At 42.3% G+C, this 72,089-nt stretch overlaps 1 long non-coding RNA gene across 1 annotated transcript; it reads right to left on the bottom strand.

Annotated features, from left to right (window-relative positions):
* Window positions 1-41,323: 41,323 nt before the first annotated feature.
* LOC123365370 lies at window positions 41,324-59,065 on the bottom strand. The gene is made up of 4 exons (XR_006577545.1): window positions 58,994-59,065; window positions 45,961-46,023; window positions 43,703-43,781; window positions 41,324-41,601 (listed from the first exon to the last, which is right to left on the bottom strand). It is a non-coding gene; the product is annotated as an uncharacterized LOC123365370 (long non-coding RNA).
* Between the last annotated feature and the right edge of the window lie 13,024 nt (window positions 59,066-72,089).

Here is a 72,089-nt window from a genome sequence, read left to right on the forward strand (position 1 = left end):
CCTCTGCTTATTTTACCAGGATGGTCTTGATGCATCAACTGTTTTAATGTGCTTGATGGTTCATGGGTGGGTGGCTTGTAATTTGTAACAAGTGAGAGAACAGCCAGCTAAAAACAACTGCCAATGCAGCAAAAGTTTGATGGCTGGTCAGGATTTTTAGAAATTCAAAATTTTGGTAAAAAGTTCTGTCAAATCATTGAATTTGGACAAAAATAATCATCTTGCTCTAAGACTTATTCAAGAAAACTTCTAAAATTTTCATTTTCTTTCCAATCCAATCTAGAGTTGGATGAAGATTTTTAAAAAAAAAGTCAACTTAAAATTATTACAGAAAAGAGGAGTATTTGTTTGTTTGTAGGATTGTGAAAACTTTTCCCATCTCCATTTTTAGACCAGCTTTAATGGTGTGCACTGCTCATTGTTGGCTACATCATCCATCAAAAATGTTACCCAGCCTCCTAAGCCATGTCACAGCTTGGTGGCCTGAACTACACATATGACATGTTGCATTCTGCTATAGAATCCAAAAAGCCCGACTCTTCCCTTTTTGATTTTCCTTTTTCTTCTACAGAAAGTCCCATTTAAAAAGGAGGCAATTAGATGCAACTACCTATGAATGCAATGTCAAGGCTGAGATTTTAAATCAAATTAAGATGACTGGTTAGAACAGAAACATTTTCACACACTCACTCGTCATGGGGCACTACTGTCAATCTCATCTCACTTTCTCCACTGCCTAATTGTTAGCAATTAGGTAATGACATGCAGTACACAGGTCTCTGAATTTGATATGCTTTTGCATTTTAAACTGTGTGGGCTACATTTGGAAGGGAGGTAATTGATGGTATGAATGAGTTCAAGCTGGTTTATATTGGAGTCACAGGGAGAGAGAGAGAGAGAGAGAGAGAGAGTGTATGGTGGGGGATAAGGGGTGGGAGGATGGATGTAGAGTAATTAGGGAAAGTAACCAAAAGTCATCATTCTTATCAAAGTCTTTGCTCTTCATATCTTCTCCAACACACTTGACAAAATCACTGCCTTCCTTGACCTCATGCTCATACCCTTGGTGCCAGCTTTTACTCCTTTCTTCTGCTCTGCTCACATAAATATTGTCAATAAATCCTGCTGCTTTTTCTATACAAAAATCTCCAAGACCTGTTCATTCTTTTCCATTGCTACTGCCCAAAGTCTTTTCCAGGACCTGATTATTTCTTGCCTTTATAACTACCACCAATCGGCTCTTTACCATCCCAGACTATCACCTTTCCCCACTTCAATCTATTCAAAATACTGCTGCAGAAACCATGCAACTGGCATGCCACTTTCGCCACGTCCAAACCTCCAAATCCTTCCACTGGCTTCCCTTTGAATTCTGTATCAAAGTTAAATTCTTTGTCCTAATCTTCAAGAGCCAGAACAACTTAACTTTTGCCTACTTCTCCAATTTAATTTCCTTTTGATCCCCTGCATGGTCCCCTCCTTTGCTTGGTCCAATCTGCAAGCAGACTTGAATTAAAAAAAATAAATCTGCACACCTATGCCACTGCTGAGACTTAGTCCTGGAGCACTCATGGCAATCAGGGTCACCTCCTTTGAATCTGACCTTTGTCCTTTATGAATGATGGAAAAGGGTGGTAAACATCTGGGGCCCCTTTTAACAGAGATTGTCAGCACCTTTGAAGAAACTCTGCCACCCACGCCAACCAATACTAAAGAAACCATTATTCAGCGCCAGTGACATGACACATTAAACAATCAGTGTTTACAAATCTCCCTTTTGGTGGCAAGGTAACAAATATGCTGGCAAAAAACAGTCCCCAACACCACCTGTCAGTGTTCTTGACCTCTCTCAGTCATGGTACACAAATAATAGAAAAAAACAACATGAGGATGTGAGACGACAAAGTGGTACTGCTACATTACCTTACTACTTCTCACACCCTTGAGGAGGTCGCTTCCTATTGTAAACCTATCCTTCCATCCCAACCTACTTTCACACCAGTTTATGGAAGCATAATTTTCACCATCATGCACATCTCCTGTGAATTTGAGTCATGTCTGGAATCATAGCAGTCAGCTGACTGCAATCAAATCAGTGGAAGGAATCTGCCAACACCCATTCTTGCCTCAGTCGATAGGACGATGAGCTGATGGTGTTTTATTTCAAATGAGGATTTTTTTTAAGTCCAGCTGCAGGAGTCTGGACTTAATTAATTAAACTCTGTATTGGTTCCTCTCTGGGCTGCAGGCTCAAAAGGCACAAGGAAGTGGGGCATTTGCTCACTAGTGGGCATGACTTCATTCTTTGACCTTCCATAAGAAGAACATAAAAATATCATTGACATGTCTGGTTTAGTGCTAAGAACGAACCTCAAAGCTGAAGTGGGTTTTTCAAACAGCTTCTGATATTAAACTCTGCCCTTGTTCAGATTCAGACTCTAACACATCCATCTTATTGAAGTCTAAATGTACTGTAGGAAAACAACTCTGCAGCTTGAAAATGCAGATGAGCTTGGATTTGAGATGGTAAAGACTCTCTGTATGTGAGGGGAATTGGTAATGGACACTTTCATTTTTACCCTAAGTCCCTGGTTCAGCCCAGGTTGAGATTAGTAGAGCGCTGTTAAAAAAGGTGACTAGCACTAGTCAGTAACATCAATGGAGTGCAATCCAGAGGGCTTGCTCCTGCACTCCTTACCCAGGCATAATTCTCACTTAATTCAGTTGGACCCAAATTTATTAGAGGCTAACACTCCCACCCCCAGAGGTAGTTCCTCAGGCTCAAGATTGAAGTCATGTTACAAGAAGTCTGCAATGCCTGTGCTTTACCTTAACTGTGGCTAAGCAGAGAACTTCAATCTCTAGGGCTGGCAGGTGAACTCTTTTCACTAGCATGTGTAATCTACACTCTTCCTGGGTGTGGTGCTCTGTCCCATGTAGTGGCACCAAGACCACTTAGAGATTAATGAGTCTGCTACAGCCTTAGCTAAGGGCTGCGTGGCTTTTAGCTCATACAGTAGAGGCTCATCCATTTAGCTTCAGAGTTCCCAGGTTCAATCCCGCCCACCAATGACCAGGGTCTGTCAGTGTTACACACGCATGCACTCCCCCCCCACCATACACAAAAGAGTAAGTCAGTTTCAAGTGTTAGTGTAACCCAGAAATAAATTACTAATACATTCATAGCTAAATATATGCCTAAAACCCAAATATGCTACTCAAGGTTGCATGTGCAATGACTGGATTTTTTCTTCTTCTTTACTAAGAAAATTCCAGTATTTGGACTCAATTTTATCATCTAAGCTTAGTTTAAATTGGCACTAAAAAAGTTTTGGTAGACTGTATAATAGTGTTTTCAAAGCGATTACTGCACCATTATGTTATTTAGATGCAGTGACAGACCTTGTTGAGGGACATGTTAGAAATACTTAGAAAGAAACTAAAAACACATCTCTGCATTAAAGCTTTATTCTGACAGAGGGTGTAAATTATGGTAGTAAACTTGGGAAGAAAATTATTAATCAACACTCCCCAAAATAGCATGTGTTCCCTCTTGGAAGTTTAAAGCCACACATTTAGAGGAATGTCTTTTGAATTACAGTACCATGATTTACAAGTTTGTACACCATTAGTCCTTTGCTGTGGGACACCACTCGTGACACTATGACCTATAAAATTCTCCAAACCAGGGGAACACTCAGTCCCATGCTTAGTTCACTAGACCATAGTAGAGATACAGACTCACTGTTGAGCTGATGCTTCCTGTGGCCCACAGCTTACAGCAGCTGCTCAGAAGAAGAGCCAGCGGACGGGGACAGGTTTTCCTACCTTGTGGTGTGGATTCTGTCCAGAGTCCTAGATACCATTTGACCATCCCCTTGCCAGTGTTTAAAGACAGAGCTGATTAAACTCAACTGAGAGTCATAGTTTCTGTTCAGTGATTACCAGAGCTAAATCTCTGATAAGCAGGGATACACCTTAAACCTGGTGTAAGGACAGTGCAGGCAACCTGTCAACAACCAGAAGAGAGCTTGCTGCCATCCTAATGCCACTGGTAGCACCCAGTATCCTCAAACTGGTTTAGGGTGCTCTCAGAAAGAGGGACCCATAACCATGGGTTTCACAGACCCTGAAGGACAGCCCTGGATGCCTAAAGGGCAAGCTGAGAATAACCCATGAATGTTAGGAAAAATCACTATGACAAACATTCACTCCTTGCTGTAGGTTTACATTCCCTCTGCAACAAAAAACTTGTCATTTTCTTTAGATGACAGCTGAGGTCAGCTGTGATGTTGATCGACTCCTCATAGTCAGGGGGCCTGAAATCACAGGCTTCACAGGAGGCTCTGGCAGGAGCACATCACAGCTTGCAGACCTCCAAGTCTGAAATTAGGAATGCAGTTACACTTACCAATTACAACCATTTTGTACATGTTAGCAATGGCCTTACCTGCAGCAGTTTCTTTAGCATAGGGACATACTTGAATCCTGGCATAACTGGGTCACTGAATAGCACCAAATGAGACCACAACATAGCAAAAATAAACTCTGCTTGTCCTTTTAGTTAAAACAAAAACAAGACAAAACCCACAAGTGGATATTACTTTGTCTGGTATAATAAAGAACTTGCATGAGCTACAGTCTTTCTTCTGTGTTTCATTATAATTTGCAGTTTATGGCATTTATACCCAAAGACTCCCTGAGCAACTTGCATTTGCTTAATACATACAGGATATATAACAACATTCTAAGTGTACAGCATTTTTCATCTTCAAATTGCTTTAGGGTAATCAAGGAAATCCTCATATAACCTCTGAAGCAGGTAAATAAATATCATCCCCCATATCAGAGTCTCTAAGTGGCAGCCATTGCATTTGTAGTGGACCTTCTATCCATGGTGTAAGTAGCTATGGAATGGAATATCTTTTGTTTTCTCAGTACTGCACCTTTAGATTTGTAAGATCTCTTTCTGTGTGCCATGACAGAGTTGTCCTCAGAGTTGTGGCAGCATGTTATAGAGGAAAGACTCCCATACCACTTTGCTTTCTCTGCTTCTCTGAGGGCTTTACTTTAGTTCTTTCTTGTTGTTTTCCTTAACTAGGGAGTTCTCAGGAATTCATTAACTTTCTTCTAAGACAAAAAGCTCAGTAACCCCTAGTCACTTATGTAGGTCTTGAAACAGGATACCTGCCCCAAAGGCTTCTCTCAGACTCAGGTCATTAGCAGAAAGTCTCTATTCTCCTGCACTTTTCTTTGCATTTCTTTACTGTTAGTAATATTAATGGGCTATGACAGGCTCCTTTCTGGTAGGTCGAAAGACCCTTGGGTTTGGTCAAACCTATGTGTGCTTCTCTTCTGTCCCAAAGTGGACTGTTGATATTTTCCAAGGACCCATGGAAGATGTCACTAGACCCAAGAGGTAGTGGGGTGGAGAAAGTGAACTTCTCCAACTCACTCCCTCAAGCTAGTAATGAGAAATAGTGAGTCTGGGACTTGGTGGAAGGAAGGGTATTGGGATGTTCCCTTGGGGTTTACAGATTAGGAACTCAAGTATCTGAGCAAACATTTAAGGACTGTCCCAGGCCTTGTCTTCACTGCAAAGTTAACTCAAGTTATAACTTGAGTGTTGCCCCAGCTCAAGTCCCATCGGGCAGTAGCGTTTTTAATCCAAGCTGATGAGCCCACTGGCTGGAGATATAGGCTAAAGGTAGAGTAAGCACAACTTGTAAGCTCCTAACACTGCCACCTTACAATGTAGATGAAAGCTAGCTCCGCTCCAATGCTGCTAGCCCTTCGGTGTACCCAGGAAAGACAGACAAGTTTTCCGACAATTCACCGGGAAAAGAATTCATCAAGTGGCTCAGCTATTGTAGCACAAAGAACTACGGGGTGTACCTCCGGAAGTCTGAGTGCCCACAGGTGAGTGCAGCAACCGAGTGAGTGTGGTCTCAACAACTCAACTGTTATTTCACAAGGTGGCTGTTCTCACTTGAGCTAAGTTAAATTGACAGCAACCTGACTGTATGTAACTTGAGGTAACTGCAGTGAAGCCACACCCCCACTGCCGATCCCTGGCAAACCAAACTGAAAAACTATAGTCAGTTTTGAGAAATTCAGTGATTTCAAGAACACCTAATGATGAGCAATCAATATTTCTAGTGAGTGCTCCACAACCCCCCATCTAAAATCCAGATTCTAACAAATTATGGGCCTGATTTGCTGGTGCTGTGCATCCCCACCTTCCCTTGAAGTCAGGGCCTGACTTGTTCTGAATCACTTCTGTGGCTAATGCAGTACTGTAGAGGACAAGTGTTTTTTGCCTGCTGCTTCTCCTGGTGAAACTTTTTAACTAGATAAGTTGTTAAATTATTGAAGAACTTGTTAGGGAACAATTCCTTTTTGTAAACTGGTTCAGCAGTAAGCCATTATAATAAATCCATAGCAAACGTGTTCCTTATGAGATGAAGAATGTGTGTATAAGTAGCAGCTGGAGAGGAGACAAGGCAGCTACTGGAACAAAGGCAGTCCTATAATGTGAGGAAGTAGGTTTGGCAAGTGGGTTCTGCTGGCAGATGCATTTCAGTGAGGTGTCTGAGTCATCTTATCACATATCTGTTCCACTCATATTCTTTAAAGGCACTTAGGGCAGTAGATGGCTTGTAATAGCCCTGGGGCTTTGGCTAAATTATACCCTATGGCTTGTACCCTCGTCTGCAGGATAATAGTTCCACAGTTTGAGAGATTATTATGAGGTTTAATATATGAATAATTCGAATGTTCTTTTAAAATAATGTTGTTGGTTTAGTAGGTTCAATGAGTGGTTTTCATTGAGCCTTAAATGTAATTCTACAGTGTGAACAATATGTATGGCACTGCTAATGGAAGCTCTGTACTGATGGCCAAGAGAGGTAACTTTTAGGTTTGAAGATGCTGATTTTAAATGCAATTTATACACTTATTTAAGTTTTAGTTTATGTCCTGGGTGCATTTCAACCATTAGATTTTTCAGATCTAATCATCCCTTCTTTGTTTAGTGTGATCACCTACTAATTAGACCAGTCTTGGTTAAACATAGTAATAGCTTAACCTTAATAAGTTTCTACCACAAGACTTTGCATTTACTGTGGTACTTGTGGCAAACAGCAATACACATAGAACCTCTTGCTATCACTTGTAAAATTATCACATTTGGTTGCTTGCACATCTCTCCATTTCTTCTTTCAGAATTCTACTGAAAAATGAAGTAACTGTTTTTCACCTCATGTGCAATCCACTCCACCTGCATAAAGTCAGAGTAATTAGACCCTGTGCAGGTGGACTACAGAGCAACTGGAGAGAGGAAATTCATACACCTGACCCAGGACTGGAACCTATAGCTGCCCTTCCTCCTACACCTCTCTGCAACCTACTCCTATTTATGAGATGGGATAGTCTCTATGATGGATTCAGTCAGAGAGACTCGCCTTGAGACTATCACTCAGTGAGTGGGGATACCACTGAGAACAACCCTCCTGCCAGAACAGGCGTCCCTCTACTCCTGTCTTGCTGAGTTAGACACGCCAGTTAGCTCCAGCACAGACCTAGAGGTTGGGCCATGCCTCTTTGCAGTTCACTGAAACTGAGATTCACTCAGCCAAGGGGCTTCTCAGTTAACAGGGGCCTTCCCAGTGTTCAGCCTTTCTGGGAGCCTGAAACCCAAATAAATCCGTTTTACTCCGTATAAAGCTTATACAGGGTAAATTCATAAATTGTCCATCCTCTATAATACTGATAGAGAGATATGCACAGCTGTTTGCTCCCCCAGGTATTAATCACTTACTTTGGGTTTATTGATAAACAAAAGTGATTTTATGAAGTATAAAAAGTAGGATTTAAATGGTTTCAAGTAATAACAGACAGAACAAAGTAAGTCCCCAAGCAAAATAAAGCAAAAACATGCAACTCTAAGCTTAATACATTAAGAAACTGATTACAAGTAATATCTCACCCTCAGAGATGTTCCAATAAGCTTATTTCACAGATTAGACTCTTTCCTAGTCTGGGCCCAATCCTTTCCCCTGGTACAGTCTTCTCAGTTCCAGCACACATCTCAGGTGGTAAGCAGGGGTTCTCGCATGACTGGCAGCCCCTTTTGTTATATCCTTGGTGGGGGAACCGGTTTAGGAAGAAATCACTTGAGGCCAGAGAGCTGACAGCTAACAAAACCACCATTTTATTTACAGAGACAGAGAGCTCACTCAGCCGGCTGAAGCTGGCTGAGCTAACCCATAATAATCTAACTCAGTTGCCATAGCAACAAAAACCATGACAACCAAATACACAACACCTTTCCTGCTCCACCCCTTTATATAGCTTTGGCACAAGGCGGGAATCTTTCATCTCTCTGGGTCCCCACCCCTCCTTCTAAATGGAAAAGTACCAGATTTAAGATGGATTTCATTATCAGGTGACATGGTCACATGTCACTGTAAGAGCCCAATTTCCATTCCCCATGGGCTGGCCCACACATACATAGGAAAGCTTTCAAGTAACTAAGGCCATTTACAACTGATTGCTTCTGGAGCACCTTTAATGGCCTTCACTTAATATGTTTACATCAGTGATATAAATGTGTATCTTATTCTCTTAACTCCAGATATAGAAATAATATATGCAAACAAATAGGATGAACACACTTAGTAGATTTCAAGCTTTTTAATAACACCATACAAGGGTTATTTAGCGTAAAGCATATTCCAGTTGTCATAGTCATAAGCATATTTCCATAAAGCATATGGAGTGCAATGTCACAGTCTCCACATCAGTTGTGCAGTGTTGGAACCACAGAATCCGTGTAATTATCTACTCTGTGGCTCCTCAGCCTTCTAATCCAGTCCATGTGGGGTTTGCATGAACATACTATTGCACAGACACCCCATCAGGGTACTCTTCACTGACAAGCCTAGCTGCCAAGTTTTGTGCATCTCAGTGGATGGCATTTTGCACAAGTTACTATAACAAACTCCACCATATGGGTCAACAAATCCTGCATAGGCTGTGGTAGAAGCAGGATGTGGAGCTGAACAAACCTTGGAAGCTGTGGCAGGGGTGGCTTTCTGGGAGATAGCTGGGCAAGAGGACACTGAAAGGAAGCAAGGGAATAGCTGGCTGGGTGGTAGAGTTTTTTAGGAGTGGCAGGGTGCCTGGAGATATTGGTTCCCTAGGACTGCTGAGGTATCCTGATGTTGTTTGGTGGTTGCTGAGGTGATTGTCTTCGGAGGGGCACATTAGGGTGACTGGTACTGAAAGGGAGAGAGCGACTCTTCTGGGACCGCTGCTGGGAGTTCAGTGGTTGGCTGGTGCTGGGTTGCTGCTGGTGGGCTTAGAGTAAGTCTAGTGCACCTTGCTGGGGAAGACCTGAGGGATTCTAGTACTAGTGCTGGGCCCCTGATCTTTTGCTGCTGCTAACATTGCTTCTTTTGGCTGCTGCCATGGCTTAACACTGCTTCCTTTTAGGTAGGAAGCACTGAGTGTGGGGGAGTATGGGGAAGTGTTAGCCAGGGTTTTCAGAACCCAAAGCCGTGGCAACTTTACTGTTTCTCTCAAGGCACTGTCAGGAATAATTAGTGGGGACACAGCTCCTCTGTCTGATCTATGATTGATACAAACCAGAGTGCTTTTACCTAAAACTACTTTATTAGGTCTCAAGCACACACTCACCCACACACACTGTAGCAGTAGGTTTAGAGCATTCCAACCATTTATATTTATCAAAGCCTGAAATGGGTTTCAAGTGATCACCAGCTAGTTTTCTGGGGCCCTTCTTTCCATCCAGCTGATAGGGAATTTTAGATGTCAGATCGTTGCCTAGAGAAAAGTTTCCTCAGACTACTCCAAAGAACACTTTCTAACCAAACTTGTATATGTTTTCTCTAGACAAAGCACATAACTCATAATAGCCCTTAATAGGCTAGCACCTTCCCTAGCAACAGCCAATAAAATTCATTATTCTCCTTATCAGCAAAGCATTTCTAGTCATACCAACAATAAAACTTACATGTCAGAGGCACCTAAAACCAAGCTTGGCTGTCCAACCATTCCTTCTGTTTTCATGGCCCATTAACTCCCCATCCCAACCTCCAATGCTGATTAGCACAGCTGCAAACATGCAGCTGCATGGCCTTACCTCTCATGGCCTAAGATTATTCCTAGCTAAGTGATGTTTGGTTTTCAGCTGGCAGTGGCTGAAAACCAACATGACGGCTGACTGCAGTACTGTCAAATTCCAGGGTACATGCAGGAATATCAAATTCAGGAGCTATAGGAGCATTGAGAGAAAGGCGCCACCGCAGCATGTGGTGGCTGACAGGGGACAACAGCTCCTGAGTACAGCTCAGCAGAGATGCAAACAGGTGTGAGTGACAGGTCTGACAAATGCATGAGTGTCATGCAGGCTGTGCAAAACTTGGCAGCCCAACACAAGTCCATAATCAACTCAGTTAACTGATGCTGGATTCACACAGTATCCTGTTTTTTAAATCTAATGTAGAATTAAAAAAAAAATCTTTTACTACCATTCTAGTAACAATGACCAAAAGCCATATATAACTAAGTTTATTAAAATATTCAGTGCTAGTTGGATTTCTATACTGAGAAACGCTTTAGTAGATTGTGCTTGTTCCTTCCCAACCTGCAGCAGGCATTATCAAAAGTATTGTTTCCTTTAAACAAAAAAGATTGAATTTTCAAAATTGCCTAAATGACTTGTCTTAGGGTGTGTCTACGCTGGGGCTGGAAGGTGTGATTTTCAGCTTGAGTAGACATGCCAATACTTGCTCTGATTGAGCTACAGTGCTAAAAGTAGAAGCGTAGCCACAGCAGCACAAGTGCTGGTAAGGACTAGCTGCCTGCATACGTGCCTAGGTCTCAGACAGCCCTTAGGAGCCTAAGTCCCTTTTGAAAAGTGACTTAGGGCAGGGAGTTAGGCAACTACTGGGATTCTCAAATCTCTCTTTGGGTACCTAAATACCTTTGAAAGTCTTAGCCACTTAAAACAATTAGGTACATTTGAAAATATCCAAAAATATTTTCCAAGTTTTGCAGTAACAAAAATCCTTAATACATTAGCTTTGAGGCATCAAAATAAGTCTGATTATTTTATCCTCTATTATGCCTTTGTAACACGTGACCACTGTATTGCTTCTTCATTGCACTTGATTGACAATCTGTAAAGCTGTTATCAGAAGTACAGTTTTACACACTGCTGAGGGCCTGATCTACTGTTCACTGAAGTCAGTGGATCAGGCCCTAGTTGCACATATTTTATGCACTCCTGCTTGTTGTCACGTTGCCTGGTATGGGACACAGCTAAGAGCACTAATCTCAGGTCAGACTGCCAAAATACAGGGCATGTACCCCAGACTGGTAGTATATTCTATCATAAGACTTCATCAAGCCAGTAACAAAAGTGAGCTTGTGTGTCACTACACTAGTTCACAGAGAGCCACACAACAGTCCCCTAGGCACTCCAGCCCCTAGTTACCACCCAGACAACCGGACTTGGTGATTAAAAGTTATTAGAACCCAAATTCACCACACATTAGGTTTTCCAATCTCAAAGGATCAGACACTCAACCCCAGGTCAACATGTACTTTCAGGATCTCACCAAATACCATGCTGCAGCCAATCATTAATAAACTAACTATTTTATTAATAAACAAAGAAAAGGAGGGAGTTAAGTGGTTAAAGGAATCATATACATTACAGTTGATTTCAGAGTCTGAAGGTCAGGATAATAGCAGTGATGGTAATTCTGCTAGCTTGCAATAAGTCTCTCTGGATCACCCAAAAAATTGGGGGTCATCGGTCCTTTGTTCAATGCTTCCTTGTTAGAAAAATCACAGTCCAGGGAAATGGAGCAGGATTGAAGACAAAAGAATGATGTCACAGTCTGCAATTCATACCTCTTAGTCTAGGTGCATGGAAAGCTACCGGCACAAACATGAAGTCTTGGGCCATGAGTGCTTTGCTGAGGCATGAGGCATTTATTGCCTACATGCTCCCTGAAGAGTCTTCGGGAGGGGACCACTGGAAGAGCTGATAAGCCTAAATGGGCCATCAACACATGGCTGGCCAGTCTATATGTAAATATGCCTTGTGGGTGTTACCCAGAAACACAAACAGGTTTGAGATACAAACATAGCAAATATTCATAGCTTCATATACAATGATGATACATGGATTTAAACAGGATAAGAATAGACTAACTTTTCTATTGATACTTTACAAGGCACACTTTGTACAAGATTTACCACAACTGTGCAATGATAATATATTAGTGTAAACATGGTCACCTTTCTTTTATACAGCATCGCACCTGTCCACACCAAATTGTCACGTGCAAAATCCGTCAGCTACATACATATGATAAAGCACAAAAAGTGCACTTGAAATTGTGAGACCGCACAAGTGGAGGCTGGGCTGAAACCACATGTACGATATCTGGATTGTCAATTTGAGAATTATTGTGACGACTAAAATTCCAAGATAAAACTATTATGTCAGCAGATTAATAAGTGGCCACTAGCCGTGTGTGAATCCTATTATAAGAACAACATGCACCAAGTACTTGACTTGGATCTATATTTTCACCTACAGTTGTAATGGATTGCATAATATCTGACAATGTAGATGTCATTCAGAGGGTAAACTTGCTAGTCTTGCATTTATACTCCTCTAAGAATCAGTTTGGTAGACAAAGTGTTCTTATTAGCTGAACATACTATCCAGGAGGTCACATCGGTGACTTCTTCAGCATCCAGAAGTCAACTAGATATGCTGTAAACTCAATTTCACTTATGCAGTGCTTGCTACTTCACTGAAATTCCCTGCTGTAGCTTTTCAAATTGTACTGATACAGAGTTGTCTCAATCAAGTTCAGTCCCATTGCTATTACAGTAGCCATACAAAAGTGTATCATATCTTCTTTTGTAGCCTGCTGAATGGAGATGTGCTAAGACACTGAAAACTGCAATTCCAGTTTCCTGAACACAGGGGAATTAACTGTCTGGCAAAAAGCAGAAAAGGTAATGACCTTCTATACCTCTGATGAGAAGGATCTATTATATGCATTACAGTAGGTAGCACCTCCCCCAGGCTCCCAATCAAGAAGTAGACTTCATTGTGCTAAGCACTGTATAATCATTTAGTAAGAGTTACTGCCTAGGGGGCTTCTCTAAAGTCTATTGAAGTCAATGGAAATTCTCCCATTGATTTAAAAGGAATATGGAAGAGGTCCTTAAAGAACTTAATATTTAAATGGACTTTTTCCAGGGTGTGGCCGCTGTCGCATGCTGACAGCTACTTGGAGCCACAGGTGATAGCTGGGTGTCAAGTGGGGACCAAAGTGCATGAGCTACTCCTAGGAGTACGACTGCTCCCCCATCAGAGGTACTACCCCTCCCTGACAACCCCATACACCCCTAGTACAGAGCCAGAAATGCAAGCCAGTATGGACAAGTTTTCATCTGCATGCAACAACTTCGGTCTCACCATTAACATCAAGACGACTGAGGTCATGCACCAGCCAGCTCCCCACGCTCCGTACTCAGAACCGTCCATCACTGTAAATGGACAGAGACTTCAGGCAGTGGACCACTTCACGTACCTGGGCAGTACCCTTTCCCAAGCAGTGTCAATCGATGATGAAGTAAACTGCAGAATTGCTAAAGCCAGCTCTGCATTTGGCCGATTGCGCTCCAACGTCTGGGAACGTTGAGGGATCAGCCTACCAACGAAGCTGAAGGTCTACCGAGCAGTGGTGCTTCCAGCTCTGCTGTACGCCTGCAAGACGTGGACTGTCTATCGGAGTCATGCACAAAGGCTCAATCACTTCCACATTTCCTGTCTGCGAAAGCTTCTAAAAATCAGATGGCAGGACAAAGTGCCCGATACTGAAGTCCTTACCAGAGCCAGTCTGCCGTCAATTCACACACTGCTGATGAGAGCCCAGACCAGATGGGCCGGACATGTCGTGAGAATGTCAGACGAGCGCATTCCTAAACAGCTCTTCTACAGAGAACTCACCCAGGGAAAGCGCTCCCATTGAGGACAAAAGAAGCAGTTCAAGGACACGCTGAAGACCTTTCTGAAGTCCCTCGAGATCAACACCGCCACATGGGAAACCCTCGCACTGAACTGTCCAGCATGGCGCAGCCTCATTCACACAGGCAGTAATACCTCTGAGGCGAAGCGTACTGCTGAGGCTGAAAGAAAGCATGAGCTGCGCAAGTCCAGAGCTGCCCGCACATCATCGACAGTGCCATCACATGTCTGCCCGACGTGTGACAGGACGTTCCATGCCCGAATCGGACTGATCAGTCATCTTCGGACGCACAGAGCCCGGTCATCGAACGAATGTGTTGTTGAGGTCTTCATCGACAACGATGGACGAACATCATTTCAATGGACAGGAGAGACAAATTATTGGGGAAAGGAAGTAATATCCCTATATTACAGATGTGGAAACTAAGGCACAGAGCGATTAAGTGAACCCAAGGTCAAACAGGGTTTATCTTTACATGGGTGTTAACTTGTATGTTTCCACTATCTCAAGTCCTTTACACACACAATCCCCTTAGCTAGAGTATGGTGGTGATTTTGACTCAAGTTGACATAGACTAATGCTTGAGTGAGAACTCAGCAGCAGCTAACACTCTGCAGAGTAGGCACAGGTTAGCGCCATGTGAATGATGCTAATCCTCCCACAATTCCCTTCACATGCCCAGAAAGGACAGTCAAGTTCTCCCACAATGTACTGGGACAAAATTCATAGAGTGGCTCAGCTGACTGGAGCATTAAGAACCAGGGGATATGCCCTGGGAAGTCTTTGTGCCACATACAAGCAACTGCAGTTGCTTCAAATATTCTTTCACACTGTGGTTGCTCTCACTTGAGTTAGGCTGACACCAGAGAAATAAGTTAACTCTACAGTGAAGACATACCATTAGAGAGTATGTAGTAGAGCAGGGAATTAATCACAGATCTCCTGAATTTCAGGTATCCAAGTGGCCCCCAGACTTCTCTCCCAGGCTAGTAGGGCATTGGCAGGGATTTCCCTACACCCCTCTAAACTTCCCCATCTCCCCCACCCCCAGTGGTCAACTAGTTACATTCAGTGTACCAACATGGTATCTGAAGGTTCAAGTGGTGTATCTACATCCAAACAGCCTGAAGCACAAATACAGCTACCTACTGAAGAAACAGTGTCCCCCCACAGCCTAAAGGCAGTTCCTGATATTTGTCAGTCAAACTTTTCCCATTTACTGAAGTTAGATGCACCTATAGCCATCTTTTCTCTCTCATAAAAAAAAAGCTTACAAAGAAAGATAGCTACCCTCTGCTACAATTGGTAAAACTGGAGGAACTTGGTTTGCCAAACTGATCAGCAATCCAGTGCTGACAAACTATGTGAAAAGGCTGCAAAACACAAAGGCCCTGGACTACATTGACATGCAGAAAGCCTTATAAGCCAGTCACTGTCAAAGCCAATTTTAGAAATACTTAACGAGGTTGTTAAGAATGCTGAAGACAATACAGACTATGTGAACAAACATGGCTGTCACATCATACTTTCTATGTAAGCAAGAGATACCACACACTACAAACTGGAGGTCAGTGTTAAGTGCATTGTCACTGGTTAACCTTGAAGTTGGACACTGATTCTGAACCGGCAAATGCTCACTATCTTTCTGCAAGCAACTCAACCGACTAGTTAGAAGCATGCAGTGCAACTGTGAAGGACTCAGCAGTTGAAAAAGTGAAGAACTCTCTCATCACAATCAAAAAAATTGCATAAATGGCTGATGATGCCAATTTGCATTGGTGCATTCAAGTATTAAGTCATTATGTATGCTATCTTGATGTCAGTGATAGGCTAGTAGATGCATTTCTAGATATTCAGGTTATAGAAGACACATCAGTGGTATCTGTGACAACCCACATCTTAGAAGAGTTAAATGCTTGCAAACTGGACCCCAAACTAGGGTGGCTTGATGTCCTGATTTATAGGGACAGTCCTGATATTTGGGGATTTTTTAAAAATATGGGCTCCTATTTACCCCTCCCTCCCCCCCCCCGCCCGTCCTGATCTTTCACATTTGCTGTCTGGTCACTCTACCCCAAACAGATGGCTGCTTGTGCATTTGAAGGACCTGCAAACTTCTCTAGAAGACATGGTGGAGTACAAGCTTTATTCAGAGAACAGTGTAACACTAATCTCTCCTATACACACTGCAGAGGCCACTTCAACTAGTATGAGCTGCAGAATTTTCAAAAGACATTAAAAGCTATAAATATAATGTTGTTATACTTTTTTCAAAAAGAGTCCAGAAAGACTGAACATCTTGGGAAAAAATAGAAGATACCCTGCGACTGAAGTTCAAATTAGATCAAGCTGGGAAAACCCGCTGGCTCTCTCATGAGCAATCCTTGGCTGTTGCCTTAAAATTATCACAACCATTATTACTGGCTTTGGAAAATATTTACCAAGATGGGACAGATCTAAGCCATGAGGCTGGTGGACTACATTTGCTACTACGTTTAGAGAAGACAAATCACCATTTTCTCTCATGTAAGCCTATTGTTGAAACCACTTTGGTCATTAAACAATGCCATCCAGCCATCTGCTACAACATTAGTAGATCTTTGTCCATCAATAGGAGTTACACTTGGATCAGAGAGATATCCATTGACAACATACTTGGAGAATGTCACTGTGCCTCAGTGAGAATACCAGATTCAGGACAAGTTGCTGAGAAATAGGGCAGACTCACCTCTAAACTGGTGGTTATTCTTCCATAAGATATACCAAATCAGTAACAAAAGTAAACTTCTGTCTCGCCACAATGGCTAACAAAAAGTCAGAAATGCAGTCTCCTTAGGTATCCCAACCCCTGTTTCAACACCCAGATACTGGACTTAATGATGAGTGGTAATTTAAAACCAAATTTAATCAAATAAAGGGTTCTTCTGATCCCAAAGGACCAGCCACATACCCAGGTCAATGTATAACTCACATCACCGGAGCTGACTTTCTGATTTCCCCAGGGGTGCTCGACCCCCACTCCGCCCCCATCCCTGCCCCCACTCCACCCCTTCCTCCAAGGCCTCACTCCAACCCCACTTCTTCCCACCCTCTTGCCCCCGCTTCTCCCTCTCACCTTTGTGCCTCCTGCCTGCCTCTGAACAGCTGATCAGCAGTGGGTGGGAGGTGATGGGGGAGAGGGAGGGCCCAGAGCACCTACAAAATCAGTGCCTATGACTTACATATTACCCAATAATCATGCTGTTTCCAAACCTTTAGTATGTAATAGCTAAAGGTTTATTTATAAGAGAAAAGAAAGGAGCGAGTTAAAATGATCAAAGGAATCAAATACATACAATAATTGCAAAGTTCTTGTATCAGGTTTGAAACAGTGATGGAATAAAACTGCTGACTTGTATTCTCTCTGGTAACATAGAAAAGATTGGAATGTCCTCAGTCCATTGGTTGTGATGCTCCTGTTAGTGTAAGCCCATACTCCAGAGATCAGAGCAGGAAAGAGGCAAAATGGAGATGTTTCTAGGGCCTTTTATAGCTTCTCTGTTGTGAAAGGAAACTCATTGTTCCAAGCAAAGCCCCCAGCACAGTTTGTGGATAAGTACAGGCACAAGATGGAGTCCAGTGTCACATGAGCTGGTCACATGCCCTGGTATGCTTTGATGAGTCATAGCCAGGGTGATTACCCATATGCTGGCTAACGTCCACAGGAAAGTCCATTAGGTGGGGATAAGCTTCTTCCCTGACACATTGGTTTCCTTAATGGGCCATCAACCTGAACGGTTCACTCACAATGTGCTGGCTAGACTGGATGTAAATTACCTTGTGGGTGTTACCTCAGAAGCAAATTGAAGTACAGTTATATAGTCAATATTCATAACTTCAGATGTAACAATGATACATGCATACTAATAGCACAGTCATTCAGCAAATCATAACTTTTCCATTGACACCTTACATGATATATAATTGAAACAAATCTTGGGTAAGTATAACAGTCGTAGCAACAATGTTATACATGGTCATATTTTGTTCATATAACATCACAGAGAAGCAAAGACACCAGTCCAGAAGTTGACTAATGGAGGCACTTCTATTCATTTAAGGATTCAATACGACAACCAGTGTTTGTTAAGCCAGCGGAAAACGTACACAGACTTGATTCTTATAAATCTACAACAGTGACCTCTAGATTCTACTCAACCTCTATGTAGCTTTTACAGTTGCGTGTCTTATAAAATCCTGACAGTTGAGTGGAGTGAAGCACTACCAGCAATGGGGTTGCCATGTGATCAAGACAGAATAGAGAATTTGAATAGAGTGGAATGTCATCTGACAAATGAATGAAGATTTGACTTCAACTTCTTTTTTTATCACTAGTGGCTCGACCTGATCTTTGCGGGGAATAAGAAAATAGGAATTCATTTCTTGCCACTCCCAGTCACAACAGCTATAGTTGAGCATTCTTTTTTGGTACTGAATAGAATTTTGTGTTCTGAAAGAAGTCACCATCTGCCTGATCATGTGAATGAACTAATGAGCATATGAACTGAAGGACTGGAAGTACCGGACATGTGAGAAGCCACCAAAGATGAATGCACTGCATCCTAGAAGTTCATTAACAGAGTTGTACAAAATTACAACAAGAAACCAGAGGTACTGCTCCAGTAGAAGGCTTTAATTTGAGTGATGATTGTAAAACATGAATTAAATCTAATAAAATAGTCATGAAACATTTTTCAGTTTTTACTATGGTGCGATACAGCCCACCTTCATCCTCACGGTCTCATCCCTTGGCCCTTGCCCCCCTGTAAATGCGAACACCCTCTCCAATTTCAATTCCTGGGGAAAATCCTGGTCCTAACTGCCTACCAGAATGGACCCTGCAGGCAGAATATTCTCAGACCCTGCCTAACTCCAGACAAAATGAGATGGGGAGAGAGAAAGAGAAGCAGCACAAAATGGGGATGGAGGTGATGGTGGCGGCCTCCCTTATAACCTTTAGTCCAGTGATTAGCTATTCATCCTGGGGGTTCAACTTGCCCTCTCTGCCTGATGCAGAAAAGGGATTTGAATTTGGGTTTCCCTCCTCTTAGTAAAGTGCCTCTAACATTATAGTCTAGTGTCTGTCTCATGCTCTCTCCAATCCAATGCATATTTAATTATCTATCTACAGTGGAAGAGCTTTAACAGGAGAGACTGAGGCAGCCTCACACCAGGATATCCCAGAGCCCAAAGGAAACTAAAATTCAGATCCCTTCTCCGCATCAGGCAGAGGGGTGGGGGGGAAATATTAAACCGAGGCCTCCCACAGCCTGGGTTAGCACTGAAGTCCCTGGGCTAAAGGATGTAAAGGGGGGGGGAATGCTCCAATTTCCCCACTGTTTCTTGTAAAAAATAGCTTAGATACTCAACTGCATTAAAGGCTCCACAGCTGAGAATCTCAAGCAGAGATCGGTACTTGCCTGTGGCTTGGATTTAGGCGCCTAATTCCCTGAGGGGTGGGGTTTAGACCATGCCACTCTTCTCAGCCTTTCCTACTGGCTTAGGTCAGTGGTGTGTAAACTGTGGGGCACAAGAGGTTCTCTGTGGGGGCATGAAGAAACTGGGATCCTGTGGGTCCCGCAGGACCCTCTGCCATAATAGAGGGAGCAGGATAACAATAGAGTGGGCTTTGCAGGGTAGAATGGTGTGGGATTAAAAAAAAATAGTCCTTCCACACTGCAAACAACGTGAGTGCCCCAGGCAGCAGCTGCCGCCCTCCGGCTGCCCAGCTCTGAAGGCAGCACCGCAGCCAGCAGCAGCACAGAAGGGATTACTTCAGATTACAAGTAATAGGGAGGGAGACATGACAAATTCTGTGAATGGTAAGTGGGCACGACTGGAAAAGTTTGCACACCACCAGCTTAGGTGACTCCCTACTCAGTATGTTTGCTTTTGTGGATCCCATTTGCAGCACCTAACTCTCCCCATCAGGGCTGGTGCAACCATTTAGGTGACCTAGGTGGTCGCCTAGGGCGCTAGGATTTGGGGGGCGCCATTTTCTTCGGCAGTGACTGTGGCGGCCGGATCTTCGGCTGCCCCGGTCGCCACCGGCATTTAGGCAAAGGGAGCTGCGGCAGGGGAGCTCGGGGAGGGCTGCCTGCAGCAAGTAAGGGGTGGGGGTGGCACGCAGGGGAACTCCACGCCCCAGCTCACCCCTGCCCTGCCTTCTCCCCGAGCACGCCGTGGCTGCTTCACTTCTCTCACCTCCCAGGCTTGCGGCGCCTAAGCGTGGGGTGGGGGGTACCTCAGGGTGGAGAGCTGCCGCGGGGGGGGTGGGGGGGGCCTCAGGGCAGAGGGAGGAGCTGCCGCGGAGGACGGTGCGGGGGGAGGCCGCAAGGTGGAAGTTTCGCCTACGGCTCGAAACATCCTTGCACCAGCCCTGCTCCCCATGCATTGCAGAGGGAGCCTGGATGCCTAATTTAGGGCTGTGGATTCAAGTGGGTGGCAAAGCACTGAAGTCCCTTTGCGGATCTGGGCCCTATTTCTTCTTTCATTCCAGACCTCTTGAATTCTCTGCTATTGTAATATGGTTCCAATCGTTATTAGCAGCTATTTTTTTTAACTGTATTTATAAGCCTTGTGTATGTCACCTGAAGAAATGGCAATACAGAATAGGAGTAAAATTCATCTCTATGCAGAGGGCCAGGACAAGGCTCAGGGCACCATTTAAGTGGGACAGAGTTTTCACAGGGATGAATTTCACCTTAGAAATTTTTAGACCTAATAGTCCATATTTAATGAAAAAATTTGTACATTTCTTATAGCCTTCTTTCCAACCCTAGTGTATAATCTTTATCATAATGTCTTTTATTTAAAAGGCATAATGCTGATGAAACAAATATTTGTGGGTGGAAAATGGTCTGTGTATGTTGTTTAGAAAGAATTACCGAGATTTCTACTTCCCATGGGTGAAACACTATCAAACTCACAGCGATATATGACCATCTTCATCTCACATTGGATAACTGAAAATATATTCTAGCACACACCAAGTGACAAGGGTAAGTTCATCTCCACTCCCTGTCACAGTGATCTCCATCACAGTCTTTATTTGTAGCCAGCGAGTCATGGTTGACCTTGGCCAGTTGAAGCCCCAATTTTGGCATTTTCAAAGCTGACCTTTCCATGTTGTGGCAAATCAACCACAATCACTTCACACCTTATACCATCTGCTGTCTATTTGTATTTATTGTGCTTTAATAAGCAATGCAACCTGCGTTTCTAAGTTCTGCTTTAAAAACCACCACAGGCTTTTCCCTGCTGAGCGTAATAAAATCCACAATGGGGATTTAAAGGAAATGAGTAAAAAAAAAATTAGAAGAGAACACAAATAATGGTTGAAAATATAAACACATTTGTTAACTGCTGTTCCATAATGCTGATGAATTACTCAGCCGTGTTGTGTTGCTAGGTGCCCATCAACCTTCAGAAAATCCACACACTTCAGGCACCGCATGTGTTTTAATTTAGAAAGAAATATTTTAGCACCAGCATTTCAGACACTTTTGTCTTTCTTTATTAGAAAAACAAAACGGTTCCACAAACGTATTAAAATGAAACAATTATAGTTCAAGGAGGAGAATTACAGGTGCGATTCAAAGCAAATTCCAAAAATACAGCATACTCACATTTTCATAGAATATTAGGGTTGGAAGGGACCTCAAGAAATCATCTAGTCCAACCCTCTGCTCAAAGCAGGACCAATCCCCAAATGGCCCCTTCAAGGACTGAACTCACAATGCTGGGTTTAGCAGGCCAATGCTCAAACCACTGAGCTATCCCTCCCCCTCATTTCACCTTTACTGTTTGTTGTTGTTGTAAAGATAAGTGCTCCTCACTGAAGTGACCAACCTGCAAGAGTAGGGCACAATGGAAAATTAGCTTTGTTTAGTTTATGGTTTTTCATAGATTTTTAACAGAGGCAGTGGAAGCTTGCAGGGAATGGTGGTACAGGGACAGTCTGGGGCAGAGGGGGGAAGTTGGGCATAGGTAGCTGTTTCTAGCCCAGGCCCAATCACCTGGGTTCCTACCTGCTCCCTAGCTTTATCCTGGATGCCGCAACAGCTGCTCCAGACTTTCTGGGTCCAGCTCTCCCCTCAGCCTCCAGAAGCTGCAGGAGCCTAACTGGAGTAGCCTGATTGAAATTGTTTGTGACACGTGCAAGTGTGTAAACACAGACCCACCCCACAGTATTCCCATTGCAAGGATACTAGTAAACATTTCCCGCTCCCCTGGGTTCTGCCACCCTTGGATTTTAAGGCCAGATGGGACCATTCTGATCATCTAGTCTGACCTCCTGAATGACACAACCTATAGAATTTTACTCAGTAATCAAACCCATAATCTTTGGATGAGCTACACAGCATCTCTTAGCTTGTATTTATGCCATTAGCTCACCCTGTCAGGCATGCATGGAAGGACTAATCTCACACTGAACCACTGTTAGCCAGCTAGGGCTACATTTTCAAAGTTGGACATAACGAGTTGATCTACAACAACATATGTGCAGACCTGCACATTTCCATGTGCAAAACTGTTATTTGCATGTACAAATCACTGAACTCGGACTACCTATTTGCATACAAACATGACAGAGGGGTGTGTGGGGTGGGTTGTGCAACTATATGCCCATAGAAAATATGGTGTCAACAGGTGCTTGCAAACACCCTTATTGTGAGCACATTTGATGGTTTGCCCCCCACAAAAATGGCAAATTGCTCCCGTTTCAGGGTGGAATGGTAAAATTTCATGATGTCATGGAGGTCACATTAAGGGAGCATGACCTAGTAGATTAATTACTATGCTAGAATTTGGGAGACTCAGATTGTATTCCTGGCGCTGCCACTGGTCTGTTGTGTGATTTTGGTCAAGTCACTTTGTCCTTGATGTGCCTCAGTTTCCCCATCTGTAAAATGGGGATAATGATACCGACCTCCTTTGAAAAGTACTTGAGCTCTACTAATAAAGACTGTGATATAAGTAGTAGTTTTATTGTTTATTTTTATTATATGCTTGTCCTGACTGTAATTGGCAGTCTAAGGCCCTATGCTAAGGATGCAGATGTGTTAAAGGCAAAGACACTTTCATTCTAAATTTTTTATTTTAGTCATATTGGCTCAATCCAATGAGCACTTTTGGGTCCCAAAATATTATGCACTTCTCCCCCCACCCACAAACAAAAATAAAAGATATTTGTCAGGAAACACTAAGAGACTGCCTCTTGTTGGACCTCAAATTTTCATGTGCATCCTTTTGCTCCCTGAAGCTTCTAGCCCAAGTCCCCTGCCCCACTAAGGAGCTGCATCAAAAACCCATCGTACAGGAGATGGTAAAGTAACTGGAAAGTGTATTCACTAACTTGTGACTCATGATTTACTTTGTATTTGTGAGCCTTTGAGTCTAGTTTTCTGCACACATTCAGATGACTGGCTGTGTGTGTACAGTTAAGCTGCTACAGCTTCACAGTTAACTGCCTCAACTCCTGACTTGCACCTAACACTAGCTATGCTTCTAGCTGACAAGAAAATGTAGCGCACAGTAGCTGGATTGTCACAAAATTAATGAAAATACATATATTAGAGAGGCAAGTATGTCAATAAAGATGTACGGGAGCACCATGAGAATGAAAACAGTATAAGAATGCAGACATGATATAATATTATGCAGCGTTCCATGTGTATTTTAAAGGCAGTAGAAAACTGGCTGACGGTATAGTGCGTTATTTGAGAAAAGGCCTGGGCTCATGTAACTAAAGCGTTTTGTAATGAATAAACAAGGCAGCAGAGTTAAGTTTGACAAAGTGAAGGCAGCACATGCAATTTGTGACTTTTGAATACTTAACTGTATAAATGTTACATTCTCTTAATATAGCGTCCTATAGGTAACAAGAAGTGAATCCTCACAGAGGCATACGAGATGGGGAGAGAGGACACATGCTCTGATGGGTAAAGCAAAAGGCTGAAAGGAAGAAGATCTGGATTATGCTCTTTGCTCTGGCAATCAGAATTGGGCAAGTCAGTCTGCCACCTTTTACGCACATTGAGTTGTAGCTGCCTCAAGAAAGCTGATTGGTTGCAATGGACTGACGCAGAGTAACATTTAGTTCGTGACCAGCTGCAGTACAAGTGTACCTCACACTAGCCTGTTGCACATTGAGAGTAGGTTTATTCTGCAATTAGACACTCGTGACTGGTCTGTGCCAGCTGACTTGGACTCATGGTGCTCGGGCTCAGGGGCTGTTTAATTGTGGTGTAGATGTTCAGGCTTGGGCTGGGCTCTAGTACCATGTGAGGTGGAAGGGTCCCAGGACTCAGGCTGGATACCTGGGACCCTCCCACTTCATAGGTTCCTAGAGCCCCGGCCCAATCTACACCACAATTAAAAAAGCCCCTGAGCTGGCTGGCACAGGCCAGCTACTGTTTTTTAATTGCTGTGTATATGAACCTTAAGTGTCCATGTGGCCCCTGCTGGCATGCATTACAAGTTCCTTAGTGTGCTTTAATCTACTCCTGTTTCAAAGGATTTCAAAGAGTTTCTTGAGAAAACATATCAAAATTTGTCTCTCTGTGCCTCAGTTTCTCAATCAGTAAAATGGGGATAATAGTTTCTTCAGAAGTGTTACACAGGATAAATTTAATAATATTTATAAAGCACCTTGAAATCCCCAAATAGAAAATCCAATAGTAGCACAGTATTACCTCAAAAGTAATGTCAGTAAAAAATGAATGAATATTTATATCAGTGATGACCTGGGAGATGTCAGACTTTACTCACATCTGAAAGTTGAGATTCTGTCAGATGGGACATGAATTTTTTAAAAAGTCTTACAGAAATATTGGATTTATAAGACATTCACATTAAAAAGGAGCACCTTGTTTTGGACAGTTCTCAAAGTACCACAGGGGAGAAGTACATTTACTAAAGAATCACATACTATGGCAATTTTTAAAGTGTGTATTTTTCTTCTACTTGACAGACTATCCTACCTCTGAAGAATGTCTATATACCCAGGTACTGTAGCATGACGACAGGCAATGGATCAGATTTCTTTGTCTTGCTTGACCAGTGAACATTTTAATCAGTTTTAGAATTAATCTTTTCTTTATAAACCTTGAGGATGACACAAGAGCACTGAAACATGAATGAAGCCAAACAAGTAGAGCAGCTGCAAAATACCTAATATGAAATGTATTTAGAAATAAGAAATATAAGGGGACTGGGGGCAGGGTGAACTATATTAAAGGGCCACACCATCAGATTTCACAAACTAAGAGACCCATGAATCCAACTTAACAGGTGAAAAATCATCATAAAAAAAAAAAGTCATCAAATACTCTCTTGAAGGCTTAGATTTTTGCACACAAGCATGAATAGGGGGTCATGGCCCTTGGAGAACAATGTACCTCACACAGTCGTTCCTGCTATTAGAACAGTCACCATGGGCATTTTAAGAGTGAAGGGTACTCAACAAGAATTAATATTTCCTTTTTATAGGTCAGTCTGTTAGTGACATCCCAAAATCCACAAATGGATATAAATTGGCAGTCGGGAAGTTTAGGCTTGAAATTAGACGAAGGTTTCTAACCATCAGGGGAGTGAAATTCTGGAACAGCCTACCGAGGGAAACAGTGGGGGCGAAGGACCTCTCTGGCTTTAAGATTAAGCTTGATAAATTTATGGAGGGAATGGTTTGATAGGATTACGCGATTTAGTCAATAGGTCAATAACGTGCCGCCACTGGTAATTAGTACCAAGGGTCATTGTTGGGATATTGAAAGTCTTTTTCCCGAGTGCCAGGCTGGAGAGTCTTGCCCGCATGCTCGGGGTTCAGCTGATCGCCATATTTGGGGTTGGGAAGGATTTTTCCTCCAGGGTAGATTGGCAGTGGCCCTGGAGGTTTTTCGCCTTTCTCCGCAGCATGGGGCGGGGGTCGCTTGCTGGAGGATTATCTGCTACTTGAAGTCTTTAAATCAGGATTTGGGGACTTCAACAGCTGAGTCAAGGGAGAGAATTATTTCAGGAGTGGGTGGGTCAGCTTTTGTGGCCTGCATTTTGCGGGAGGTCAGACTAGATGATCATAATGGTTCCTTCTGATCTTAAATTCTATGATTCTATGACATTAAACAATGTAAAATTCACAAACGTTGACTCCATCAAAAACAAAAATAGGCCATACATTTTTCATTCCAGCAGAAATGCTCTTGTGTGAGCTGAGGAAGGAGAAGTGGTCTGCTTCATCTAGTCTCGGGGATGGGAGTATTGCCAGGCAGTTATTCAAACCCGCTATGTTTTGCTTTAGGATCAAATCTGTAAGAGCATCTCTGTTTTTGTTTAAATTTACTTACACATATCAAAGGGCTGGATCAAGCTCTCAACGAGGATTTTATGAGGGATTCTTCTTTTCACTGCACCTCAGCTAAATTTTTAAGTCTTACATCTTTTTATAGTTGCAAGTTAAAAATACATATGCTACTCCCAACGTCAAGCTGGGGAAAAAAAATCCACTCTAAGAAGTGCCTTAGTGTTACAAAAAAGACACAAAAAATACCAGTGCAGAGAATGGAGAGGGCCAATTTCAGCTCACAGATTGCAGACTAAACCTTTGTCAAAGGCTATTGTGCAGAAGAGAACACAGGGGAAGACTGACAAAGACAATACTCATCTGTGCAGAGCAATGCACTTCAATCACCTGTTGGCTAAAATCAAGTGACTGCAATGAGAATTCAGTATGCACCAGTTATGCAGGGACTGACCATGCATTTGTTTTATTGGACACAGAACACTAATCTAACTAAACAAATGGTTCATATAGTATTTTTGTCCCAACGCAGCATTTTTTTGGACTGAATAAATTCCAACATTTACAATAGCTAGCCACACACATCTCCCTCAAGATTTTTTAAAATTGATTGATGATTAAGAGAATGACTAGTGTTTATGATAGTGTTTCCTGTAAAATAAACTTTCAACGTTTGGTTTGTCACAGTACTAGCAAATTATTAAACCATAATCAAATGATACATTTAACAAGAATGGACTTTTTTTTTTTTTGGTGTGTGTGAGGACGTGATCAAATCACTCAAGTCTTGTAGTTTGTCGTGACTCATGATGTTTGATTAAAAGAAGCAGTTTATTACCAGTCTAAAGTATATTAGGGAAGGCAGTGCTGCCTAGTGGATAGAGCACTAGAGTGGGACTGAGGAGATCTGGCTCAGCCTCTCAGTGACACTGGGTAAGACATTTCCTCTTTCTGTACCTCAGTTTCCACATCTGTAAAATCCTCTCTAAAGTGCTTTGAGATGTACTGACAAAGTGCACTCTGTGAGAGCTAGGTATTATTATACATTACAACAAAGAGACCTTAGCTCACTCTAATAGCTCTCTTGAATCAATGACACTTACTCAAGTAAGGATTTCAACAGGACTAGGCCCTAGTTTCAGTCTGGGCTATGATCCACTAATTACATCAGCTCTGGGTGTCTAGGCAGCCTCCACTTCCTAGCTTCAAAAATTGCTAGCAGGTACCCTGACAACAGCAGCAGTAATCTGCAGCACCAACCAAACTGTTCATGAGAGAAAATGCATGACCTGGTATGTAGGGAAAAGTGCCTTGCTTGAGTAATTCATACTTTCTACTGGTATATTTATCTAAGGTACTTGTATGGGCTTCACTAGTGTAGTATTTGAGCACCTCACCATCTTTATTGTATTCATTCTCACAATTGCCACATGACATAGCGAAGTTCTACTACTCCTATTTTACAGGTGGGGATCTGAGACCCAGATAAATTAAAAAGGACTTGCCAAAGGTCACAAAGAGAGTCTGTGGCAGAGCCTAGGATTGAACTTCAAACTCCTGAGACACCCTCCTGTATTATAATCACAAAACCATTCATTCCTCCCAAATAATGACAGTGATGTCACCATCAGCTATAGATATGGCAGGTGTAGTAGAAAGAGGGCCTGAGACATAAGGCCTTGTATCTAAGGCCTGGTATGAGGCCTAAGCTAAAGTAGGGGTCAAAGCTTTGCTGCTGTAAAGTAAAGTTAAGTTGTGAGCAAGAGGCAGGCTCTGCCCACAGACTGGCAAGAACAGGGCTGATATTGCAGAAACACATATTCTTAAGCAGTGCTAGATACAAGATTATACAGGCAAACACATTCCAAAAGGTGGTACCAGAACACTCTGATACCAGCACATTTGAATAAAGATAATAGGAACATGCTGACCCATCTTAAAGATAAGTCAGGATGACAGCATGATGGATAGAGATACTTTGATTAGACCAACGGGTACAAGGCAAGGGTGGCACATAGATACGTCATAGGAGCAGTACATAAATTTGTTTATATTGGTGTATGAAGAGGTTATCTCAGAGGGAGTGTCTTTGGCCAGCCGAGGACATAGTGGAAAGTCCCACCACAAACTGAGCTGCATCCATTGTCACGGGTATACATGCACTGAGTGTACTTGTAGCAAGTATAAGGCACCAATACTGTGCTTCATCGACAATAAACCTGACCAAGTTCCTTCGCTATGAGACGAGTTTGTGGTTATTGGGCAGTTCAATCAAAGTCTGCTATCTGTGCAGAGTTGGGACAGCACGCTGAAAGAACACACACACAGCCAAAAATCTGACCACAGCAGGCAGCTAGAAGTTATATCGAGAGGTATTGCTCAGTGATTATGGTTAACTTTACATTTTTACCTTCTTACCATGAGCAGCTAAGTAAGAAATTTCTTACTAAAAGAAGTCATGTATTGACCAAATGAAAAATTACCCTTTTCCCCTTGCATACCCACACAAATATAGGTTCTATTTTTTCCTCCCCAACATTTTCCCCATTGTGGAAGTTAGCCAGTAAAATGCCGATGCCTCTCAGAAAGCTCTGGAAGTTATGTTTAGAAAGAAAAAAAAACTTCCCTATGTCATTACTCTGAAGGGCCTGGGTGGGTCCTTCTCCAATTTTTGTTTTTAATTAATATCCAAACCATCTTGAGTGAAACCATCTTTGTTTCTGAAGGCTTAAAGCAATTTGAAATTAGCTTTTGTGGTAACGGGCACTTGGAAGCTCACCAAGAAAATGGTTCTTTAGATTCCATTTCATTATGAGATTAAAAAAAAAAAAGTGCAGAATATATTTTATACACGATACTGTGCTCTGCTGTGATATTTATCTTCCTGGCTACTGAACACTGCTCAAGAGTTATCCTTCTCACTGTTGTGAAGATAAATGCCAGTGCACAATAATCCATCATGTATTCTTTCTCTAGATATATGGTATAGACGCAGAGAAACATCGTGCACACTTTGCTGACAAAAGAGAATTTGAGAACAGGTATTAAGAATGCTTATTTCATCTGAAACCTGCACAGACTCTAAATAGCAAAGGCAGAGAATAGCTGGGACCAAAATGCAAGGGGCCAGACCTTGAGACCAGCAACACTTGCAGTGTGGGATCTGCAAGAACCGCTCTGCCCATGAGGGCTGCATATCTGCATATGCTTGGTGTGGAGTGACTGCCTTCAGCAGGAGTCTTAAATGGCTGATGAACTCCTTCCCCCTTCTTTAGTACCAGAGGCTGAGATTTCCTTCAGCCTGACTACCATGCATACACTGCAGTCAAGCATTGGGTCCCGATGTCAAAGAAGGCTCTATGCATGCTATAGTGGCCTCCACAGAGGGTCAGGGCCCAGGGAAGGAAGAGAATGAATGGAGTGTGCAGCCCAAGAAATACTGTCCCTTTCTGACAACACCAAAGTGGAACTAGCTCATTCAAGGAGAAGAGACAGGAGTTTAATGGGATAATTAACAGTTCCCACCAAGTCAGCAGGGGGAAGTTGCAGCATTAGAGAAAAGGTTTTTAGTGGGAAATTGCCTCAGCACTTTAAAAAAAAACATGTAAAACAAACGATACTATACACAACTTTAATATCCCTTCCCCCTTCCATCATCAAGATTTGAATGCTAAATCTTCACCATTACTGCACAAAGTGTTACCACTGCAACTACTGGATTAACTACAGTAGCTGGCAGCTATTATCTTGTGTAAACAAGCTACTAAAAGAGGATGCATAACACACAGGAACTGAGTTACCTGTAAACAAGGAGCTCCATTTTACAGGTAGCATAGCCAAGGACAAATACATGAAAGATTCTTTCTAAGAGGAAGTGACTAGGTCTTCAGTGCAGAGTTAACTTGGGCTCTCACTCAGGTTTTTCTCCTCACCACCCTCCCAGACTCACACAAACTCCTCTCACCTGCGTTTGGCGGTTCTTTCAACCTGGGCTAGCTGGCATGGCTGAGGGTGTGCATTAAAGCCCAAATGAGGCTTTCACTTGGTCTGGTGACCTACCTGATTTGCAGTTCAGATATAGGCTACATCATTAGAGTGCTGATAGTCCCTTCCCACAATTTCCCCTTTGTGCCCAGAAGGACAAGCAAGTTTTCTCACAATACACTTGGGAAGAGTTCTAGAATGACTTTTAGTTTACTTCGGTACAAAAAACCATGGGATGTGCTCCCAGACATCCTAAGAACTCACATAGCACCAGTTGCTAGCTGCACCTTTGCAGCATGGCTGCTCATAGCTGGTGTAGGCTAATCATGGGACTGCTCAACTGAGTTAATGCTACAGTGAAGAGAAGAGGTCAGAGTTCTTTTCTCTCAGTTGTAACTTAATTGCTTAATAATGATTGTGAAGGGAACATAATTAGCATCAATCAGCAGAAGTGGGTCTAGAGCTCATGATGTCCTAATTCTCTGTTGTTGCTATTATTTGTTTTATGGCAGCACTTACCCTTATCAGGGATCTACCACAACGTAAGTAGTGGGGAGAGGGCACCAAATACATTTGTGTGGGGTGGATGAGATCATTTAAAGGAGGTTTCTGCTCACAAGTAACTCCACATAAATAAGCATGCCCCCCTTCATCATTCCTTACTGGCCTGAACATACCCAGGATTGGTGAGGTATGATACATAAACAAAAACAATAAAGGTCAACAAAGGTTTAAAAAGCCACAGAATAGATACAGCAGATGTGCATTACTATTTCATTGTGACCTTGATATTGCCACGATGAGATAGTGCTCCAAAAGTAATACATTTTATGCTTTCCTATGTTTGGTAGGTTCTCTGAAGAACCTGCATGCAAATAGGATCTTAAGTACTTGTAATCAAGATACTATTATCTCTGAATGTGCTTTCCATTCAGGCTGCTATTCTTGTAGTTTCTAAATTAAGAATAAAAAGGAAATGTTTCAGATTCAGAATATTTCACCAATTCAGCATAATCTAATTCAGCTACTAAGAAATTTCTAAGAAGAGGGGAAGACCTCATTCTATGAAATTGCATGGGGGTGAGGCAGGTGAGAGCAGTTGGCCAGATTGTTTGTTGTATAATCTGATTTTACATAAGGAAGCTTTCCTAGCTCAGCTCTTGTCTACATGTGGAAATTGACCAGCAGAGTAAAGCACAATAAACTATACCACTATCACTATTCCAGAATAACTCCCCATATGGACATGCTATTCTGGATTAATTACTTCAAAAGCTTATTCTACTATAGCCCTACTGATCAATTTCCCCATGTAGACAAGCCCTGAAATAGGAAACCTTTGCAATATCGATTTTATATAACGAGACCAGCCAACCCCTCTGCTGCCCTCCTCCCCTTCTCCATTTTCCTGAAATTCCAAATAACAATTTATTATTATTATTTTAAAGGAAAAAAAGGTAGTGTTTGCTGGTTAATAATGATACAATGAGTAAGCTTATAGCCCAGCTGTTTTTCTCCCCTAATTTTCAATTCTTTAATTACTTAAGATGGTAGGGTTAAAATATCCATTAATGCACTTTTGCAAAGGAAGATTCTCAGAAATAAAGTATTTGCTTCTTCTGAAGAATTCTGATTATATTCTTAGTGCTGTCCAAATGCCACTTACTCTTGAGTATGTTCCTTTTATATGCCCTGGGGGTATTTATATACAAGACTCTACAACCGCAAGTGACATTTCACACACAAATTGCTACCAACAATCATCCTTAATATTGTCTATTTTTGGAGTTTGCATCAGAATATCCCTTCTGGATTAATACATTCATATTAACATGATTTCTTTTCAGCAAAGAAAGAATACATGTACACACTAGATAGCTAGCGTTTACACATTTACCAGTCTATAAGTATCTAAGACTATAGCACTGTGCCACCTGTGAACGCTCCAAAAGAAGAAACAGGAAAAGAATATTTGTGTGAATTATAGCAAGAAAAATATTTAAAGCAAACATGAGCCTCTGGAAATGACAAAGATTTCTTCTCTAAAAAGCTTATGCCCAAATAAATTTGTTAGTCTCTAAGGTGCCACAAGGACTCCTCATTATTTTCTCTAAAATGGATACCTTTATTGAATGAGTATTGAACTTTGGGAACAGCAAGGAGAAGTTAACATTTATATGAATAATTTTCATCCACTACAAGACATTACTATTAATACATTTCTAGTCACATAGCACTTTGAGGATCTCAAAATATTTATAGAAATTTACAAAGCCTCACAATACACTTCTTGAATAGTTAAATATTACATACATTTTTGGAAAAAAAACAACCCTGAGTAACAATATGGTTGAATCGCACATTAGGGTTTTGTCTACATCAAGCAGTAATGTGCTCTATGGGAATGTGATTTCTACAGCGTATTAACGTATTGCACATTAATTGGTCTGTCTAGGTCCTGCTGGTGCACACTAAGGATTCCTTAGTGTGTTTTAATGTAATACTGTTTGAAACAGGACTATGTTAAAGAACACTAAAGAACCTTCAATGCACGCCAACAGGGTCTACACAGAACAATTAATGTGCAACATGTTAGTATGCTGTACAAAACACACATCTGCAGGGCACATTGCCGACTGTGTACTCGAGCCTTCAGTCAATGACAACGATGGAAATAGAATCCAGAGGCCTCAGCATGACATCAGTGGGGAGTTCTCCTTAAAACTAATGGCATGGTTTGACTCCCAGCCTCCTGCCTCTCATTGCAAGACAAAATTCACCCTTGTCTTTGGAAAATATTATTGAATAATAAATATTTTAGAAAGAAGGTGGATGAGGTAATATCTTTTATTGGACCAACTTCTGAAGCTGAAGGTATTACCTCACCCACTTTGTCTCTCTAATATCCTGGGACCAACATGGTTACAACAACACTGCATACAACTAGGGTGACCAGACAGCAAGTGTGAAAAATCAGGACAGGTGATGAGGGATAGGGGTGGGGGTAATAGGTACCCATATAAGACAAAGCCCTGAATATTGGGACTGTCCCTCTAAAACTGGGACATCTGGTCACTCTACATAGAGCAATGGAAAATATTCTAATACATTAGAATGTAATAGGCTATTAGGGACCTGTTCAGCACAGTACGTCCCTCGGCCTGTGCCACTTCCAGCAGCTCCCATTGGCCTGGAGCAGCGAACTGTGGCCAGTGGGAGCCACGATCAGCAGGACCTGCGGACGCGGCAGGTAAACTAACCGGCCCAGTCCGCCAGGGGTTTTCCCTAAACAAGCGGCATCCCAAGTTTGGGAAACACTGTTCTAAATGAATAAAAGCCTCACTTGAGGAAATGGGCAAAATGACTAGAAATTTAATAAGTTTTTAGAAACTGGAAGTGCTATGGCACAGAAAAAAAAAGTTTTTATTCCAACTATGAGATCTCAGCTCTTATCAAAAGATATAAGGACTGGATGGAATTTTGAAATTTCTGATTTACTTCCCACTTCACCGTTGCTCCATTTCATGCTGTAGTGCTGATCTCCTGCAATACTCTGTTGTCTAAGGAATGGGGGGCCTTTAACAGTATTTGCAGAGGAGGCAGGAAGGGGTGCAAAGGTGGCTTTAATGAACCTTTCTAACTCCACCTGCACTGCGAAGACAGTCCTGGCTAGTGCTTAATTTGTCATGGGTTCAAGCAATTATTTTATTTCATAACTGATGCAGCAAGGGCCTAGAGGTGCCGGGGCTATGGACTGCCAAACCTAGAGGTTCCAGGGCTTAGCCCTGGCAAGCCCTGGCACAAATTAAGCACTGGTCCTGGGGCCATTTTACACCCATCTGGTTAGAGCACCTGATCTAGAGCACCTAGAGCAGCTGGGCACTGTTAGGGCACAAGGATGCCCCAGCCACATGTTTTTTCCCCCAGGCCATGCCATCTACACTGGTCTCAAGGTCACTGTGATTTAAGAGTGTATAGGGATTGCAATGGAGATTATAATAATGACATTATATAAATCAATGATGCAGCCTCACTTTGAATACTGTGTGCAGTACTGGTCACCGATCTCAAAAAAGTACAGAATTAGAGAGGGTTCAGAGAAGAGTGGCAAAAGTGACTGGTGACATGGAAAAAAAATACGAGGGACCACAATAAAAAAGATATAAAATTATGAATGTCTAGAGAAGAATGATCAGGAGCTTCTGTTCTCCCTATCTCATAATGCAAATACAAGGGGACACTCAATGAAAAGTAAAGGTGGCAAATTCAAAACCAATACAAGGAAATATTTTCTCATGCAACATGTAATTAAACTGTGGAACTCACTGCCAGAGAAAGTCCCCGAAGCCAAAATTTAGCAAGTTTCAAAGTGGAATTAGACATTTATATGTAGAACAAGAATATCCAGAGTTACAACAGTTAATGCCGACATATTTTGGAAGAGATATTAAACTTCATGCTTCAGGGTTTAAGTCAGTCTCTAATTATTAGGGATTAGGAGGATGCCTAATGTGGAGGCAAATCATCCCATATCTGTGATGTGAAATTTCCTGCACCTTCTTCTGAAACATCTGGTGCTGGATTCTGTCAGAGACAAAATACTGGATTAAATGCACCACAGGTCTGTTCAAGTGTTCCTATGAAGGCTCTATGTGAGTTCAGGATCTCCCTATGCTGTGGTGATCCTCCTGTGGCCATTTATACTGGTTTTAGGACATCTTTATGCCAGCAAAGGATCTGGCTTCAAGAAACCAATTATCTGAAGTGATACTTTTTTTTTTTAAATAGGCTGATAGACCAGAGTGAACTTGCCATAGTAACTACGGCAGTGCTATATTCTAGATCTAATTTTCATCTGACTGATCTAGTGAATAGGCATCCTAATTTTCTATATTCCTTGCCAGGAATTAAAAAAAAAAAAGACTGACCACAGACCCAATCTTCCTGTTGAAGTCAGCAGGAGTTTGCTGTTAACTTTAGTGGGAAAAGGTCCAGGCCCTAACTGTTCTAGAAAATAGTAACGTAATCTTCCCCATACTTAGAAAATAACACTGCCCATTGCTGATGACATTCTGAGAGAGCTGCAAGTCTTTCTGGGAACTGTATGGCATACATCTTTTCCGAGAACTTTCCCACATTCTTGGCAAGCAGTGCACCTCCGTTTCTGGCCCTTTTTCCTCTGTAGGAAATACACCAGGGACCTGATCCAACTCCCACTGAACACTTCCCATTGGTTTCAATGGGAGTTGCGTTGCCAGGATTGCTTCTAACATTCCAAACCTCTGAGCAAAGAGCTGCCATTTTAAAATCAAAAACCGCCTTCTCCTGCAGGGAAAAAAAACCCTCAGAAATAAAACATCCTGCCTGAGGATATTTTCTTCTTTCCCCCAAATATGGATTTTGCAATCAAAATGACACTGACTCAAAGACTGAGATTGGCAATATTCAGTCCTGGACCAGTGTAAAATTTAAGGTCCAGTCTCTCCCTAGCCATTGGAGCATGAAATGAATGCCTCATACCATTAGAAAGCCAGAATTGAACCTGATTATGTATGGAAAAGCTATGTTAGGGGAACTCTGGATGACATTAGCTCTGCTGTTAACAAAGCTGATAATATATAGATACTGGCAGGACAACAAACCTCCCAGAGAGGAACAGTGACCGAATGCAATGACTGATGAGATGAAACATTAAAATATTCCACACAGGATCGATTCTCAGAACCGAGTTATCTCATTTATTATTCTAGTCACCTAACCCTCCTTAGGTCTGTAAAATTGAAAGAATTTAAAAAAATCTCATTTCCTTTTCACTCTTTGTTCAGTTTGTACAGTTGACTCAGTTTGGCTACTGAAAATAAATTGGTCAGTTTCATTTTCTTTATATTGAGTGCTGGTGTGGCTTAATATTAAGATTTTATTGGCATTCATTTGGGATGACCTGCATAGCTTTTACATCATAGCCACTTACAAGTAATATGAGCTTGACAAATCGAAGCCAATAAAACCCCTCACAGCACACTGTATACTGTTTTGTGTACACACACACACACACGCGCATATTTATCAGAAGAGTGAAGTGTTGTCCTTTTAGTACTGCAGCTAACAGCGGCAATATTTAGATTTAATACTTTAGCACACACATATAGCCTGTAAGAGTAGAAGTGCACTGTGTGAAAAGACTACAGTTCCTGCTAGCTGAGCATAACTTAACCTGCATTGCACATTTAATTGCACTGATTCAGGTGCAAGTTTAGAACATAGGAATTGCCATCTAGCATCACACCAGTGGTGCATATAATCTAGTGTCTTGTCTCTGACAGTGACCAGCAACAGCTGCTTCATGGGAAAAATCTTATGCGATAATTTATCCCTGGGGAACGTTTCCTCCAAACTCCTAATAGTTCAAGGTTGACTTATGCCTCAAAGCTTGAGGGTCTAGCTCCTTTCCAAAGCTTTTTAAATTTTTAATATTTATTATTAGAACTCTGGATATTTGTTATCCAGCATTTGTTTTCTTTATCATAGGTTGTAGGGTGGAAGGGAGAGGGGAATAATATTACCTGCTCAGTTATTATCAGGTTTTTGGGTGGATCCAGGATTGCTGCTAGATTTCTCATTATCTCTCTCTGTCTGTTTCAGAATATAAAACAGATACAAATATTTACCTTCAACACTTTATTTTGCATATTTTAGTCCAAACCTGGAGCCCAAATTCATCAAATGCATAGCGGAAGCTACTGCCAAAGTCAATGGGAGTTACATGTGCAACTGAAAGATAATCAGCACCCAGCATTGGACCTAATAAGGATAAAGATACTAAAACCAATAACAAGACTGCTAGCTCAGAGGTGAATTCTTTCCCCTTTGAAGTCAAAGAGAGTTTTGCCACTGACTTTTATAAAACCAGGGCTTCACCCCACATCTCTTTAGACTATGCCAGATTTCCTTATTTTTATAAAATGAGTATATAAATATATATATTGGAGGTGGTGCTTATGCAGCCTTTTAAATTTTGATCTGCTAAAAATAAACAGTTTAATAGTTTATGCCTGTTTGCCTTTTGGAAAAGATGGTTTATTTTTATTTATTTATTGGGGGGTGGTGGGGTAGGGGAAGAGAGAGAATAGTGTGTGTCTGTGTGTGTGGGGGAGAGGGGGTTGTTGGTAGTTAGCTAAATCAAGTTGTGATGGGGCGTACCAAGCATTTGCTTTCCCCTACTGGAGATCCCGGTGCATTGCTGCATCCTGCCCTAGGAAGTTGAGGTGAGACCATGACACAGTTATAAAGGTTACTCAATTGCTTCATATTATCTGGAGGAAACCAAAATCTTTAGAGTCTATAAAATGATCCCAAATATTCTATTCTAGACTGATGGGGTTTAAACACTATACCACAGTCAAGGAAAATTATCTGTGCATCAATTTTCTAAAGTTCAGTGCATAGCTTAGAACTAAACCTGACATTTTGCTCCTGGCATCCAAGGTTTTGTGTCACAAATTAGTCATTTAAGTTTAGTCAATAACGTATTGTACAAATGTCTACTGTTAAACATGGTCATTGGTAGTTTCTCATAACAGCTTTTATTGGTGCACTATTCTAACGGGCTTTTCATCTAGCATTCAAGAAAAGCCAGAGAATGATAAACATCTATGGGTCAAAAGCCTTCAATCATCCTGAAAGTATAATCTGTTTATAAAGGAGATAGACATTAGAAATTTGATCCAACGCTCATTGAAAGACTCCCATTGACTTTACTGTGCATTGGATTGGGCCCTCATTTAGAAAAGAAAATCTGATCTAAAACTGAGTACAATTGGAGTTATTTTGCATTTACAATCCAATATTTCAAAGGGTCAGTACTTGGTAGTGTCTGTAACCCACACACTTTTCTGTGCCTCCCAAATAGCATCTATTTGTGCAGACCTATGGAGTCACAGAGGCATTTCTGAAAATTAGACCTCACAGAATGCACCCAAGATGCTGGCACATGTGGATTTTAGGAGTATGAATTTTGAGAAGTTTTCAGTGTGCCAGGGTGCTTTGCACCATTCTAGGTCTGTGCCTATTTGGGGACAACCTTCTTCACTTTCCCCAGGGCTGTCTGGGTTGAGAGCAGTCAAGGCATCTAACTCTTTTAAAATTACAGTGTCTGACTCAACAGCCAAAGAAGACTGATTGGAGCGCACATTTACATGTGCCTCGTAATCTGAAGACAGGATCATGTTTATACACTAAGCTATACCCTAAACTTGGCCTTTTTGCATAAATACAGCCTTCAATGCACACACATGGTGCCTTTGGAAATATTATGCTGTGTCACATTTGTGCCCCAGTATGCATGCACATATAGTATGGTACGTGGATTTGTCTGCACAAGTTTTAGAAAACTTAGCCCTGTGCATATAGAAGTGGAGTAGAAATATTTTAACTATGAATTAAAGAATACATGAAATGTGATTCTATTTCTGATGCTTTGTTAAATTATGGTTTAACACACACACACACTTCAATTTAGAAATGTCATTATGAATATCAATAGCCTGGAAGAAAGATGATGGGGAGTCACCTTAACTGTGAACATATTTGTGTCCTTGACTACTTTATTTTCAGATCTGAATCGCTGTGCTGTTGGAATTAGTTATGAAGCATTATGCATTACTTGAAGGGAAAACCTTACATTTTTATTAAAAGAATAATACAATATGGATAAGTGCCAGCCTGTTCATTGTGTTTATTTTACTGGATCAGAAAAATAAGTAACTTAAAAAGAAACTTCAGACAGCTACATATAAAACACACATACATCATGTATATTACACACTGAGAGCAGAGCTGTGCAGGAATTGGAATTTCCATTTTGCAGGAAATTCTGCAATTTCAGAATTGAAACTTTCCAGAGGATTTCAATTTTGTCTCAATTTTTACAAAATTTCATTTAGAAAAAAATCCTCCCTCCAAAAAATGATAGTTTTTCAATAATGTTCCATTTTGACATTTTCAGAACAGAACATTTCAACCTTTTGTTTTCAAAATGACTTTTTGTTTTGAAATGCATTTTATTTTGCATTATAAAAAATAAAAAACTCAAAATCAAACCATTGAGTAAGGCTAGATTCTCCCCTCTGATACATGGACAAAACTCCCATTGGAATTGCATCTGGGTAAATAAAGGCAGATCTGAGTCTCTGTTTTTTAATCAGATATCACGATAGTCAATCTAGTAAACCAGCTAAACAACTTATTTTTTCCCCTACTAATAATGGATGAACTTTATAAGGCTGAATACAGACAAGCCCAGAAGAGGTTGGATACTTAGACAAAACTTTTGAGGTCTCCCCACCCAAAAAGTAAAATGCATCAGCAGACAGGCCATTAGCAATCGTGCTTTAAAGCTCATGTTTGCTTTGGACTTGTCTCTTGCCCCTGGAGCTGGTAGGAGATAACACTGTATGAGCCCATCCAGTAACCTGGATGAAGAGCCCCACTTTTGCTCTGTCCCCAACCCCAACACTGAATGTTTGTGAACATTCCAGGTTGTATTAAATGAGTTCTCCCTTTTCCTCTCTGGCTGCTCCAGCACCACACCCCAGGCTCCATATACACTGCCGTTATGCAGCTGTGTAAATGGCTACAAAGTCTATATATTTTTTTTTGCAAAGATACCAGATAAATCTGATTGCACTGCTTAAATCCACAGAAATGGTCATTTTCCTGCTATCTTCCAGCTCCTCAGCTTGTCTACCTGCCTTTTTGTCTTTGGTCTCCATGTCTGTGTGTTTCTCTGTGTTTTCCCCACAAAGTGGATTCTGTGGGTTTCCTGCTCAAGCTCTTGTGTTGCTGCTGATTTACAATGAATGAATGACAGGAGGCTATTGGAGGGAGATCCTTCACAAGTCAGGACAAGGATAGGAGGGACCTTTGCCACTGGACCGTCTTTCGGGGGCGTGGGAGGGTACAAAGGGATTGAAGTACTGTTTAACTAACCACTAGAATTACTCCTTTGCCTACAATCAGATCTAAAGAAATAGAACAAAAGCACAGAATGAAGCATAAAATGCTTGCCTTGCCTTATGAGGGGAGGTAAAGGCCACATAATTCTTTATTACTGCAGTATCATTTGCTCTCCTATAGGCAAGGTTAGGTCAGCACTTGCAGTTTAAACTCATATTTTCAGAGGTTAACAACTCAGCTGTAAAGATTCAGTCTCAGCTTAATACCTGGCAAATAAAGTTGCAGCCTTGAAATAATAGCTTCTGTACATATCTACATCACTTCATCCCAGAGGATCCCAAAGCATTTTAACACACTGAACCGTAGATAGAAATACAGCCCTTTCTGAGGTGAAACTCAGCAGCTGTTTAGCAGCATACAACTGCCCTATACAACATTTTAGACAGAAAACAAAGACTATATTAAACTAAAAGAGGAGTTCAGGTAGTAAAAATGGAAATATAATAATATATAGTAATAGTCCTATTCTTCACATGCAAATACAAGTTCACCTAAGAGATTTGTATTCCATTTCACAGCTTCTCTAGTATATTAGGTAAGGACCATGTTTATCATTTTCCATAAACATGTTTTTGAGAAACATAACCATGGTGCGGCAAATGCAGACTTCTACTATATGTTTAAAGGGACATAGCCAGCTTTTTATTATTTTGAATTCTTCCAGTCACTCCTGTTTGTAAGTACCTTTCTAGTAGCTTTCTTTTCCAAGAGATTATGCTTTAGGTAGCAAGTACTGCTGAGATGCTCACAGTACCTTTCAACAGTTTTCAATGTAGTCAAATCAGAATCAGATTGCAGAAACTGTAATTGCGCTAATAAACATTAAACTCAGCTATAATTAGCATAGTTGTCTCTATATATTCTTTTGTTTTTACTGCCACAGTATCGGTGTTGTCACCGAACACACAGGAATAATATATGTCAATCTGTTCCTGAGCCAGAAGGAGATAAACAGAGACAATTGTGACCAACATTTTCAAATCGAAGCGTCTATAGTTAGGCATCTAACTCCATATTTAGGTACCTAATTAAAAGTGGTCTGATTTTCAGGGATGTTGAGCCTAACTCCCAGTAAAGTCTGCAACTGCAAATGCTGGTGTAACCTCACCTATAGGAGTACAAATAAGCGATTGATGTATTCTTCATTCTTGACCTTGATTGAATGTGCGTTCTTCTAAGTACCTGAAAAGGAATGAATTGATTTCAGTGGGTGTTGTGGGAACTCATCACCTCTGAAAATAAGGCCACTTTTATGTAGGTGCTTAAATACAAATGTGGGTGTCTAACTTCAGACAACCAAGTTTAAAAATATGGGCCTTCCATTTTATTTAATTGTTTTCCCAGGAGAAGACAATATATTTAAAATACTTAAAATGTTTGTTTCTGATCTTGTTTATAGTGGCATAAATCAGAAGTAACCTTAGCTGCAGACAATGGAATTACACTGGTGTAAGTAAAATCAGGATTAGACCAATAGCACTTAAGTACAGTAGAACCCCAATCTTATGAACATTGATCTTATGCCACCAAATGTGACTTCAGCCAATGTTGAAGTGGATGTACAGGTTTGAAAAGACAGAGATTTGGCAGCAAAGAAGAGTTTCAGTTCTCTCAAACAAAGAATAATCAGGCACACGGCTGTATATATTTGTGATCATTTGGTATGTCCACTGAGTGATTTATATATTAACTTACACACTGTACCTCCTATAATCTTGAGATGTTCAGTTTTATTTACTTTTCAATTTTATGAGTCACTCAAGCCCCAATTAATTCATACAATAGTAGTTCTACTGTATCTGTAGAATTCATCCCCCCACACACACATCATACTAGTATAACTCCCAACATTTCCAGTGGCTAAAGCAAGACAGCTCCACCCAGTTTTGGCCCAAAACCCCTCTAGAGCTGGAGGGGCAGCCAGACCAAACATAAGTGGTGCTGTGAACCCATGTACCAAGGCTGCAACACCATTTTGGAACTCTGGGGCAAACTGCCCCTCAACTGGGACATGAGGGTTGGGGATCAAATAGGGATTTTATTGATAGGTTGGATTCTGGGCTTGAGCCATTTGACAGTGTCCCTTGAGAAAATACCTTTGTGACTGCTTTCTCAAAGAAGCTTTCTAGGCTCTGCAGCCATGGAGCTACTGATTCTGAAGGCCTGATGGGGGAGGGGAAGCACCCCAAAACAGAATAGTGGATGGTTTCTAGTAATCTAATGTGGAACTGGTTCATCTCTGACAGACTAAGTCAGCATTAGCTGGGGAAGAATTTAAAGGGCCTTAGATCAAACTGAATTTGCCCTGGCTGATGGAGGTGGGAAGAAGAGATGATGATGACCTAAACTTTCCAAAGTGACAAATGATTTTGGATAGCTCAGTTTTAGGATGCTGAACTTTAAACATGTTAAAGGGTCCTGATTTTCAGAGGGTGGTTGTTCAGCATTTTCCAAAAAGCAGGTCCTTTTAAAGTGTCGTATTACTACCCCCCTCCCCCCAAATGAGACAAGCTAAATCAACAGTCACTTTTGAAAATGTGGGTCAATATACATGGACCAAATATCAGGATATAGGAAGTATTGAGCCTATTTGCATTACTTCTCCTCCTTCCATCCCCACCAAATATACCTGCACCAGCTCCTAACCAAGATTTTTGTTGTTGTTTCTTTGAGGCTTCTATGCCAGGCTGACCTGTTTCACTTAGTTTCTTAGGTTGGTCCACATGGAACAAACTTGTTTACTGAGCCTGGAAAGCCAAGGATTATTTTGTGCTGATCAGGACCACTGACTGAAATTCTGTCCTCAACATGCCCTGTTTATGTGAGCAATTGCAGATGTCTCTGGAAACTATATGATCTCACAGTCAGTACCATATGGGATGCAATTACTAGGCTTAATGAGGTGCTTTATGGACATTATCAACATTATATGGCTTTTGTTGATTTTTGTCATTTTTCAACATTTTTCAAACACAGACTCATTAAGTTAAAAAAAAAGAAAATTTCTATTTTAACCAAGATTTATTATGCCCCAGGTAGATAAATCTTGTTTTCATATTTGAATAATAACATGATTTATTTCCACTGCAGCTGAATGGTCAAAAAAAGATCTGAATGAAAAATAATAGTGCCTCATGCAAAAAGACAGACCTTTTCAGGAACTCGGAAGGAAAAAAAAAACCCATCTTATTCAGTTCCAAGAATGAATAGATCAAGCTCCCAGTTTCCTCAGTTTAGTGATACACTTTGCTTACTGTTAAATACAGTTTAACAAGAAACATACCTTATCTCTGATTGTCAGCTTTCTAGGTGCCAGATATTCCTCTTATATTCTGTTCTTGCTCTAGTAGAGGGCAGACCACCTTGGAGTCATTGAAACATAGCTTAAATTATTTTTTCTTTTTGGTGGTGGTATCATAAACTTCTAATTTTATATAACTCCACATGGGCAATGGGGAATAGGCTGTGTGGAATCTGCTCAGGCCCCTGATGGAGTTCATTGGCAAAATCCTGGTAGTGGGCTGTAAGCAGGTGCTGGTACTTCAAATGTAGCTGACAGACTTCTAGTTGTGTCTGAGACTCTTCTCATGTTTGTACAGCACCCAGCACAATCGAGTCCCAATCGTGCTTTGCCTGTGGGTGCCATCATAATATAATAATTATGAATTATAGGGAAGAAGGAGAAACAGAAGTGGCAAGTAGAGAAAGTGGATATCTGGTTGCCTGGGACCTCAAATGTAAATGGGGCATGTGAGACTCTCGGAATCCCACCTAGAAAGGGTGTAAGGAATAGTTTATATGGGAATATTACAATTTTATGTTTAAAGTGGGTTGCAACTTGATTAGATTAAAGTTGATTAGATGAAAGTTGGAATTTCTGCTCCAAGAGAAATTCTTTTATTTTTAAAATGTGTTTTGGCATGAAAAAGTATAGTTTCAAAATTTCCTGTGGAAGGGAAAAATCCAAAAAAAATGTAATTTCAAAATAATAGAAATGTTTCGTTTTGAAACTTTCAAAACAAAATTCTGCCTGGGAGCCCAGATCCACAGCAGGGAGCCTGGAATCCCTGAGACATTCTAAGGTTTCCAGGCTTCCAGCTCCATGGCTGAAAGCCTGGACTCCTGCCATGAAGGGTTCCATCAGAAGACTAATCAAAATCAACCAATTTCTGTGGAATGTTTCATTTTTGATGAACTGGCATTTTCTGAAATTAAAAAAAACAACATTCCACTGGAAAAATTTCTGTCCAGCTTTCATGTTGATGAGTTTTAAGGTAACTTTCATCTGTCAAGATGAAGCTTTCAGAAGATAAGCTGTTTGACCGATAGGTCACTTCCAAAATAGGAAGTTACTCAGTTTCTTCTTAGAAATAGGTGATACTGTAAATTCCTATGACAGAGAGCAGAGATTATAAATCCTTTTCTGTACTGGCAAATTCTGCTCCTTCCTAACCACACCTCAGTTTCAGTCAGGAAACTATGCTGCTCTGACCTTTTAGCTCCAACAGTGCTGAGTAATTTATCCCAATTAGCTCAGTGCTGTATCCAGTTTCAAAAGCCGGCATCACACAATACTGTAACCCTGTGGTAACCATAAATTACATCATCCAGGATCCTGCTGAGTACATCAGCATTTAACTAGTCTTTTTTTTTCTGTCTATAAAAGCAGAATTAATATTCACATTGAAATCCCCATCAGAATCATTCTGAATTCTGAAGATTCTCCTTGAATTCTTAACTGCAGCCTACAGTGTCTGAAGTAACAAAAATGGAGGACACACTTAACAACTCTTTCTTTCTGCAGATCAAAAGCATTGTTTAGCCTTAGAGCTGTATGCAAGATATGGAAAGAGAGACTTTCAGCTGAGGCAAACTAAATAACAGCTCCAAGCTGCACAGGTAGGTTGCCATTTGGCTTCTGCTATTAGACTACAGGATTCTTGTATTTTACATACATCAGTCCAGCCCCCAGTTGAAATAGTCAGATAAACAGCTAAAATGTAGCCTCCCATCTGGCCAACAACTGGAAGATATAACTCATTGGTACTTAAATCACAACTAATATTCAGTATGAAGTTTTTCAATCCAGTTGGGATTTGGGTGCCTATCACTTTAGTATCAGAGGGGTTGCCATGTTAGTCTGGATCTGTAAAAGCAGCAAAGAGTCTTGTGGCACCTTATAGACTAACAGACATTTTGGAGCATGAGCTTTCATGGGTGAATACCCACTTCGTCGGATGCATCCAACGAAGTGGGTATTCACCCACGAAAGCTCATGCTCCAAAACGTCTGTTAGTCTATAAGGTGCCACAAGACTCTTTGCTGCTATCACTTTAGGTTCCTTTGCAAATCCCACCCTAAACTCCCACAGCTATTTACTCTATACACAGATACAAACATACATCTAAAGAGGAAGGGAGACAGGGGAAGGTCTGATGCAGCACTTATGAGAAGAAATAGAAACAACAATACTTTACACTGGGCTAATCAGGCTTTTATTTCATCTATTTGCTTTTGTGCATATGAACCCCTGAAAATTACCTGTGTTACACTGGTGTACCTGTGAGCAGAATCTTGCCAATGAAGTCTAGAAGACAAATAGGGCTGTCAGGTGATTAAAAAAATTAATTGTGATTGTGTGATAAAAAATTAATTGAAATTAATTGCACAATTAATCATACTGTTAAACAATAATAGAATCCAAGTTATATAAATATACTGATTTCAAGTTTAATACAGAATACAAAGTGTACAGTGCTCACCTTATATTTTTTTTTATTATAAATATTTGCACTGAAAAATATTATTTCTTTTATTTTTACAATTCACTTAATACAAGTACTGTAGTGCAATCTTTTTATCATGAAAGTTGAACTTACAAATGTAGAGTTATGTACAAAAAATAACTGCATTCAAAAATAAAACAAAGTCCACTCAGTCCTACTTCTTGTTCAGCCAATTGTTCAGACAAACAAGTTTGTTTACATTTGCAGGAGATAATGTTAACTGCTTCTTTTTTACAATGTCACCTGAAAGTGAGAACAGGCATTCGCATGGCACTGTTGTAACTGGAAGACATGCGTCCATGCTGAAGATGGGTTCTGCTCAGTAACAAGAAGTGAATGTCAAATGTTGACTAAGTTGTAAAAAGTGATAAGATATACAATTAAATAGGTCTATAAATATTCATAAGTCATGATTTAACCATCTTATTTGATTGAAAACAGATATGTCCATGGAAGCAATAAGACTTGTATGTGAAAATGTGTACTTTTGTCTATATGGGTAAGGCTATTGTATTAAGGACATACAATAAAAGAGATGAAACAGATGGAAGGGAATGGTAGAGTGGTGGGAAAGCAAATGAATGAGGTTATAGGAAAATGAAAATGAACGGAAAATAAAAGTGGATGAAACAATGAAAACAGTGAGCCAGAAGAGAGTTGCATAGTTCTAGACTTGTGTAGTTGCCGCCTCCAAAGTATATAAACTAGAATCATCAACAATTGCCCAAGTTTTCTTTCTCCCCAAGCTGCAGGAGAAATAGCTTGATTAGTTTATGGATTTTTGGCTTTGTTTTTGCTTGTGTATGGATGTGGCTTCATCGTGCATGGTTGTGTGAAGAAGTTACTGAGGGTGAGCCAAGTTGAAGGAATGAGTTTTATATTTAGTTCTGAAAGTGGTGGGATCCAGTGTCCTCTTTTTCCCTTGTGCGGATGATCTCTATTGTCTAAGAGTATGTCCAATACTAGAGCTGAGGGTGTAATTTCCCACTTGAGTAGACGTACTACGCTAGCTTTAATTGAACTAGTGCTCTAAGAATGGAAATGTAGCCATGGCTAAGTGAGTAGCAGAACAGCTAGCCATCCAAGACTCTAGATACATACATGGAGTGGCTAGTCTGCCCTACAGCTGCTGCTGTGGCTACACTTATTGTTAGTGTGCTAGCTCAGTCAGAGTTTATGCAGGTACGTCTACTCAAGCTGCAAATTATTCATTCTAGCTCCAGTGTAGACACAACCTGAATCCTGGTCCTGCAAAATGTCTCCTACATCCCATTTACTTATCAGTAGTTTCACGGTTCCAGTGAAGCATAGCTGTCCAGGGTGGCCATAGCCATGGAAAGAGAGGGGAATCTCTCTCTTGTTAGGGAGCCAAGTAATCATATCACCATAATATCTGGACCTCTTACTGGTAGCTACTGATCTGATTTGTGATTTGAGTCTGATAAGGTGGGGCAGAATCTTTGGGCCAGCCACATATGGAAGTTGTTTTTCTGCCATGAAAACATCCAACAACACTGAGGAAAGCCACTACCTAAAATGTTCACATTGGAGTTACTACTAGAGCTCTATGGAGCAAAGAAATTCTGTTTCAAAGGATTTCAAAAGTTGGTTTCATTTTGAGTAAGAATAAACCCCCAAAATCTTAACATTTTGAAATTTTTCCCCACAGGAAGATTCCCCACCCCCCAAGTAAATTTTAGATCAATCAAAATGTTTCAACGGAATCTAAACATTTTGATTTTGACTTTTTTAAATTTTACAGTATGTAGTATAGCATAAAATAAAATAAAAAACAAAAAGTAATTTCAAAACAAATAAAAAATTGGAATGTTTCATTCCAGAAATGTCAAACATGGGATATTTTGACATTATTGGAACCTTTGACCAGTTTATCTCCTCAACAAAATTTCTGTGAAATCAACACAGTTTCATGACGTGTTTTGATGTAGATGGAACTGCATTTTCTGATGGAAAATGGTTCCACTGAATTTTTCTGATCAGCTCTAGTTACTACCACAAATAAGGGGGAAAGTTGCTCCTCATGCAACAGCTATATGTGGAATATGAAAGGTTTAAGTGAATGATTCATGCAGGATAACATTCAGCTACAGTCAATTGTCTTACAAAAATGTAAGTGCTTCTGAACAAAACCATCATACAACCCTAATGAGAGTAGCTATTAGCTCATATCACCAGTTATTGCAATATAACTCTGATAATGAGAGGTCCAAATCATTTAGTAGCAGGGATTAATAAATAAAATTGTAGAAATAAGAGAAGAGCCTGAATCAAAACCCTGGCTACAAATGCCTCCACATTTTGAAAGACGGTTTAAAATCTGTATCCAAATTATGCAGCTCAGGTCCATCTCTAATTTAAACGCATTGAGCAGGAATTGATAGTAGTGCCTTTACTTTATTTTCCAGCAGTTCATTAGGTTGATTTTCCTTGGTGATTGCACAAAGAGGATGTTAGTAGGCAAGAGGTTACTAGGAATTATGAATCATCCCAATCCTTTGTCGAGCACAGCCATTTATGTTAGAATTTGACTAGAAAGATGGCTCCATTTTATTTACACACAGCTAACACCACATACTGATCCTCCAAGAAGTCTGTTAACCTAAAATAAACAGAGCTTGAATGCTACAACATAGTCATAATTAGAACAGGATGCACTTATCTTTTATTTGAGCATTTTAAAGCTTTTCAATAAGGTGGCTGAGTATTAGCCTCATTTTATGGATGGGGAAACTCAGATAGAGAGCTTAAAACCTAAATTTTCAAAAACTTTAGACACAAATCCTACGTGAGAGTTTGTTTTATAGTGTAGGAGGGAGAAGGACTTGCATGAGATTTTTAAAAGGGCTTAGAAGGGTGAGCTTTGGGCATGCACAAATGGTCTGGGCTACAAGATAGGTGCTTTCCTTCAGAATTGTGAGGGGGCTACCCAGTTGAACTTAGGTGTACAGCAGCTAATTGTAAACAAGTCAGGAGTAAGCTATGAGGCATGTGAGGAGACAGCCCAGCAGTGGGAGGACTGCATAGTGGCCTGGTGCAATTTCTTTGAAAATGTATCCCTATGAGACTTGCATAAGGGCACACATCAAATCAGGGTCAGGAATTGAAACTTGTCTCCTGCCTCTGAAGCCCCTGCTGTAAGCACAGTGCTACCTAGCTGGGAGCTTTTTTTCCTTTCTGTGCATATTTACTAAAATCATTTACTTTAACAAAGCAAAATGCTTTTCCAGCTCTCAATTCTAGTCTTTCTCAGTTGACACATATGATTAGGATAGATGAACTCTCAGTTGACTTAGGATGCTCTGTTTTACTCAGTGGAAAGAAAGTGCTAAAATCGTGTCCAACTGTTGAAAGAACAGTTAATTTAAACAGGGGCGTCTCTAGACATTTCCCCGCCCCAAGCACGGTGGCATGCCACAGGGGGCGCTCTGCCGGTCGCCAGTCCCGCGGCTCCGGTGGACCCCCCGCGGGAGGTCCACCGGAGCTGCGGGACCAGCGGACCCTCCGCAGACATGCCGCCGAAGGCAGCCTGCCTGCCGCCCTCCCGGCGACCGGCAGAGCACCCCCTGCGGCATGCCGCCCCAAGGACGCGCTTGGCGTGCTGGGGCCTGGAGCCGACCCTGCATTTAAAGAAACATAACACTTTCTCTCAGCATTTACTTCCATCAGCCTGGAGCCTTGATTTCTGAATTTTGCACATAGGTGCCTCACTGGATTTTGTTTTCATTGTTTGTGATGGCACTGTCACTGTGGCTGATCTGCCTGCAGCTGAAGAGGACCAGGAATGCATAGATACAAAGGGGAGATGCAAATTAAATGACTTTTTTCTGTAAAATGTATGGTGTAGACACAGGGCCGGCACCAGGCACCAGCTGACCAAGCACGTGCTTGGGGTGGCACCTTAGGGTGGGGCAGCACTCAGGGTTTGTTTTTTTTTTGGTTCGGCGGGGTGATGCTGGAAGGTTTTTTTTGTTTGCTTGTTTTTGTTTTGGCCCCACTGAGCATGCTCAGAGTGGGGGTGTTTCAGCGGCGCAGCACTCGGGGGGGCGAGGGCTTCGGGCGGCGTGGCGCTCGGGGGGGGCTTCGGGCAGTGCGGTGCTAGGGGATTTTTGGCGGCATGGTGAGGCGCTAAGAGGGGTGGGGGTTTTGGCAGTGCGGTGCTGGGGGGGCGGGGGCTTCGGCGGCATGCCGCGGTGCTCGGGGGGGTGGGGGTTTTCGCGGCGCGGTACTGGGGGGCGGTTCAGCGGCACGGCGCTCGCGGAGGGCGGGGGTGTTACGGTGGGGCGGTGCTCTTTTTTTTTTGCTTGGGGCGGCAAAAAAGTTAGAGCCGGCCCTGTGTAGACATAAACAAACATCCTGAAAAGAAGAGTTTTCTAACAGTAATTAAACATGAAACCATTCACCCTCTGTATTAATTAAATACCCCTTTATAACACTTGATGGAAAAGTTCTCTGATCTTGCTTCCAGCAGATGTTGATGAAATCTCATTATGAGCTCATCATTAGGTGCACTCTGGAAGCTTTTGCCTTCCTCTGACACATCAGAGGCCTTTGCTGAAGGCAGGATACCAGATTAGATGAATCAATAGTTTGATGCAGTATGGTAGTTTCTATGTCCTAGTAACCTTCATAATACTTTCTTTATAGCACTTAAAATGTTTAGTCCCATAGGATGCTAGTTTAAAAGATAGTAAAATATCTGAGAAGCCTATGTATGTTATTTAGGGATTAGGTGGTGCTTGGCTTAGGCTTGTCCTTTGTATCAGGGGGAATTTCATCTTCACAGTCTGCTTAGTCCTTATTCAGGCAAAAACCCCAATTGAGAGCTTCCTGTAGTAATGAGTTCATTGGAAGTTTTAGCTGACTAGAGCCAAATAAAAATTAGAACTTCAGGGTTTGGTCCAAAATTAGCATAAGTGACTGTGCAAAGACATTTCTTTTCTGTTTTTTTTACCACAAGAAGTTATTAGACCAGCCTATGTGCCATAGATTATGCCTATTATAGTCTGCTTGATGTCATTAGGACTACTCCCCTGAGTAACTGGCAATTATTGTATGGGGGGCTGCAGATTCGGATTCTATGTGAGAGTATTATCTCAAGAGAGAATGATGAAGGGAAGCTAAGTAATACTGGCATCTACTATAAGGTGTGAATGAGGCAGAATTCTTATACGAGAGCAAGAGCACCAGTTACATACACTTAGGTACCTCTATGTGGCATAAAGAGGGAGATATTTTAATTTTAAAATATCTTTTCAGTTTATATATATTATAAGTGGAGCTTGCAGTAATGCTGACAGCTAAAGTTGTCCAGCACTGTCCATTATAAGCCCCTATTTTTACTTATAAACTTACAACATTTGGGCTGAAGTTCCCCACATCATCTGTCTGCCTCAGGCTGAAGTTTTAAGAAAGTTTCAGCAAAAAGGGTTCATCTGTTTCTCAGAACAAGGTTAGGGAAAAATAAGTTGTTTTGCCAATGTTAAAAATCCCTATAACCATCACATTGAGCACATTTAGCACATCCATGCTTTGGAGCAAGGACTTGAAATTTGACAGAGGGATTGCTCTAATGTTAAGGATGTGCCTTTTGTCATCCCTGTGAAAATTAGCCCAAGTTATAAATCTCTGTTCACACATGCTCAGTCGAGTTTTTGTTAGTTAGAATGTGGCAGCAAGATTCCCTGAGGATTCCCTCTACACTGAGCATGCTCCAGACCAGGGCTGCAGGTTTTGAGCAGGACTTGCCCTGCAATTGCTGCTCCTGGCAGCCAGAGGCAGTTGTGGCACTGGAATGAGGAACAGAAAGTAGTGGTGCGTCTCTCTTCTGTGTTCTTAATGGTCCCACTGCTGGTGCCCAGGCAGCAACAAGGAGGAAGACAAAGTGGCGTCACTGGAATGCCATGTGAGGGGGGAGGGAACAGGCTGGGATAAGGAACAGGGAGTAGGGACTGGGACACGGAGATGGACGTGCAGGAAAACTGGAGCTAGGAAGTGGACCGGTAGGGGATTGTGAACTATGACTAGGACAGATTGGAGGGGCTAAGGCAAAAGAGGGTAGGCAGGAGCAGAGCAGAAAGTTCTGTGACCTCTAGAGAACACTCCCCACTCACATCATGGGACAGACATTCCGTCTGCTGTCAGAAAATAGCTGTGAAACCCACTGCCAAAATGTGTGCCTCATCTCCCATTACTGTTTGGCCCACAGATGGCAGCCTACTATTCCTCTCAGTTGCACTGTTAGCTCAAGTGACAGATGTCTGTGCTGTGAAGCTAAAGGGGCTACCGTGATTCCACATTAAAAATATATTTAAAACCTCAGAAATTCTATAAAGAAAAACTTAGGAAATTATATTAAAAAACTTTGTTAGAAGTACATTTTTCAGGTTGCAGAGTCCAACACTCAAAAGTCAGGAAATGCCAGAATTAAGGTTGCTTGTTCAACTTTAGTTTGCCCCTCCTTGTGCATATGTGACACAGTCTTTAATTACATGATCATATACTGTAATTATATGGACCCCTGCCTTTTCCACAGGACCCCTGCCTCACTTGGTGCATAGTATGGATGCTACTCAATTAGCAACTATTCAATATTGCTTTTTGTCTTGACCATGTGTTATATCCTTGGGGCAGCCGGTGTAGGAAGCAATCACTTGAGGCCAGAGAGCAGGCAGCTAACCAAAACCTCCATTTTATTTACAGATATACAGAGAGATCACTCAGCTGGTTGAAACCGGCTGAGCTAACCCATAATAATCTAACTAAGTTGCCATAGCAACAAAAACCATGACAACCAAATACACAACATATTCCTCCCCCCCTAATAAGAACATCCCCTAAATAAAACACACACTAGACTAGAGAAGGAGGGTAGACTGCCTCCATTCCCGGCTAAACCCTGGGGATTATTTTGCCCCATAACCGTGGGTTCGCCCTAGCTAAAGATCCAGCCGATGAGGAGGCCTTCTGTCTCTAGGTGGATTACGGCGAACTTCTGGTGTTATTGCACCCGAAAGCACTAGGGGCTCAGGGTCCGCAGCACGAACAGGTGAGGAGGTGGTATCAGCTCGTGCTGGGCAAAGGGGTATCTCAGCCGCCGGCAGTAATGGAGGAGAACAGTCAGAAACAGGTGACTCGTGATTCAGTCCCTCACCAGAAGAGGTGAAGTCAGACCCCTCAACTGCAGATGGGTCCTGAGGACTGGCATGACCTGGCAACAGCTGATCTACATGTCGCCGCCAGGTAAGATTCTCTGCAGTCCGGACTGTGTAGGAAACAGGTCCTGTTTGAGTGATGACTGTGGCCGGAACCCATTTAGCTCTGGAAGTATAATTCCGAGCCAAAACTGGCTGTCCCGGGCTAAAGGTTCGGTCTTTTGCTCTGGGTGCCCATCTGATGACTTGATATTGCTGCTGATGTTGCACAATTTGTCGGGGTTCAGAAGGTTTCAGCAGATCAAAGCAAGTGCGCAGCTGTCGTCCCATCATTAGAAAGGCCGGAGATGCGTGGGTCGTAGCATGAGGTGTGTTTCTGTAGGAAAGTAAAAAGGTATCCAGACGCTTTTGAATGGAGTGTTGTCCCCTTGCTGATTTCAAAGCGTTTTTCATTGTCTGCACAAATCTTTCAGCTAATCCGTTGGTGGACGGATGATATGGTGCTGACGTGATGTGGTGTATCCCATTTGCCTTCATAAAATTTTGAAACTCCTGAGAAACGAACTGCGGTCCGTTGTCGCTCACAAGTTGTTCTGGCAGACCAAAACGACTAAAGAGTCCTCGTAGTTTTTGGATAGTACTCTCTGCAGAAGTGGACTGCATTATAGAGACTTCTGGCCATTTAGAATGGGCATCTATTGCCACCAAGAACATGCTTCCTTCAAGGGGGCCAGCAAAGTCAACGTGAATACGTTGCCACGGGTTTTCAGGCCAGTCCCATGGGTGTAGGGGTGCCCACTGGGGTGCATTCCTCACACCCTGACATGACATACAAGCTTTTGCCTTCTCTTCAATAGCGCTGTCCAGTCCAGGCCACCAAAAATAGCTTCGTGCAATTTCCTTCATGCGCACTATTCCACAGTGACCGGAATGTAGCTGTTCTAACATCTGTGATCTCAGTGGTGGTGGAATAATGACACGTCTCCCCCACAACAAACAACCAGATTGGACCGATAACTCCGTCCGCTTGGACATGTAGGGAACAAGGTCGGATGAGACCGGAGAGGTCTGTCGAGATTTTCCATGCATCACCAGGTCCATAACGTGGGACAATACTGGGTCAACGCGAGTTGCCTTCTTTATCTGAGTAGCAGTGATGGGTGTATTCTCTACCTGTTCAAAGTAGAAGATTTCCTTTTGGCACTATCTTGGTGTTTGACCGGCAAAGGCAACCTTGAGAGGCCATCTGCATTGCCGTGCAGAGTGGATTTCCGATATTTGATTTCATATGTGTGTGCTGAAAGTAACAATGCCCAACGTTGCATATGACTAGCAGCTAATGGGGGAATGCCTGTGTAGGGTCCAAAAATTGATGTCAGAGGTCGATGGTCTGTGAGAAATGTAAATTTTCGCCCAAACAGGTACTGATGAAACTTCCGAATTCCAAAAACAATTCCTAATGCCTCACGTTCGATTTGGGCGTAGTTAGTTTCTGCTTTGCTTAGAGTGCGTGAAGCAAAAGCAATAGGTCTCTCTTCTCCTGAAGGCATAATATGTGACACGACTGCTCCCACTCCATAAGGGGAGGCATCGCAGGCCAATTGCAGTGGTAAGGATGGATCAAAGTGCGTTAGAACTTCAGAATTTAGCAATGCATCCTTAACTTCTACTTCCTTCTGTTACTGGAGCAGCACCGAATCCCATCCTCGTCGCCAGTGTTATATCCTTGGGGCAGCCGGTGTAGGAAGCAATCACTTGAGGCCAGAGAGCAGGCAGCTAACCAAAACCTCCATTTTATTTACAGATATACAGAGAGATCACTCAGCTGGTTGAAACCGGCTGAGCTAACCCATAATAATCTAACTAAGTTGCCATAGCAACAAAAACCATGACAACCAAATACACAACATATTCAGTGTGTGTCCCCCTGCATTATTTACTGCATTTTACAGATGGGAAACTGAAGCACAGAGACTTGAATATCAAAAGTGTACACTGATGCTTATACAAGTCTGTTGCATCTTAGACGCATTTAACATGTGTGATTTCAGCTTTACGCGGTTGGCAAAAACAAGAAGGAAAAAAAAAAGAAAAAAATAATTTAAATACTGTTTCTGTAGTGCGGGCAATTCTGCCCACCATTACACTCAATGTAATTTTGACCATACGTGATTTTCGCTTTACACGCTGACTGCGGAATGTAACCCCAGCGTAAGATGAGACAGACCTGTAGCCTGATTTTTCAGAGAATCTGGCGTGCTATAGCACTCTATTTGTTCCAATTACAGATCCCACTGACTTCAATTGCAGTTGAGAGTGCTTAGCACTTCTGCAAATCAGACCTCAGGTGTCTCAAACTGGGTACCCAGATAATGAGGAACACTGTTAGTGGTCACCTACCATTACAGAGAAACTCAGTGTCACAGGTAGGGATCGAATCCAGCTCGCCAGGGCAGCATTCAACTGCCTAACCATGAGATTAACCTTGTTTTCACGGAACCCCCTCATTCACTACACACCTTCCAACTTCTGCACCACGCGAGGGAGGGGTCCTACAGACAACAGCCTAATTCACTACACAAACCTGACTAAGGCTCTGAGCAGGTCTATCTGGTGCACGGAATGAGGCAGGGGTCCCATGGAAAAAATGTGATCATGCAATGTAAGACTGTATCATAGGGAATATGCACAAGGGAGGCAAATTAAGGTTGCACAGGTAACCTTAATTCTGACATTTTCTAACTTTTGTGTGTTTGACTATACAACATTAATATTCTTTTTTAAATAGTTTTCCTATGCAATACATGATGAGGAAAACTTACCTTCTTTCCTGCCAATCTGGATTTCTCAGTTTACAAAAAATAAATTCATTTAGCTTACTGAATACTCCTGGATGTTAATTGTCTGGTAATATAGAAATAATTCATAGCACATTCTCACAAGTGGTTTTTTCCACAGCTAACAAGAAGTTATCCTTGTTCTTGCACAACACTTCCTTGGAACTACTGTACAAGCCACTGAGCAAAATCAAAACAAAGGAGAGGAGTGAATCTGACAATTCTTTTATGAAAGCCCATTTTCCCTGCAGAACAAATAGTTTGTTACCAGCTATTAGTGGGAAGTCAGCTGTAATAAGATTTTGTTTATCAGATTTCTTTACTACAATATATTATATTCAATACTATTAATGCCAAACTGCTAATCTCTGCCAGGTCTTTACAGTGGTACTCAGCACTTTGTTTACACAGGATTTTAGGTAATTAAATATTTTAGTTAAGTGTAACAATTCCTGTATCAAATATATTCCAGCTCTCATGGTTTTTAAAGAAAAATAACCAGAAGAAATCTCAACTGTTAACTGTAAACATTTGATGACAGTATTTTCTGATATTGTATTTTTTACAATGGGATACATCCTCAGCTGGGGTAAACCATCATAATGCCATTGATCTCAACTGAGGATCTGGCCCAATATTTTTTAATACATCTTTTTATTTTTTTCCACCTGTTTTTGGCCAAGAAAAAATCCAGGGTGCTTACAAATATGTATGTACATAAAGTGAATGTAATGCTTATGAATATTACTCTTGACCCAAAAGAAGAAATCCACGGATGGCCTTTACTCAGGCAAGCTTCTAGAATCAAAAAACTCCTCACCAATGTATCTCAGTCCTGTTTTGAAAGAACCAAGGTGACAGGGTAGTTCTCATCCTCCTCTTTCCCCTTCCCCATTTCAACTACAACAAGGCCTTAGCTCAGCCAGATGCTCAAGTACAGTCTTAACTTTAAGCATGTAAGTAGACTTCTTGAAGCCAATGAGACTACTCATGTAGTGCCTTGTGTGCAGGGGACTGGACTAGATGATCTAGTGAGGTCATAAGTTTTAATCAAATAAATAAAACAAAAGCCATCGCTATGTGATACTGGCACAACTCTTGCCCTTCCTTCCTCCATTGGCCCGCCTGTACTTTCTGCATTTGCTTGAGCCTCTGAGGGTTTGTCTATATGAACATAGTTCATGGGAAGCTGGGGTGTAAATCTACCACATGCATTAACCATGTGGACCCTGCTGCCATATACTAAAAGTTCTCTAGTGTGTTTTTATCTATTTCCAGGGTAGATCAAAGTGCTCTAGGGAATGTTTAGTGTACAGCACCAGAGTCCACCTGGACACTTAGTGCATGGCAGCCTAGTGCAGGTAAGATTTACACCCCAGCCTGCCATGAACTAAGTGTTTGTACAGACCTGCCCTGAGCAACATCCTCAGCTGGTGTAAAGATGTGTTGCTACATCAGCTCCAATGAGACGTAAGCATGTGCATAAGTATTTTACTGGAACAAGAACTTGGGCTATACCCCATGCTCCTGGAGTCAATATACAATCATTGCACCCAATTGAGCACAGGCCAAGTTTGGTCCCCAAGGCTTTTGAAATAATTTTGTTAAATTGCATGAGAAAAAAAGTACTTCATTGACAAATGGTGCTAATGTGTTGATGGCAGAAATTACAAATAGGAAATCTGTTTTTTTGTACATTAATACATTAGAAAAATCTGTTATCTGGCATATTATCAATCATGAGTGATGATTGCATCCTGGTGCTTTATGTGACAAAAATATTGCATACAGAGACTTTTGTACAGGTCATGTATCATCATTCTGTTAACAGCTGTATCTATATGAGCGTACTGCTTGCTGACCATATGCAGTATTTCACCAACATGCACAGTGATGTGTATATTTTTATAATATCCCCTTTATTATTTAGAAAGGGAATTATAGAATGTGTTTACATTGTAAAAGTAACTGTTTTTAAGCTACGACATACTGGCTCTAAGCTTTTTTAAAGTAGGAGGTACTGTGTGCCATAAAGCTTTAATAGGATGTAAAATGCTTCATTAAGTATTATCTAACATGTCTAAACCAAAATGCAGGCTAAAGATGCGGTACTTTGAATTTTATTACGCTCTCCCCGAGCATCATATGTATAATTACAGTCCCAAATGATTAATTTCCACGCTTAAATGTAAGCAGAAAATGAAGTTTGAGGGTTGACTTTGGAATATAAATGTGTTGCAGAGTTTGGAAACAATTAGAGTCCTGGTTTGCCGACCTGGTCTGTGCAAGCAGACTCTGGTGAATGCTTGGAGCCACATTAACTTCAATATGGGAGTAAGATCAGACTGGCACCTTAGATATTGCCAAGCAGGAGGGCACCACAGTGGCAGAGAGTGGTAAAGGGCACTCTCATGAGCACCTCTTGTTGGTTGGGTGCAAACCTGCACTCTCCCCCTCTCTCTGCTCCCAGTGCCCCCAGTCAGCTGTTAACCTTGTCAGGTGGGTCTTTGGTGGCCCAACCCTCCGGCCAAGTCAGACACAGTCACTATGTACAAACAATCCCCTTCCATTGCACCAGTGGAGGGATCCGGGCCTGCCCACTACTCTGGGTCTCAACCCAGGGACTGTACAAATAGCAGCCATGTGCTGCTTCCTCTGATAGTTGCTGCTGCTTTATCCTGGGCTGCTTCCCATTCTGTCCCATCACCTTCACCTGTTACCTTAGGGTTATGGTCCTTGGATTCATTGTCTGTTCGCTGCTTAAGCAAGGTGTCCTCACCTGGAGAGTTTCAGAGTCTTCCAGTCTTTCCTCACCCTTCTGGTCCCAGCCAGCAACTGATCTGCTCAGCCCTTGCAACTCTTTAGCTGAGCCTGCTGTGCTCTGATTGGCTGCTTCCCTGCAGTGTTTCTAGGCAGGCCTGGAGGACCCATCTTCACTGCTCCTTTTCTGGGGCAGGATGTGGTAGGACCATGAGGTCTCCAGCAGGGGGCCTCAAAAGGCTCAGTATACCCCAACAGAGAGAGCTTGGGAGGCAATGGATCATTGGTGTTGCCACCTTCAATTATACCTGTTAGCTTGAAAAAGCACCATATACCTAAAGCCACTGGGAGACAGTCAACTCCCATTAGCTCTGCCAACATATGCCCTTGTAACAATTGTACAGTTTTTCAGGTATAAGGGACAACGCTAACTCAAAGTCTAGTCACTTGAGAAAAAGAGATAAATACGGCATTATTTGAGAGAAAAAGAGTGAGAGGGAATCTGGCATACTTGCAAAATTTGTAGGCCCAAAATGAGAGGCAGGAACGAGGCTGGAGGGAAATTGACTTGCCAGATCTATGCAAGGCATGTAAAATATTCTTGTTAAAAATCAGTATTATGGCCAAGAGGTTGATTGTGCAAAACTGGAGAATAGCTAATAATTGAACAGTGCAGAATGGTTATTAGCAGTAAGTCATCTGGATAACGCAGAGCACATCTCATTAGGTAATGCTGAGTTTTTGAGATATATGGTCTTGCTTCCTTGAATTATGATTAAGAATAGTTAGTAACTAAATATTTGATCTGACTTTTTCTCTTGTGTTCATTGATATTCTTGTGTAAGTAAACTCACTTATCATGAAGTCAATTTTTCACTTAGAGCGGAGTTTCTTTATATGCAGAATAACTGGGGGATGATGCCTCTATTCCTGATGCAGAGGTGAGGAGCATCCAGACTGCCTCTTCGTTCTCTGCTCTAAGGATTCTCAGAATACAGCTCTTTACTGCCCAGCCAGGTAATGCTAGCAGGGCTACCCCATGTAGTTCCAGAGAGTAATTTACAATGGCTCTCCTAGGCTACACTTAGTCTTGTAAATAATTTTTGACTAAGTTTTATCCCATTCACATGCACAAATGTGTTAGCAGAGAACTTTTTTTAAAAACTATGCCCCAGTATACATACACTGGTTTGTACTTCCCCTACTTAGCCATATTGTTTTCTGTTTTCCTTTATGATTTCTTTTCAGGTCTGTATTTTGATTTTATCCTTGCTAAATATCTTTTAAATACTTCTCTATATTCCCCCCGGTGGTACTAAAGTCATGTCAGTTTTCTTTAACTCATTTCCCATTCCTTTGGAGTCTGATTTTCTATAATGCAATACTGTATCTTTGTTATTGCCCATTCTACAAAGCCTTATCAGCACTTCAAACCTAATATTGTGATCATTAAATCTTCTAGGCTCCCGAACTTTCACAGTATTTGTCAAGTCTGGCTCATTTCCAGCTACTACATCCAGAATATCCTGTCATCTGGCCTGGCTGGTATTTGACACATACTCTGTAAGGAAGCAATCCTGCACTCCCTTCAGGTCATGCTTCCTTCCTTAGGTTTCCCACTGCCTTCCCAGTCAACATTTAGGTAATCGAACTCCTAACATGATCACTGCACTGGCATTGTTGTAGACTTCCTTTATCTGCAAACATTTCCTGGTGTGCTTTCTCATCCTTTCCAGAAGGTTTCTGGTTACAGCTAAAGACCAACTTTTTCCCATAGTTAATTCTTCACTTCGCTCCATATGGTCCCTGCTGTGTTGGCCAAAATCCTAGTACCATTTATTTTTGTTTACTCAGTATTCCCCCTACTCATATTGCTGTCCCTCCACCTACTTTTATTTTACCCAGACTCTCTGTAAACTCTCTATGTTGGTAATTTAATCTTCCAACTGATAACTTGGTTTAACTAAGTCTCTGTCATTTCAATTAAAATCACACTTCTCCCTCAACATATGTTTCTAATTCAGCAACCTTGCTACATATGTCCCTAGCATTTGCAAAACACATTTATCCCGTTCTTCTTTGTCCCATCTCCTCAGTTTTTCTTATAGCATTTGGAGTAAGAACAGCCTTCCACACAGCCTTCCCATTGCTTTTACTTCCCATTGTTCTCAGCCCATGGGACCATCACAATCCTTATCTTTTTGCCTGTATGAACTCTGGTTGTTTGAGCATTAAACTAAAATGAAGTCTCCTTCAGTTACTTGTTTCTTCACAATTTAAAGCTCTTCTTACAAACCCAGTCATTTTTGATCCTGAGAAGTTGCTAACCCTTCTGTTCAAGCAATCTTTCCTCTCTGAACCTTCTTTCCTCTCTGAACCTTCTCTGAATTATTGGTTGTCCAACAGGATCAGTCCTTTGCTTTCTTGATCCATAGCCGACCTTGGAAGTATACCTAAGAAGTTTACCTGTATCATTTCTGTTCTTTTCTTCCCAGGTCCTTGAAGTAACCCTTGATTCTGTCAAACTTCCTTCTGAGTTATGGTCTCAGTTAAGACTATAATTACAGGAAACTTTCCAACATCCTTATCCCTATCTTGCAGGTGGTTGCCTTGAAAACAGCATACTTAATGTATTGGTCTTGGTTATATATGTCGCAGTTTCATTTTCTTCACTACTGAGTCACCAGTTGGCTTTAGTATTCTCCGTGTATTACAAGGCTATAATATTACTAACAAGTCCTTGTGAATAACTTATGAGAATAATGCTAAACTCAGAAGGAAGAAATTGTTCATCTGTACTAGCAAAATATGTACAATGGTTGTCCAACTATTTTCCAGTGGTCTGTGGAAAGATAGGGTTTAGGCCAGAACATGGGGATAACTCAAAGCTGAGAATTTACTATTCTGAACTGGAGTAGTCTTAATTAACTCTTTTGGAAATGCTGCCTATCAGTGGAGCAATATCTTTACTATCCAGATGACTGGTTATATCAGTGATTTACAACAGTTCCAAGGATACTAAGGGTCCAATCCATCTCCCATCAAAATCAATGGAAGGCTTTCCATTGACTTTCAATAGGGCCATAAAGTAATTCCTCTTAAAAATAAATCAGATGCATAGCTTCCCGTTTCATCTATTCCCTCCCCACACCCATCTCCTTTATTTCGTCCATAGCTCTTTGCCTTCTATTTCCCTGTGTCTTACTTATACCCACTATTGCTCCATTTCCCCCACTTCTTTTCACATACTTGCCTATATCTTGTCTGCATCTACTCAGACACCTTCCATTTTCTTATCTTCTTCCCCTACTGTACTATCCCCATCTCTTCTAGTTCCATTCCTGAGGCATTTTGCAGTACACTTCTGCTTAGCTGCATTTTCCCAGAGGAGCACAACTGTCTTGGCAAGTCATAGATGGGGAGTTGGTCCGTTGAGTAGCTGGGATGAAGTGCTGGAAAATTCCAGAGACTCTTTTCACTCTTCACGTGGCTAGAACACCACTCATGAAATGTCTACTTAGGACACTAAGTTAAACATATCCCATCACAGGGAATTTAGTTAGGCAAAATATATTTATCCAATTTGGAACATGCTCTGGACACTGGAGAGGAAATCCCTGTTCTTGCAAAAGGTGCTATTAGATCTGAAGCCTGAATGGACATATATTGTGGGCATAACCCTGACACTTATATGTAGAAATTGGGATCTTAATGGCCGCAGATGATCAGATCTTCAATTTTATATATCATCTAAAAAGACCATCTCCAGGGGGCATATTGTCCCTAGTATCATGCTGGTTGCTTTGTTCAGTACTGGCTGAGAATCTGAACCTACAGAATCTTCAGCATCACTTTCTACAGCATCTTGGGTATTCCTTGGAATGTCCCAATTACATCCAAGTTGAGACATAGGGTACATCTACACTGCAATCAGGAGGTGTAATTTCAGCTAGCTTAAGTAACACTATCAGCCCCTGCAGCAGGGGTAGCAACAGGGGCTAGCCTCTTGAGCACAACGCTGCTGAGGACTCTGGGTACCTACTCAGGTGGCTAGCCACCCATTCTGTCACAGATGCATTGCTATTGTTACTTAAGCAACCTTTGATCTATCTAGATCAAAGCTAGGTTGGGTATGACTGCAGTAGATATACCCATAGTTAAAGCAGAATTAGGAACAAGAAAGTTATCAAAGGGGGAAAAGGAACAAGAAATAGGTGACGATGAGCTGCAGGACAGATGGGGTTACGGAAGAAAAAGTCACTCCCAGGATAGCAGGAAAGAAGAAATGCATGACAGAACGAGACAGGCAGACAATACAGAAAGGAAGTGAATAAATGTAGAGGAACAAACAGAAATAGAAGTAGAGCTGGATGGAAAATTTAATTCCTCTATTGCAAAATATTCAATTTTTTTTTAAAGTCTTGTAGAATAGGGGGAAAAAATCAAACATTCAAAACTTCAAGAGGAAAAATTCAGAAAAATTCCACTTCAGAAGAAAGAAAAAGGAAATTTTCCATGCTCCCTGTGGTCTAACTCTGCATGCTCTGCCTCCATGCAGCAGCCTTCTGGGGCTGCCTGATGCCCTGGGCAGTGTAGGCAGGCAGCTCCCTGGACAGGCTGGCCAGCCTGCCTGCCTAGTTTCTATTGAAAGTTCTGATGGAATCGACATGTTCCTATGGAACATGTCGATTCCATTCAATCATCATTTTCTGATGAAAATGTTCTGTCAGAAAAATTCCAACCAGCGCTCAATAGAAGAAAAAACAACAATCTATTTATTGTAGAACTGGGATAAAGGACAGAGGAAGATATAATCAATTCCAGAGAATGAAAAGATGACGACTACAGAAAGGGAACACAATGTTTAAACACATGTGACTAAATAACCTATTACTTTAACTTGACAAATAACATGGCAGCAGTGGCAAAAATTAGTGTAGAACTGTTAGCATATGTAGTGTTAAAAAGCATAATCACGTCAATTGCTTATTTGCATGATTTCTAGTATCTACAAGAGCTGAAATGGAAATGATTCATTCTGTAGCAATAGTATTTTTGCATCTTTGAGAAAAGTCACTAGGCTTTTGCTGCAAAGAGTTCTGTAATAATTCAGAGAGTGATCTGTAAGATGGTTGTATCACTGGCTCTTTTGTGGATTTTACTCTGCCTTATAAAGATTTTTTAGAATACAGTAGGTCACAATTTGGAGTGCTACATGATTTTTTTTAAAAATTATTTGTGCTGGTTTAGAATCTCATTTCACTCCAACAATTAAAGATCTTGAAAGTAACAGGTTCTGGCCCAGTGTGTCTGCACAATCACCTACTGAAATCAGTGCAAGCTGAGGGAGCTTAGCACCTTCCATAAGGGGCTCAGTACCTCAAAGGATCAAGCTCACAGTGCACAGGTGATAGTCAGAAGTGAGGTGAAAATATGCACTACTAGTTGGTATTACTTGCTAAGTTCACTACTTTCTGTGCAATCATTACAGCCTTTGAAAATAAAGAAATCCGGTCATACAAGTCAGTATGGGCAGGCAATACGTGCACACAGGGCAAAATGTTGCCCTTCAATATGAATGTACATTTATATTTTAGTCTCAATGGGAGCTGCACATACTTTACTTAGGGCAAACTTTGGCCTATAGTGTACTATCAAGGATTTGCTCACATAAGCAGTTCTTTGGCATATTTAGCCCACTCTGAATGATCTGCATGAGCATTTAGAAGAAATACAGCTTGTCTTCAAAGTTTAGTTAACATTCTATATAGGCTGCTTGCCATGATGACTAATGTACAGCAACCTTGCTGCTATGCATTAAACATCATGAAAACGTACATCTGCATTGGATTTTCTCTTTCCTTTGTTTCTAAAGTGCTGAGTTCTGCTAAAAAAATTGGATGGAAATAAAATCTGAGAAGCCTTGCCAATTTTAGTGAAATGATAGCACAGTTATATTATCCCTTAATGAAACAAGCATAGAGGGCTGATTGATTTATGGAGCAATTTTTTGCATCATTACCTAACTTGATTGTGTACAAATAGTTTTCTACATTCACTACTGTAGTGTCCCTGCATTTCTTTTAATATGTTTATTTCAAGTTCTGAATGCAGGACTGAAAGATCTGAAGCTTTTAAACTAAACTGTGTTGATACCATGTGAAGCTGTTTATTAAATTTTTAAACATTTTAACAGCAACAACATCTCCAAAGATGGCAGACAAATATATATATTTTTTAATTATATGACTCAGTGGATCATAGAGGGAAACTTTAGACCCTCTGAGTTTCTTTCCTTGCCTTTAGGCCTTGATCTTGCAAAAAAGCCCATTAAATCAACTGGGCTCCACATGGATGCAAAATTTGCCTACCTGGAACTCACTGCAGGATGTCAGGTGATCTAGTTACAACAGGGTTAAAAATTGTAGTGTAGTTAGTAACTAACTACATCCTCATAACTAGGCTAAACTTTGGACTGCCCAAAAGTTTTAACTGTTAAAAGTATGGTTATGCCCTATCCACTATCATTTAATATTTATATTCCCATAATGGTAAGAGGCCCAATCAGGATCATTTCCCCTTTTTGCGAAGTGTTGCATAAACGTGACAGAAGATGAAAATCACTGCTCTGAAGAATTTAAAGTCTCAGCCAGCCCTTTAGCCACGAGTTATCCCTTGATTTAGTTATAGGTACAGTACAGATGGGTCTTCATTTGTTTTGTCATTTTTGAAAACATACTTTCAAAATTCCAAGATATATAATTTTGATTAGCACATGATTGCTGATCCCTTGCTGTGTGGGCCTGATTCTAATTTATATTAAGGCCACCACTTTACACTACTCTGCTAGAATCAGAAGGTATGTCTACACTACGGGATTATTCTGATTTTTCAGAAACCGGTTTCTTAAAACAGATTGTATAAAGTCGAGTGCACGCGGCCACACTAAGCACATTAATTCGGCGGTGTGCGTCCATGTACCGAGGCTAGCGTCGATTGCCTGAGCGTTGCACTGTGGGTAGCTATCCCATAGCTATCCCATAGTTCCCGCAGTCTCCCCCGCCCATTGGAATGCTGGGTTGAGATCCCAGTGCCTGATGGGACAAAAAACATTGCAGCTGGTGCTTCTGGGTACAGCCTCACCCCTCATTCCGTGAAAGCAGCAGCAGCCAACTGTTTCATGCCTTTTTTCCTGGGTGAACTGTGCAGATGCCATTCCACGGCAAGCATGGACCCTGCTCAAGACAGCAATCATGGACGTTTAAACACCTCGCGCATTCTCGTGTAGTCAATGCTGAACCGGGACCTGCAAAGCCAGGCAAGGAGGCGGCGACTACGGCAGAGCGGTGACGAGAGTGATGAGGACATGGACACAGAAGTCTGTCAAACTGCGGGCCCCTGCGCTTTGGAGATCCTGCTGGTAATGGGGCAGGTTCTAGCCATTGAATGCCGATTTTGGGCCTGGGAAACAAGCACAGACTGGTGGGACCGCATAGTGTTGCAGGTGTGGGACGATTCCCAGTGGCTGCAAAACTTTCGCATGCGTAAGGGCACTTTCATGGAACTTTGTGACTTGCTTTCCCCTGCCCTGAAGCGCCAGAATACCAAGATGAGAGCAGCCCTTACAGCTGAGAAGCGAGTGGCAATAGCCCTCTGGAAGCTTGCAATGTCAGACCGCTACCGGTCAGTCGGGAGTCAATTTGGAGTGGGCAAATCTACTGTGGGGGCTGCTGTGATGCAAGTAGCCAAAGCAATCACTAAGCTGCTGCTACGAAAGGTTGTGACTCTGGGAAATGTGTAGGTCATAGTGGATGGCTTTGCTGCAATGGGATTCCCCAACTGTGGTGGGGCGATAGATGGAACCCATATCCCTATCTTGGCACCGGAGCACAAGGGCACCCACTACATACATCGCAAGGGGTACTTTTCCATGGTGCTGCAAGCACTGATGGATCACAAGGGACGTTTCACCAACATCCACGTGGGATGGCCGGGAAGGGTTCATGACGCTCGCATCTTCAGGAACACTACTCTGTTTAAACGGCTGCAGCAAGGGAATTACTTCCCAGACCAGAAAATAACAGTTGGGGATGTTGAAATGCCTGTAGTTATCCTGGGGGACCCAGCCTACCCCTTGATGCCATGGCTCATGAAGCCATACACAGGCACCTGGACAGTAGTCAGGAGCTGTTCAACTACAGGCATGGGCGCCAACTTATATGGGCTCTTGGAGCTAAAGCCTCAGGAATATTCATAATCAGGGGCTCTGCTCCACCAATATTTGGAGCTAGATTTTTCCCCCTCCCCGGAGTTTCCCTGCCTGAATGTAAAGAGAGCGCACAGCACATCTCTCTCTCTCTCCTTTGCTGCTGCTGCCGGTAGCCTAAGGGCTGCAGCATTAGCATAAGAGGAATGTGCTAACTACTGCTGAAGCACTCAGGAGGGGGAGGGGAGTGGAGGGGGCCTCCCCTCCCCTCCCCTCGCCTCCCCTCTCCTGCCCCTACCTGGAGGAGACACAAACGGGCCAGGAGACAGACATCATTCACCTTAGCAGCTCTTGGGGCTTCCGTGAGTGTTTGACCCTATGATTTTTTATTATGTTTGAGTGTTTGACCCTATGATTCCCCCCCTGCCCCAGCCCCAGTCCCAGCCCCTACTCCTACCCCCAGTGAGGCACAGCAGGCTGCACAGGGGAGGCAGGAAGCCACATGTGAAGGCAATGCCCCCTCCCCCAGCACCCACCAACCCATCCGCCACAGGAGGGATGGGAGAGGGAGGCTTCCTAGACCTGAGCAGCTGGGGCTTGGGTGAATTTTATGACACCCTGCTCCCGCACCCCATAGCCAGCCACCACCCTGCCTACCCCACTTCTGCCCCATGCTGGGCAAGGGGCAGCCCCATCCCCCATCCACAGTGAAGTTATGGTGAGGGGCAGCAACATGGAAGGCCACCTGTGCCCCCCCCCAGTACCCATCATAGGGGAGGGGAGTGAGCTTTCTGGACCTGAGAGGGGCTCTAGGAGCATGTGCAGAGTGTGTGTGCCATGGGGGGAAGGAGGGGTCCCTCCCCTGGAGCTTGCTGCTGCCAGTGGCGGTGATGGGGAGTCCTCTCTGGCCCTAGCCCTGGGGCAGCCTGTCTGCACCCCAAGTTCCTCATCCTCAGCCCTGCCTCACCCCAAAGCCTGCACCCCCAGCACCGAGCACGCTCCTGCACTGTGAACCCCTCATCCCCAGCCCCACCCCAGAACCCTCACCTGAGGGGAAAAACATGCAACTTAAATTTGGTGGTCAGTTTGGAGTATCATTGTATTTAGCACAATATTTGATTATTTTACACCCTTCAAAGTATGTAACTGGTCGTATACAGGTGTTTTCTCTGAATACTGTCTGTGTGCCTCAGTTTCCCCAATGCATTTCTTAAGGCTCTAGATGGTGGGATAAGGGGGTGTGATTGTTGTAAAGCCCTAGAGGGCCAGTGTGATGCCGTCTGCACAGAGAATGGCTGCAACCCTGCCTCCAGGCAACTGATGGCCTGGGCCACTCTCCTGCAAGGTGCCAACTGAAGGTGTTGGACAACAAAGAGATCAGGTGGCCTCCTAATGCTTGGAAAAGAGACAAAGGCCAGAGGAGGGAGTGTCAGTGCCTGTGCAGACTTCTGGGAAGCGCATGGTGTGGAAGGGGATGCTGGGATGCTTTGGAACAACTCCATACAAAGCCAGTCAGGACTCTGGGGGAGCCTCCTCTCTGAGCATACTGTCTCCAGGGCAAGAAGCTTACACCTTCCTGGGTCTGACCTCGGAGCATTCAGCATACCCTTCCACACTGTGCGCTTTCTGCAGCGAGTCTGCCCAGGCAGGTCCTGGGGCAACCAGAGGTCCCTGCACCCCAACTCCACAGTCAGATGTGACTCTCAGCCAGACAGTAAAACAGAAGGTTTATTAGATGACAGGGATACAGTCTAAAACAGAGCTTGTAAGTACAGAAAACAGGACTCCTCAGTCAGGTCCATCTTGGGGGGTGGGGAGCCCAGACCCAAGTTCTGGGCCTCTCCCGATTTCCCCAGCCAGCTCCAAACTGACACTCCCTCATCTGGCCTTTGTGTCTCTTCCGGACAAGGAGGTCACCTGATCTCTTTGTCCCCAACACCGTCAGTTGACACTTTGCAGGGGAAACTGAGGCACCCACACAGTATTCAGAGAAAACATTAAGAACATTCCCACTTTGTCACAACAGGTGCAACAAAATTTAATACCGTATATTAGGTATTAATAGGCAAGTGCTGCTTCTGACTTTCCACTTTTAATTGACCCTTGTAATCTTGTGGTGCTGACGCATTGTAGCTTCATTTTATATCAGTTTACAGGGTGAGAGCGTGGGGGGGGGGCACCATTTTGGGCCCCACCAAAAATTATACGAACCTGCCGCCTATGACTACAGGCTGAGCAAGTGCAGAATAGTGGTAAAATGTGCATTTGGCTGTTTAAAGGTGTGCTGGCGCACATTACTGACCCACTCAGACCTCAGCCAAACCAATGTCCCCATTGTTATTGCTGCTTGCTGCGTGCTCCACAATCTCTGTGAGAGTAAGGGGGAGACCTTTATGGCGGGGTGGGAGGCTGAGGCAAATCACCTGGCCGCTGATTACGCACAGCCAGACACCAGGGCGATTAGAAGAGCACACCAGGAAGCGGTACGCATTAGAGAAGCTTTGAAAACCAGTTTCATCACTAGCCAGGGTACAGTGTGACTGTTGTGTTTGTTTCTCCTTGATGAAACCCCACCCCCTTGATTGACTCATTCCCTGTAAGCCACCCCGCCCCCTTCGATCACAGCTTGCTTTCTAAGGAAATAAAGTCACTCTCGTTTAAAAATCATATATTCTTTATTAATTCATTATAAAAAGAGGGAGAGAACTGACAAGGTAGCCTGGGTGGGGTTTGGGAGGAGGATAATAGGGAAGGAAAAGGCCACTAAAAAAATTTAATAATAATGAGAGCCTTTTGGTTGGGCTGTCCACTGGGGTGGAGTGGGCGGGTGCACGGAGCCTACCCCCACGAGTTCTTACTCGTCTGGCGGGTGAAGAGGCTAAGGAACATGGTGAGGGGTGAGGGTGGTTATACAGGGGCTGCAGTGGCACTCTGTGATCCTGCTGCCGTTCCTGAAGCTCCACCATACGCCGGAGCATGTCAGTTTGATCACGCAGCAGCCCCAGAGTTGCATCCTGCCACCGCTGATCTTCCTGCCCCGACCTCTCATCTCGAGCATCTCTCCTCTCATCTCGAGCGTCTCTCTTGTCCTCACGTTCGTCCCTCCTGTCCTCACGTTGGTCCATCCTGTCCTCACAGTCACTGGCATCTCTCCTGTACTTTGCTACCATGTCCTTCCACTCATTCAGATGAGCTCTTTCATTGCGGGTCACTTCCATTATTTCCGAAAACATTTCTTCTCGCATCTTTTTTTTCCGCCGCCTTATCTGAGATAGCCTTCGGGACGGAGTAGGGAGGCTTGAAAAATTTGCAGCTGCATGAGGGAGGGAAAAAAGGGAGAAAAGTATTTAAAAAGATACATTTTAGAGAACAATGGTCATACTCTTTCACGGTGAACAACACTATTCACCTTACATAGCACATGTGTTTTCACTACAAGGTTACATTTTGCATCTTAATATTGAGTGCCTGTGGCTTTGGTGTTACAGATCACAGGCGCAGGTCCGGGCAGCAGAATTCGGCTTGCATGCGGCCATGGTAAGCCATTGTCTTTTGTCTTCTGCAGCCTTCATCTATCCAGCGCCCTCCTTTCCCAAATAGCAAGCAAAGCCCGTTGAGTGCTGCTTCTTTCCTGTTAACGTGCAGCAGCAGAAACCACCCCGTGGCTGGTATCATGGAAGATCACTGCTAAATACCCACCTTCCCCCCCCCAACCACGTGGCTGGTATCATGGAAGATCACTGCTAAACACCCCCTTTTCTCCCCCCCCCCCGACCACGTGGCTGGTAGCAGGGAAGATCCCTGCTAGCCAACCACGGAAAAGCTCGTCGCCAATCGCCCTGCCCCCCTTCCCCCCGCTTGGCTACCTGCAGGGAAGGATTTCTTTTAAGCCACAGGCAAACAGCCCAGTAGGAATGGCCATCTCTGTCCACTTACTTAAATTCCTGAATTTCAACCAGGTTACCATGAACGATATCAGATAAAGAACAGATGTTGCTTGAATGCCAGCAGTCACCGGGACTATACGCAGCTAGGCTTTGTCATGCAATGATACCAGATTACTTGCTACATGCATGGCATGGCCAAGTGTCCTACCATGGAGGACGGAATAAAGCAGCGCTGCCCAGAAACCTTCTGCAAAGGCGTTTGGAGTACCTCCAAGAGAGCTTCATGGAGATGTCCCTGGAGGATTTCCGCTCCATCCCCAGACATGTTAACAGACTTTTCCAGTAACTGTACTGGCCGCGAATGCATCCCAAGTCCTCAGGGCAAATTAATCATTAAAAAACACTTGCTTTTAAACCATTTTTTATATTTACAAGGTACACTCACCAGAGGTCCCTTCCATGGCTTCATTGTCTGGGATAGTTGCTTGTGAGGGCTGGGAGGGTAATTCCGTCAGGGTGAGAAAAAGCTCCTGGCTGTTGGGGAGAACGGAGTGCTGTGTGCTCTCTGCAAGCTCGTCCTCCTCTTCCTCCTCATCTTCCCCGTCCGCAGAATCCTCAGCCATGGCTGCGATTACCACCTGCACCTCGGAATCCACGGACAGGGGTGGGGTAGTGGTGGCGGACCCCCCTAGAATTGCATGCAGCTCAGCATAGAAGTGGCATGTTTTCAGCCCTGCCCCAGACTTTCCGTTTGCTTCTTTGGTTTTCTGGTAGGCTTGTCTGAGCTCCTTAACTTTCACACGGCACTGTACTGAGTCCCTGGTGTGGCCTCTCTGCATCATGGCCTTGGAAATTTTTTCAAATGTTTTTTCATTTCATCTTTTGGAACGGAGTTCTGTTAGCACAGAATCCTCTCCCCATACAGCGATCAGATCCAGTACCTCCCGTGCAGTCCATGCTGGAGCTCTTTTTCGATTCTCAGGAGACTGCATTGTTACCTGTGCTGATAAGCTCTGCGTGGT

The sequence above is a fragment of the Mauremys mutica genome, chromosome 2 (assembly GCF_020497125.1).
Source record: "Mauremys mutica isolate MM-2020 ecotype Southern chromosome 2, ASM2049712v1, whole genome shotgun sequence".
NCBI classification, from domain to species: Eukaryota; Metazoa; Chordata; order Testudines; family Geoemydidae; genus Mauremys; species Mauremys mutica.